Source organism: Mustelus asterias, unplaced genomic scaffold (assembly GCF_964213995.1).
Source record: "Mustelus asterias unplaced genomic scaffold, sMusAst1.hap1.1 HAP1_SCAFFOLD_1347, whole genome shotgun sequence".
Taxonomy (NCBI): Eukaryota; Metazoa; Chordata; class Chondrichthyes; order Carcharhiniformes; family Triakidae; genus Mustelus; species Mustelus asterias.
Window position 1 is genome coordinate 35,807 of NW_027591292.1, and position 61,010 is coordinate 96,816.

At 55.7% G+C, this 61,010-nt stretch overlaps 1 protein-coding gene and 1 non-coding gene across 2 annotated transcripts; both read left to right on the plus strand.

The window, feature by feature from the left end:
- Positions 1-5,363: 5,363 nt before the first annotated feature.
- On the plus strand, positions 5,364-59,827 carry ganabb (glucosidase II alpha subunit b). The gene is given in 19 exon segments (XM_078206189.1): positions 5,364-5,426; positions 7,986-8,087; positions 10,296-10,404; positions 14,133-14,260; positions 15,209-15,388; positions 21,646-21,711; positions 32,824-32,908; positions 33,624-33,723; positions 35,164-35,260; positions 37,630-37,810; positions 38,306-38,459; positions 40,932-41,167; positions 43,274-43,400; positions 45,277-45,356; positions 49,335-49,478; positions 51,646-51,742; positions 59,261-59,362; positions 59,579-59,673; positions 59,675-59,827. Coding segments are annotated over 19 exon segments (2,259 nt in total). The 5' UTR covers positions 5,364-5,403.
- Positions 36,011-36,092, plus strand: trnas-gcu (transfer RNA serine (anticodon GCU)). The gene has a single exon. It is a non-coding gene; the product is annotated as a tRNA-Ser (tRNA).
- Positions 59,828-61,010: the final 1,183 nt, after the last annotated feature.

Here is a 61,010-nt window from a genome sequence, read left to right on the forward strand (position 1 = left end):
ACTGCTGCTTCACAGCTCCAGGGACCTGGGTTCGATTCCCGGCTCGGGTCACTGTCTGTGTGGAGTTTGCACATTCTCCTCGTGTCTGCGTGGGTTTCCTCCGGGTGCTCCGGTTTCCTCCCACAGTCCAAAGATGTGCGGGTTAGGTTCATTGGCCAGATTAAAAATTGTCCCTTAGAGTCCTGGGATGCGTAGGTTAGAGGAATTAGCGGGTAAAATATGTAGGGATATGGGGGTGGGGCCTGGGTGGGATTGTGGTCGGTGCAGACTCGATGGGCCGAATGGCCTCTTTCTGTACTGTAGGGTTTCTATGATTCTATGAAATATTTGGAGGAAAATGTAACTGGTTTGATTAGCAAGTTTGTGGATGACACAAAAGTTAGTTTTGGTTTGATTTATTATTGTCACATGTATTGTTTCGTGCGCGCTATATAGACAAAGCATACCGTTCATAGAGAAGGAAATGAGAGAGTGCAGAATGTAGTGTTACAGTCATAGCTAGGGTGTAGCTAGGGTTAGCTTTTATTGGGAGAGGGATTGAGTTTCGGAGCCAGGAGGTCATGCTGCAACTGTACAAAACTCTGGTGCGGCCGCATTTGGAGTATTGCGTACAGTTCTGGTCGCCGTATTATAGGAAAGATGTGGAAGTGTTGGAAAGGGTGCAGAGGAGATTTACCAGGATGTTGCCTGGTATGGTGGGAAAATCGTATGAGGAAAGGCTGAGGGGCTTGAGGTTGTTTTCGTTAGAAGAAGGATAAGAGGTGACTTAATAGAGGCATACAAGATGATCAGAGGATTAGATAAGGTGGATAGTGAGAGCCTTTTTCCTCGGATGGTGTTGGCTAGCACGAGGGGACATAGCTTTAAATTGAGGGGTGAGAGAGATAGGACAGATGTTAGAGGTAGGTTCTTTACTCAGAGAGTAGTAAGGGCGTGGAATGCCCTGCCTGCAGCAGTAGTGGACTCGTCAACATTAAGAGCATTCAAATGGTTATTGGATAAACATATGGATGATATTGGAATAGTGTAGATTAGAGGGGCTTTCGATTGGTTCCACTGGTCGGCGCAACATCGAGGGCCGAAGGGCCTGTACTTCTATGTTCTAAAGATCAACTTAATGCGAGGTAGGTCCATTCAAAAGTCTGATGGCAGCAGGGAAGAAGCTGTTCTTGAGTCGGTTGGTACGCGACCTCAGACTTTTGTATCTTTTTCCCGACGGAAGAAGGTGGAAGAGAGAATGTCTGGAATTGCAGATAGCGATGAGGACCATCAGAGGATACAGCAGGATATAAATGGGTTGGAGACTTGGGCGGAGAGATGGCAGATGGAGTTTAATCCAGACAAATGTGAGGTAATGCGTTTTGGAAGGTCTAATGCAGCCGCCTAATGGGCGGCACGGTAGCACAGTGGTTAGCACTGCTGCTTCACAGCTCCAGTGACCTGGGTTCGATCCCCGACTTGGGTCACTATCTGTGTGGAGTTTGCACATTCTCCTCGTGTCTGCGTGGGTTTCCTCTGGGTGCTCCGGTTTCCCCCCACAGTCCAAAGATGTGCGGGTTAGGTTGATTGGCCATGCTAAAATTTCCCTTAGTGTCCTGAGATGCGTAGGTTAGAGGGATTAGTGGGTAAAATATGTAGGGATATGGGGGTAGGGCCTAGGTGGGATTGTGGTTGGTGCAGACTCGATGGGCTGAATGGCCTCTTTCTGTACTGTAGGGTTTCTATGATTTCTATGATTCTAAATAGGAAATAAACAGTAAATGGCAGAACCCTTAAGAGTATTGATAGGCAGAGGGATCTGGGTGTACAGGTACACAGGTCACTGAAAGTGGCAATGCAGGTGGAGAAGGTCGTCAAGAAGGCATATGGCATGCTTGCCTTCATCGGCCGGGGTTTTGAGTTTAATAATTAGCAAGTCATGTTGCAGCTTTATGGAACCTTAGTTAGGCCGCACTTGGAATATAGTGTTCAATTCTGGTCGCCACACTACCAGAAGGATGTGGAGGCTTTGGAGAGGGTACAGAAAAGATTTACCAGGATGTTGCCTGGTATGGAGGGCATTGGCTATGAGGAGAGGTTGGAGAAACTTGGTTTGTTCTCACTGGAGCGACGGAGGTTGAGGGGCGACCTGATAGAAGTCTACAAGATTATGAGGGACAGAGTGGATAGTCAGAAGCTTTTTCCCAGGGTGGAAGAGTCAATTACTAGGGGGGCACAGGTTTAAGGTGCGAGGGGCAAGGTTTAAAGGAGATGTACGAGGCAGATTTTTTACACAGAGGGAGGTGGGTGCCTGGAACTCGCTGCCGGGGGAGGGAGTGGAAGCGGATACGATAGTGACTTTTAAGGGGCGTCTTGACAAGTACATGAATAGGATGGGAATAGAGGGATGTGGTCCCCGGAAGGGTAGGGGGTTTTAGTTCAGTCGGGGCAGCATGGTCGGTGCAGGCTGGGAGGGCCGAAGGGCCTGTTCCTGTGCTGTAATTTTCTTTGTTCTTTGGTGCATAATAAACGCTGTTATCGGCGGAACAATGTCTTGGCCAACATTCACCATCTGTAACTTGCTGTCACAGCCCGGATGGGCCAAATGACATCCTCCTGTGTTGTAACTATCCGACTTGGTTCCCGTCATCGTAAAACGTCGCAAGGCCCTTTCACAACCGTGGTCTCCAACACAACTTGACATGGGACCACCTAAGGAGACTGTAGGGAAAGGTGACCAAAAGAACAAACAAAGAGAACAAAGAACAGTACAGCACAGGAAACAGGCCCTTCGGCCCTCCAAGCCTGTGCCGCTCCTTGGTCCAACTAGACCAATCGTTTGTATCCCTCCATTCCCAGGCTGCTCATGTGACTATCCAGGTAAGTCTTAAACGATGTCAGCGTGCCTGCCTCCACCACCCTACTTGGCAGCGCATTCCAGGCCCCCACCACCCTCTGTGTAAAAAACGTCCCTCTGATATCTGAGTTATACTTCGCCCCTCTCACCTTGAGCCCGTGACCCCTCGTGAACGTCACTTCTGATCTGGGAAAAAGCTTCCCACCGTTCACCCCTTCATAATCTTGTACACCTCTATTAGATCTCCCCTCATTCTCCGTCTTTCCAGGGAGAACAACCCCAGTTTACCCAATCTCTCCGCATAGCTAAGACCCTCCATACCAGGCAACATCCTGGTAAACCTTCTCTGCACTCTCTCTAACGCCTCCACGTCCTTCTGGTAGTGCGGCGACCAGAACTGGATGCAGTATTCCAAATGTGGCCTAACCAGCGTTCTATACAGCTGCATCATCAGACTCCAGCTTTTATACTCTATACCCCGTCCTATAAAGGCAAGCATACCATATGCCTTCTTCACCACCTTCTCCACCTGTGTTGCCACCTTCAAGGATTTGTGGACTTGCACACCTAGGTCCCTCTGTGTTTCTATACTCCTGATGACTCTGCCATTTATTGTATAACTCCTCCCTACATTATTTCTTCCAAAATGCATCACTTCGCATTTATCCGGATTAAACTCCATCTGCCACCTCTCCGCCCAATTTTCCAGCCTATCTATATCCTGCTGTATTGCCCGACAAAAGCTTGGCTAACACATAATTCAGCAGCAGAAAGAGACCATTCGGCCCCTCGAGCCTGCTCTGCATTGATGGAGCATCTTACAGGAGGAGAGAGAGAGAGAGAGACAAAGTTCTGGGAGGGGATTCCGCATCCCGCTCCATTCAATACAATTTTATTTATGGCCGTCACAAGTCACAGAATTGTTACGGTGCAGGAGGAGGCCATTCGGCCCATTGTGTCTGCACCGGCTCTCCGAATGAGCATCGTGGCATAGTGCCATTCCCCTGCACACTGTTTCTATTCAAATAATCATCTGATGTCCTCTGGAATGTCTCGATTGAACCTGCCTCCACCACACTCCCAGGCAGAACATTCCAGATCCCAAACCACTCACTGGCTGAAGAAGCTTTTTCTCACATCACATTTGCTTCTTTTGCAAATCACCTTAAATCTGTGCCCCCTCGTTCTTGACCCTCTTTCGAGCGGAATCAGCTTCTCCCTGCCTTCTCTGTCCAGCCCTCTCATGATTTTGAACATCTCTATTAGATCATCTCTTAGTCTTCTTCTCTCCAAGGAGAACAGTCCCAATCTCTCCACATAGCTGAAGTTTCTCATCCCTGGAACCATTCTTGTAAATCCCTTCTGCACTCTCTCCAATGTGTTCACATCCTTCCTAAAGTGTGGCACCCAGAACTCTGCACATTATTCCAGCTGCGGTCTAACTATTCGGGGCTCCCGATGATTCATCATTTATTTCGCTAATTAGGCTCAAATTTGCATCCACTTACAGATCTGTTCCATCCTTTTAGTGAATTACGAATAAAACTGGCAATTAGAGTCCCAGAAAACATCTAGAAACACACACAGCTGTCAATCAATCACTCCAGAGATGGTAGCACAGTGGGTTAGCACTGTTGCCTCACAGTGTCAGGCACCTGGGTTCAACTCCCGGCTTGGGTCACTGTCTGTGTGGAGTCTGCACGGTCTCCCCATGACTGCGTGGGTTTCCTCCGGGTGCTCCGGTTTCCTCCCACAGTCCAAAGATGTGCTGGTTAGGTGGATTGGCCATGCTAAATTGTTCCTTAGCGTCCAAAGATGAGTAGGTTAGGTGGATTGGCCGTGCTAAATTGTCCCTTAGTGTCCAAAGATGTGCAGGTTAGGTGGATTGGCCGTGCTAAATTGGCCCTTAGCGTCCAAAGATGTGCAGGTTAGGTGGATTGGCCATGCTAAATTGTCCCTTAGCGTCCAAAGATGTGCAGGTTAGGTGGATTGGGCATGGCAAATGCATGGGGTTACGGGGATGGGCCTGGGTAAGATGCTCAGTCGGAGGGTCAGTGCAGATTCTACACTAGTGATTCTCTGGGGACAGAGCTGTCAATCAAACAGCCCAGGGACAGTGGCACAGTGGTTAGCACTGCTGCCTCACAGCGCGATGGACCTGGGTTCCATTCTGTCCTCGGGTGACTCTGTGGAGTTTGCACCTTCTCCCCGTGTCGGCGTGAGTTTCCTCCGGGTGCTCCGGTTTCCTCACACACTCCAAAGATGTGTGGGTTAGGTGGATTGGCCGTGGGAAATGCGTGGGGTGACAGCGGTGGGCCTGGATAAGAGGCTCTGTGGGAGCGTCAGTGCAGAGTTGATGGGCAGAGGGACAGAGCTGTCAATCAAACAGCCCGGGGACAGAGCTGTCAATCAAACACCGGCCCCGCCTCCCGGTGACGCAGCTCTACGCCACGCCCTCCGGCCGCTCGGCCAATGGGGATTGGGATGACGTGGAGGAGGGGCGGGGCTGAGGGTGGCAAAGGTCAAAGGCGCGCTGACGTCACCGGAGCGGCTCGAGCTGGGCCAAGATGGCGGCGGCGGTGGCGCTGAGGTGAAGCGGAGCCCGGGGGGGGGGAATTTCCCATTGGGGCCGGGGGCCACCCGCCCGGCTGCGGGGGCCGGATAGCCCCGCCTGTGGGCCGGGCAGTGAGGCTAGGGGGCCCCGCCTGTGGGTCGGGCTTTAACCCAGGCACCGTCAGCCCGAGTGGGGCTTCCTGGAGGGTTGCCAACCCTCCCGGGCAGCCCGGGAGGCTGCAGCCCCCGCACTGAGCCTCCCTCCCCACTGTGAGGCCCTGAGTGCCCGGCCAGGGGGCCTTACTGCAGGAGGGAGTGGGCACTGTGGGGGCAGGGGAGGGTGGGATGGTGCCTCCAGGAAAGTGGCCAAGCCCAGTTGGTAACCAGCTGGAGGAAGCCAGTCTGGAAGGAGCAGCCTGGCCCCAGGCTTCACCGGGGGGGCTGTTTGTGTCTGGGGCTTGTCTGAGCCAACACACCCAGCTGTGGCGGCACAGTGGGTTAGCACTGCTGCCTCACAGGGACCCGGGGTGGCACAGTGGGTTAGCACTGCTGTCTCACAGCGGCAGGGACCCGGGGCAGCACGGTGACACAGTGGGTTAGCACTGCTGTCTCACAGCGGCAGGGACCCGGGGCAGCACGGTGACACAGTGGTTAGCACTGCTGCCTCACAGGGACCCGGGGTGGCACAGTGGGTTAGCACTGCTGTCTCACAGCGGCAGGGACCCGGGGCAGCACGGTGACACAGTGGTTAGCACTGCTGTCTCACAGCGCCAGGGACCCGGGGCAGCACGGTGACACAGTGGGTTAGCACTGCTGCCTCACAGTGCCAGGGACCCAGGGCAGCACGGTGACACAGTGGGTTAGCACTGCTGCCTCACAGCGCCAGGAATCTGGGTCCGATTCCCAGCTTGGGTCACTGTCTGTGTGGAGTTTGCACGTTCTCCCAGTGTCTGCGTGGCTTGCCTCCGGGTGCTCCGATTTCCTCCCACAGATCGAAAGGCATGCGGGTTAGGTGGATTGGCCGTGCTAAATTGCCCCTTGTTGTCAGGGGGATTAGTAGGGTAAATGCACGGGTTTACTGGGATAGGGCCTGGGTGGGATTGTGGTTGGGGCAGCCTCGATGGGCTGAATGGCCTCTTTCTGCACTATAGGGATTCTATGATTTTGGTGCATTCTCAGCCGTGGCAGTGGATAGAAACAGAGATAGGAGGAGGCCATTCAGCCCTTCGAGCCTGCTCCGCCATTCATCACCATCATGGCTGATCATCCAACTCAACAGCCCAATCCTGCTTTCCCCCCATAACCTTTGACCCCGTTCGCCCCCAAGTGCTCTATCCAGCCGCCTCTTGAATACATTCAATGTTTTGGCATCAACTACTTCCTGTGGGAATGAATTCCACAGGCTCAGCGGGTGAAGAAATGTCTCCTCACCCCCGTCCTAAACGGTCTCCCCCGAATCCTCAGATCCACTCTTGTCTCTCGAGACAAAAGGTGGTGGAATTTGAGGACCACTTCGGAGCCTTTGGTCACACGATGTGGGCCTTCACTCTCGGTGCTGAAGGGAGTGCTGCACTGTCACAGGTGCTGAGTCTCAAACACGATGCTCCTCAAGGCCTGTCTGTCCTTTCAGGTGAATGTCGAGGGTTCCTCTGGCAGGAGAGAGCAGGGAATGTTCTATCCTTTGTCCCTGGGGTCAATATTTATCACACGGTCAACATTAAACAGATGGTTGGTAATTATTAATGATGTGGAGATTATTGGTAATTATTAAACCAGCGCAATGGCTGGGGATTGAAGCTGGTCGTTATGTGGCACTTGGTGTGTGAAAATCAGCTGCTGCATTTGCTGTGAAAGAAGTGACTAACTGCACTTTCCAAAGAACTTCCCTGATTATAAAACACTTTGGAATAGATTCAGGATAAGTGGCAGTGGGTGCAGAGGGGACGTGAGGATGAAATCTTTTACACAGAGGGTGGTGGGTGTCTGGAAATCGCTGCCCGAGTTGGTGCTGGAGGCAGAGACCCTATACTTTTTAAAAAAAAAAGTAACTGGATCTGGTTAGGTGGATTGGCCATGGTAAATTGCCCCAGTGTCCAAAGATGTGCGGGTTAGAAGGATTAGTGGGGTAAATATGTTGGGTTATGGGGTAGGGCCTTGGTGTGATTCTCTGTTGGGGAGTTGGTGCAGACTCGATGGGCTGAATGGCCACCTCCTGCACTGTAGGGATTCTATGCACCTTAAGTGCTGTCCTGTACAGGGTTATGGGCCAGGTGCAGGAAGGTGGGATTAGGAAGGGCATCTGGGTGTCCCCAGGCTGGCACGGATAAGATGGGCCAAAAGGCCTGCTGTAAGCCATGGTTGTGAGGTTGCAAAATGTGAGGGGAAAAAAAAGTGATGCCGATATACGCATGAACACACGGGCTCAGCTCCATTCTTCTGGGAGACTGTGAGGACGTGTTTCTACTGCAGCCTGGCCCCCTCCTGACTTGTACGTTCCTCCTCCATCTGCTCCGAGCTCTGGGTCGGGGTGAAAGTGGCCACCCTCTAGCCGATCGGTAAGATGATGAATATATTCAGTGCTGTCTCCGTTTTGCAGTGTGCGATGGATTGTCCTCACCTGGGTGACTCTCTGTATCACAACAATGCAGGCTGTGGACCGAAGTAACTTCAAAACCTGTGAACAAAGTGCATTCTGCAAGTAAGTGTCGACAAAGTGCAAGGGTCAAACTCTTTCTGAATCTGTGTGTTTACCCAGTGCTCGGAGCCCACCTCCAAATGGTTCATGTATTCTTGTCAATATTAGGCTGGTGGATAAACGATTGAGGGTTGGGGTTTTATTCCACGTTTTGCGGAGTCCTGACCTTGTTTGAGACCTGGTTGTTCACTCAGACACGTACAGTTCACTGAGATTTCACAACTAGCCGCCAATTCCCTGAGGCTAAACTTGGCTACAGCTGAGGGTGGCACAGCGGTTAGCGCCGCTGCCTCACAGCGGTTAGCGCCGCTGCCTCACAGCGCCACGGACCTGGGTTCAATTCCAGCCTCAGGTCACTGTCTGAGTGGAGTATGCACGTTCTCCCCGTGTCTGCGTGGGTTTCCTCCGGGTGCTCCGGTTTCCTCCCACAGTCCAAAGATGTGCGGGTTAGGGTGGATTGGCCGTGCTAAATTGCCCCTTTAGTGTCAGGGGGATTAGCAGGGTAAATGCATGGGGTTACAGGGACAGGGCCTGGGTGGGATTGTGGTCGGTGCAGACTCGATGGGCTGAATGGCCTCCTTCTGCACTGTAGGATTCTATGAATCTGAGTGACCCCTTTCTCGCCAGCGTGGCTGGGACTGCCGCACTATTACCAGCTCCAACATCACCTTCTGTTCAAGCACTCCCCATCCTGACTCCCATTATCCGACGATTCTATCAATCCCTTTATTGACTGTGAACAACTTGCAATCTGCAACAGTGCTGCCAGTATCCAAATTCATAACAGCTCCCATTTACCATCAACTTTCAGAAAGCTTCCCTATCTCTGTAACCCCCTCCAGCCCCCACACCCCCTCCCTATCTCTGTAACCCCCTCCAGCCCCCACACCCCCTCCCTATCTCTGTAACCCCCTCCAGCCCCCACACCCCCTCCCTATCTCTGTAACCCCCTCCAGCCCCCACACCCCCTCCCTATCTCTGTAACCCCCTCCAGCCCCCACACCCCCTCCCTATCTCTGTAACCCCCTCCAGCCCCCACACCCCCTCCCTATCTCTGTAACCCCCTCCAGCCCCTACAACCCCTCCCTATCTCTGTAACCCCCTCCAGCCCCCACACCCCCTCCCTATCTCTGTAACCCCCTCCAGCCCCTACAACCCCTCCCTATCTCTGTAACCTCCTCCAGCCCCTACACCCCCTCCCTATCTCTGTAACCCCCTCCAGCCCCCACACCCCCTCCCTATCTCTGTAACCCCCTCCAGCCCCTACAACCCCTCCCTATCTCTGTAACCCCCTCCAGCCCCCACACCCCCTCCCTATCTCTGTAACCCCCTCCAGCCCCTACAACCCCTCCCTATCTCTGTAACCTCCTCCAGTCCCTACACCCCCTCCCTATCTCTGTAACCCCCTCCAGTCCCTACACCCCCTCCCTATCTCTGTAACCTCCTCCAGCCCCTACACCCCCTCCCTATCTCTGTAACCTCCTCCAGCCCCTACACCCCTCACTATCTCTGTAACCTCCTCCAGTCCCTACACCCCCTCCCTATCTCTGTAACCTCCTCCAGTCCCTACACCCCTCCCTATCTCTGTAACCTCCTCCAGCCCCTACACCCCCTCCCTATCTCTGTAAGCTCCTCCAGCCCCTACACCCCCTCCCTATCTCTGTAACCTCCTCCAGTCCCCACACCCCCTCCCTATCCCTGTAACCTCCTCTAGCCCCTACACCCCCCTCCCTATCTCTGTAACCTCCTCCAGCCCCTACACCCCCTCCCTATCTCTGTAACCTCCTCCAGCCCCTACACCCCCTCCCTATCTCTGTAACCTCCTCCAGCCCCTACACCCCCTCCCTATCTCTGTAAGCTCCTCCAGCCCCTACACCCCCCTCCCTATCTCTGTAAGCTCCTCCAGCCCCTACACCCCCTCCCTATCTCTGTAACCTCCTCCAGTCCCCACACCCCCTCCCTATCCCTGTAACCTCCTCTAGCCCCTACACCCCCCTCCCTATCTCTGTAACCTCCTCCAGCCCCTACACCCCCTCCCTATCTCTGTAACCTCCTCCAGCCCCTACACCCCCTCCCTATCTCTGTAGCCTCTGAGGCGGCGCTGGGCTGCCTGCTGCTACCTCAGCGGCCTGGGGGAGTTGGACAGGACGGAGTTGATATCCAGTTGGATGGAGATTGTGTCTGATGTGTCTGCTGTGTGTTCCTCCCCAGGCGACAGAGGAATATTAAACCGGAGAATTCTCCCTATCGCGCTCTCCTCAACTCTCTGGAGGTGACTGAGAAAGTGGTCAGGCTGCAGCTCATTAATGAAGTGAATAAGGTGGGTGTGAGTGTGCGGATTGACAGCTGAGCCTCTTGGTCTAAGATGTTTGGGTGGCACAGTGGGTTAGCACTGCTGCCTCTCAGCGCCAGGAACCCGGGGCAACACGGTGGCACAGTGGTTAGCACTGCTGCCTCACAGTGCCAGGGTCCTGGGTTCGATTCCCGGCTCAGGTCACTGTCTGTGCGCAGTCTGCACATTCTCCCCGTGTCTGCCTGGGTTTCCTCTGGTTTCCTCCCACAGTGTACAAGATTATGAAGGGGATAGATAGGGTGAACGGTGGGAAGCTTTTTCCCAGATCAGAAGTGACGATCACGAGGGGTCACGGGCTCAAGGTGAGAGGGGCGAAGTATAACTCAGATATTAGAGGGATGTTTTTTTACACAGAGGGTGGTGGGGGCCTGGAATGCGCTGCCAAGTAGGGTGGTGGTGGAGGCAGGCACGCTGACATCGTTTAAGACTTACCTGGATAGTCACATGAGCAGCCTGGGAATGGAGGGATACAAACGATTGGTCTAGTTGGACCAAGGAGCGGCACAGGCTTGGAGGGCCGAAGGGCCTGTTTCCTGTGCTGTACTGTTCTTTGTTCGAAAGACGTGTGGATTGGCCGCGCTAAATTGACCCTTAGTGCCGGGGGATTAGCCAGGGTAAATATGTGGGGTTACAGGGATAGGGCCTGGGTGGGATTGTGGTCGGTGCAGGCTCGATGGGCTGAATGGCCTCCTTCTGCACTGTAGGGATTCTACGATTCTGTGAATATGGTGAATTCTCTGACCTGGGTTTCAGGTGGGCGGGTCCTGTGAGGATAATCTTGAAATAATTTAGTGAGTAACCGGAGAATCCCAAAGCCAGGCCCTGACCACCTTTTATATTCATTTATGGGATGTGGGCATCACTGGCTGGGCTCGCATTTATTGCCCATCCAGTTCAGAGGGCATTTAAGAGCCAACCACATTGCTGTGGCTCTGGAGTCACATGTAGGCCAGACCGGGGTAAGGACGGCAGATTTCCTTCCCTAAAGGGAACCAGATGGGTTTTTCCGACAACGGGCCATCAGTAGATTCTTAATCCCAGATATTTTTTATTGAATTCAAATTTCACCGTCTGCCGTGGCGGGGATTCGAACCCGGGTCCCCCAGAACATTCCCCGAGGTCACTGGATTACCAGTCCAGTGATAATACCACTACGCCACTGCCTTCCCATGCTTGACAACGTAGACTGAGGAAAGAAACCATTTCCACTGGCAGGAGGGGTGGGTAACCAGGTTTAAAATAATTGGTGAAGGATGCTGGGGAAAGGAGAACGATTCTTGTGCAGCGAATAGTTTTGATCATAGAATCCCGGCAGTGCAGAAGGTGGCCATTCGACCCATCGAATCTGCACCGACCACCCAGGCCCTATTCCCATAACCCCACACATTTACCCTAGCTAATCCCCCTGACACTAAGGGCCAACTTAGCACGGCCAATCCACCCTAACCAGCACATCTTTCGGACTGTGGGAAGGAACCGGAGCACCCGGAGGAAACCCACGCAGACACGGGGAGAACGTGCAGACTCCGCACAGACAGTGACCCGAGCTGGGAATCGAACCCGGGTCCCTGGCGCTGTGAGGCAGCGATGCTAACCACTGTGCCACCGTGCTGCCCCGGGTCCCTGGCGCTGTGAGGCAGCGATGCTAACCCACTGTGCCACCATGCTGCCCCGGGTCCCTGGCGCTGTGAGGCAGCGATGCTAACCCACTGTGCCACCGTGCTGCCCCGGGTCCCTGGCGCTGTGAGGCAGCGATGCTAACCCACTGTGCCACCTCGGTCCCTGGCGCTGTGAGGCAGCAGTGCTAACCCACTGTGCCACCGTGCTGCCCTGGGTCCCTGGCACTGTGAGGCAGCAGTACTAACCACTGTGCCACCGTGCTGCCCCGGGTCCCCGGCGCTGTGAGGCAGCAGTGCTAACCACTGTGCCACCGTGCTGCCCCGGGTCCCTGGCGCTGTGAGGCAGCGATGCTAACCCACTGTGCCACCGTGCCGTGGCACAAACCTGCGTGAAATGGTTAGCTCCCTCAAAGAACCAGTACAGGCACAACAAGCTGAATGGCCGTCTCCGGTGCTTTATGTTCTGAGATCTGGAAGCATTTGAAAGAGATCAGCCAGGAAGGAACAGGCTCGAAGGCTGAATTGCCGACGTCTGCTCCGGATTAGTAGGTTCCTACGAAAATAGAAGTGGATATTTTTCGTTGGAGCCCCCTTACTTTTATTGACAAATATTTTCCCCAGTCTCCCTCCCCACCTAATTTTATTTATTATTGTCACATGTATTAGCATACGGTGAAAAGTATTGTTTCTTGCGCGCTATACAGACAAAGCATACCGTTCATAGAGAAGGAAAGGAGAGGGTGCAGAATGTAGTGTTACAGTCACAGCTAGGGTATAAGACCCTCGTCAGACCCCACTTGGAGTACTGTGCTCAGTTCTGGTCGCCTCACTATAGGAAGGATGTGGAAAAGATTGAAAGGGTGCAGAGGAGATTTACAAGGATGTTGCCTGGGTTGGGGAGCATGCCTTATGAGGATAGGCTGAGGGAGCTCGGTCTTTTCTCCTTGGAGAGACGAAGGATGAGAGGGGACCTAATAGAGGTCCATAAGATGTTGAGAGGCATAGATCGGGTGGACTCTCAGAGGCTTTTTCCCAGGGTGGAAATGTCTGCTACGAGAGGACACAGGTTTAAGGTGCTGGGGGGTAGGTACAGGGGAGATGTTAGGGTAAGTTTTTCACACACAGGGTGGTGGGCGAGTGGAATCGGCTGCTGTCAGTGGTGGTGGAGGCGAACTCAATAGGGTCTTTTAAGAGACTCCTGGATGAGTACATGGAGCTTAATAGGATGGAGGGTTATAGGTCGGTCTAGAAGGTAGGGATGTGTTCGGCACAACTTGTGGGGCCGAAGGGCCTGTTTGTGCTGTAGTTTTTCTATGTTTCCTCTATGTTTCTATAGAGAAAGATCAACTTAATGCAAGATAGGTCCACTCAAAAGTCCGACAGCAGCAGGGAAGAAGCTGTTCTTGAATCGGTTGGTACGTGACCTCAGACTTTTGTACCTTTTTCCCCGACGGAAGAAGGTGGAAGAGAGAATGTCCGGGGTGTGTGGGGTCCTTAATTCTGCTGGCTGCTTTTCCCCGAGGCAGTGGGAAGTGTAGACAGAGTCAATGGATGGGAGGCTGGTTTGCGTGATGGATTGGGCTACATTCACGACCCTTTGTAGTTCCTTGTGGTCTTGGACAGACCAAGCTGTGATACAACCAGAAAGAATGCTTTCTCCAACAGAGCATGGTGTCAGTTCCAAACTCTCCTTTCCTTTTGGATGATCAGAAAAAGCCCCAAACCCTCCATCCTTTACCAGGATGTACCTTTGCCGTTGCCCCTGTGTGGTCAGATCCACCATCTCCCAGAAAATCCATCTTCCTCTGCCGTCTTGGAGTTGCTGGAATTGGGGAGGGGGGGGAAAGGCCGGTGCAGGAACGATGGAAGTAACGAGGGGATGTGAGTAAAGATCACTACCCGTGTCCAACGCCTGAATTTAACCCACAGCCAGGGCAGCGAGCGAGGAACCGAACACACTTCACACTGTCGACAAAGCAAGACAGGAATTTGGGGTGGGGTTACTTGTCTGCCTCTCTTGTCCAGACCCTGCTGGGGTTATATATAAACGTCAGTGTGTGTTTGGGTCTTTTGCAGGTTCCTCTACTACTTGAGGTGTTTGGCCTTCAAGGGAACATGACTAGGATTAAAATTAATGAGTTGAATCCATTGAAGCCACGATATGAAGTGCGGGATGTGTTACTACAAGATCCACCTACTGTACCGTAAGCTACTGGACTCTTTTTGTTTCAGATCTTTTACAATCTATAAATAATTCCACACCTTGTGGTGAAGTCATTGTCCAAGATGAAACATCTGTATTTGTCGAGGCAACTTGAAAATACCCAGATGTTGCACTCTGAACCAAGTGGTATTAGTCTGGGGGGAGTGAAGACAGTGCTGGGTATTCAGCACTCGGGATGGGGCGGCACGGTGACACAGTGGTTAGCACTGCTGCCTCACAGCGCCAGGGACCCGGGGCAGCACGGTGACACAGTGGGTTAGCACTGCTGCCTCACAGCGCCAGGGACCCGGGTTCGATTCCCTGCTTGGGTCACTGTCTGTGAGGAGTCTGCACGTTCTCCCCGTGTCTGCGTGGGTTTCCTCCGGGTGCTCCGGTTTCCTCCCAGAGTCCAAAGATGTGCGGGTTAGGTGGATTGGCCGTGCTAAATTGCCCCTTGGTGTCCAAAGATGTGCGGGTTAGGTGGATTGGCCGTGCTAAATTGCCCCTTGGTGTCCAAAGATGTGCGGGTTAGGGTGGATTGGCCATGCTAAATTGCCCCTTAGTGTCCAAAGATGTGCAGGTTGGGTGGATTGGCCATGCTAAATTGTCCCCTAGTGTCCAAAGATGTGCAGGTTGGGTGGATTGGCCATGCTAAATTGTCCCCTAGTGTCTATAGATGTGCGGGTTAAGTGGATTGGCCATGCAAAGTGCAGAGAGGAGGAATGGGCCAAGGTGGGATGCTCTTTGAGAGTTGGTGCATACTCAATGGGCTGAAATGCCTCCTGCGCTGTCGGGATTCTATGGTTCTACGTAGGGCTGTACAGTTCTCTGTCCAACTGGCCCTGTGCAGCCAGCGGGCTTTTGACTGGGGCACTGAGAGACGGGTCTGGGTGAGCTTTAAATTGAGCCAGCCACGACGATGATAAAACTCTGCGCTTTCCGCTTTCAGCTTAACGGTTGTGGGGAAGGACGAAGGAAGCGTGGAGCTGAGCTTCGGAAACCAGCTGTACAAGCTGATCATCACATCCAAACCATTCAGAATGGACATTATGACTGGGAATGAGCTGCTGCTGAGTATAAACTCCCGGGGCCTGATGGTGTTCGAGCACTTACGGAAGAGGAAGGACTCGTGAGTACCTGGCTGCCTCGGTTCGAGGAGAATAAAAACATCGCAGGGTGGGAAAAATACACCAACTGTACCCTCTGGCCCTCTCTCCCCGCACCGTGCAGGCTGGGGGAAATGAAGGAGTTCCCCCTCTCCTGTACCCTCTGGCCCTCTCTCCCCGCACCGTGCAGGCTGGGGGAAATGAAGGAGTTCCCCCTCTCCTGTACCCTCTGGCCCTCTCTCCCCGCACCGTGCAGGCTGGGGGAAATGAAGGAGTTCCCCCTCTCCTGTACCCTCTGGCCCTCTCTCCCCGCACCGTGCAGGCTGGGGGAAATGAAGGAGTTCCCCCTCTCCTGTACCCTCTGGCCCTCTCTCCCCGCACCGTGCAGGCTGGGGGAAATGAAGGAGTTCCCCCTCTCCTGTACCCTCTGGCCCTCTCTCCCAGCACCGTGCAGGCTGGGGGAAATTAAGGAAGTTCCTCCTCCTCCTCCTGTTTCTGCAAAGACTTTCATTATTTGACCCAGCAGAATAGAACGTGCGGTGGTTCCAGAGTCCGATTTCCTCCAGGTCCTTTATCTGTGACTGTTCTGTTCTAACTTGCTCTCTCATTGGCTTGCGGTCGTCCTGCTGTTATCGAACCATCTTACTGATCCATCGCTCATTGAAAGATATTGACTGTCTATCGATCAGCCCATCAGCGTCTACCCTCCTCCAGACTCAACACTCCTAATCGCGCCTAGTCCTTTTCATCTGGCCAGTCTAATCTCGACGTGGCTTTTTATCTGTGACTGAACCTGGGGTTGAATCCTTGCAGCCCCATTGCTCCCTCTATTCCCCGGAAATTCTATCCTGCCTTCTGAGCTGCTTGTGTGTGAATCTTGTATCCCTTTCCCCTTGTTCTGGACCCCCCTCGGTTACTGGGGAGAGTCTTGCTTCTGTCGCCCCCCCTCCCTCCCGCCACACTCTAGCTCCTGTTTCTCTGGCCGATCTTTTGAATTTGTATCTCCTCAGAGCGGGCGGTAGCCAGCTGAGTGAAGCAGTCCTGTGGCGGATACCCTCCCTGTGCAGGGTGAAGCCTCGTCCTTAGCTCTTGCCTGTTTTTTTATTAAAAAAACATTCTCTGTGGTTCCTCTCTGCCCGAGCTGTTTATCACCTGTCCGAACCTCCTCCTGTGGTTCAGGGTGGGGTTGAGACTGATTGGAGAGCTGCTGGGGTGGGGTGTCCGACCCCCGCCAGAGACGGACAAGTTGTCGCTGCTGCCAGATTGGCTGAAATCGCCTGCCTCCGCACCCCTGCTGTGAGGATGGGGCCGCTCCCTGTGTGATTGCTGGATTTTTCTCACCCGTTTTTTTTGTCGTGAATTGCTGTGGTGTTGACTTGGTGTTTGCGTGAATGTCCTGTCTTTGTAGACCTGTTATCGGGAAGGGTTCAGCTGGCCTGTCTCTGCTCTTTTCAGCTATTGGATCGCTCCCAGTCACATCCTCTCTCTAGCTCCCTGTAAATCTCGGAGGGGGGGGGGGGGGGGGGTGGGGGGGCAGAAGCTGCTCGGTTCGTGAGATCCTCCCCCACACACACACACACCAGTCAGTGACTGCAGCCCAAGGTGTAGGGGAAGGGGACAGGCGGGGTTGAGTGTGGGGGGGGAAGGGGACAGGCGGGGTTGAGTGTGGGGGGGGAAGGGGACAGGCGGGGTTGAGTGTGGGGGGGGAAGGGGACAGGCGGGGTTGAGTGTGGGGGGGGGAAGGGGACAGGCGGGGTTGAGTGTGGGGGGGGAAGGGGACAGGCGGGGTTGAGTGTGGTGGGGGGAAGGGGACAGGCGGGGTTGAGTGTGGGGGGGGAAGGGGACAGGCGGGGTTGAGTGTGGGGGGGGAAGGGGACAGGCGGGGTTGAGTGTGGGGGGGGAAGGGGACAGGCGGGGTTGAGTGTGGGGGGGGAAGGGGACAGGCGGGGTTGAGTGTGGGGGGGGAAGGGGACAGGCGGGGTTGAGTGTGGGGGGGGGGGAAGGGGACAGGCGGGGTTGAGTGGGGGATGGGGGAAGGGGACAGGCGGGGTTGAGTGTGGGGGGGGAGGGGACAGGCGGGGTTGAGTGTGGGGGGGGAAGGGGACAGGCGGGGTTGAGTGTGGGGGGGGAAGGGGACAGGCGGGGTTGAGTGTGGGGGGGGGGAAGGGGACAGGCGGGGTTGAGTGGGGGATGGGGGAAGGGGACAGGCGGGGTTGAGTGTGGGGGGGGAGGGGACAGGCGGGGTTGAGTGGGGGGGGAGGGGACAGGCGGGGTTGAGTGTGGGGGGGGAGGGGACAGGCGGGGTTGAGTGTGGGGGGGGGAAGGGGACAGGCGGGGCTGAGTGGGGGGGAAGGGGACAGGCGGGGTTGAGTGTGGGGGGGGAAGGGGACAGGCGGGGTTGAGTGGGGGGGAAGGGGACAGGCGGGGTTGAGTGGGGGGGAAGGGGACAGGCGGGGTTGAGTGGGGGGGGGAAGGGGACAGGCGGGGTTGAGTGGGGGGGGGGATGGGGACAGGCGGGGTTGAGTGTGGGGGGAGAAGGGGACAGGCGGAGTTGAGTGTGGGGGGGGGAATGGGACAGGCGGGGCTGAGTGGGGGGGGGAGGGGACAGGCGGGGTTGAGTGTGGGGGGGGGGAAGGGGACAGGCGGGGTTGAGTGTGGGGGGGGGGAAGGGGACAGGCGGGGATGAGTGTGGGGGGGGGGGAGGGGACAGGCGGGGTTGGGGGGGGGGGGGAAGGGGACAGGCGGGGTTGAGTGTGGGGGGGGGAGGGGACAGGCGGGGTTGAGTGTGGGGGGGGGAAGGGGACAGGCGGGGTTGAGTGTGGGGGGGGAAGGGGACAGGCGGGGTTGAGTGTGGGGGGGGAAGGGGACAGGCGGGGTTGAGTGTGGGGGGGGAAGGGGACAGGCGGGGTTGAGTGTGGGGGGGGAAGGGGACAGGCGGGGTTGAGTGTGGGGGGGGGAAGGGGACAGGCGGGGTTGAGTGGGGGATGGGGGAAGGGGACAGGCGGGGTTGAGTGTGGGGGGGGGAGGGGACAGGCGGGGTTGAGTGTGGGGGGGGGAGGGGACAGGCGGGGTTGAGTGTGGGGGGGGGAAGGGGACAGGCGGGGTTGAGTGTGGGGGGGGGAAGGGGACAGGCGGGGCTGAGTGGGGTGAAAGGGGACAGGCGGGGTTGAGTGGGGGGGGATGGGGACAGGCGGGGTTGAGTGTGGGGGGGAAGGGGACAGGCGGGGTTGAGTGTGGGGGGGGAAAGGGACAGGCGGGGTTGAGTGTGGGGGGGGAAGGGGACAGGCGGGGTTGAGTGTGGGGGGGGAAGGGGACAGGCGGGGTTGAGTGTGGGGGGGGGACGGGGACAGGCGGGGTTGAGTGTGGGGGGGGGAAGGGGACAGGCGGGGCTGAGTGTGGGGGGGAGGGGACAGGCGGGGTTGAGTGTGGGGGGGAAGGGGACAGGCGGGGTTGAGTGGGGGATGGGGGAAGGGGACAGGCGGGGCTGAGTGTGGGGGGGAGGGGACAGGCGGGGTTGAGTGTGGGGGGGGAAGGGGACAGGCGGGGTTGAGTGGGGGATGGGGGAAGGGGACAGGCGGGGCTGAGTGTGGGGGGGGAAGGGGACAGGCGGCGTTGAGTGGGGGATGGGGGAAGGGGACAGGCGGGGTTGAGTGTGGGGGGGGGAAGGGGACAGGCGGGGTTGAGTGTGGGGGGGGGAAGGGGACAGGCGGGGTTGAGTGTGGGGGGGGAAGGGGACAGGCGGGGTTGAGTGTGGGGGGGGAAGGGGACAGGCGGGGTTGAGTGGGGGATGGGGGAAGGGGACAGGCGGGGTTGAGTGTGGGGGGGGGAAGGGGACAGGCGGGGTTGAGTGGGGGATGGGGGAAGGGGACAGGCGGGGTTGAGTGTGGGGGGGGAAGGGGACAGGCGGGGTTGAGTGGGGGGATGGGGGAAGGGGACAGGCGGGGTTGAGTGTGGGGGGGAAGGGGACAGGCGGTGTTGAGTGTGGGGGGGAGGGGACAGGCGGGGTTGAGTGTGGGGGGGGAAGGGGACAGGCGGGGTTGAGTGTGGGGGGGGAAGGGGACAGGCGGGGTTGAGTGTGGGGGGGGAAGGGGACAGGCGGGGTTGAGTGGGGGATGGGGGAAGGGGACAGGCGGGGTTGAGTGTGGGGGGGGGAAGGGGACAGGCGGGGTTGAGTGTGGGGGGGGTAGGGGACAGGCGGGGTTGAGTGTGGGGGGGGGGGAAGGGGACAGGCGGGGTTGAGTGTGGGGGGGGAAGGGGACAGGCGGGGTTGAGTGTGGGGGGGGAAGGGGACAGGCGGGGTTGAGTGTGGGGGGGGGAAGGGGACAGGCGGGGTTGTGGGGGGGGAAGGGGACAGGCGGGGCTGAGTGGGGGATGGGGGAAGGGGACAGGCGGGGTTGAGTGGGGGGGGGAAGGGGACAGGCGGGGTTGAGTGTGGGGGGGGAAGGGGACATGCGGGGTTGAGTGTGGGGGGGGAAGGGGACAGGCGGGGTTGAGTGTGGGGGGGAAGGGGACAGGCGGGGTTGAGTGGGGGATGGGGGAAGGGGACAGGCGGGGTTGAGTGTGGGGGGGGGAAGGGGACAGGCGGGGTTGAGTGTGGGGGGGGTAGGGGACAGGCGGGGTTGAGTGTGGGGGGGGGGAAGGGGACAGGCGGGGTTGAGTGTGGGGGGGAAGGGGACAGGCGGGGTTGAGTGTGGGGGGGGGAAGGGGACAGGCGGGGTTGAGTGTGGGGGGCGGAAGGGGACAGGCGGGGTTGTGGGGGGGGAAGGGGACAGGCGGGGCTGAGTGGGGGATGGGGGAAGGGGACAGGCGGGGTTGAGTGGGGGGGGGAAGGGGACAGGCGGGGTTGAGTGTGGGGGGGGAAGGGGACAGGCGGGGTTGAGTGGGAGATGGGGGAAGGGGACAGGCGGGGCTGAGTGTGGGGGGGAGGGGACAGGCGGGGTTGAGTGTGGGGGGGGAAGGGGACAGGCGGGGTTGAGTGGGGGATGGGGGAAGGGGACAGGCGGGGCTGAGTGTGGGGGGGGAAGGGGACAGGCGGGGTTGAGTGGGGGATGGGGGAAGGGGACAGGCGGGGTTGAGTGTGGGGGGGGAAGGGGACAGGCGGGGTTGAGTGTGGGGGGGGAAGGGGACAGGCGGGGTTGAGTGTGGGGGGGGAAGGGGACAGGCGGGGTTGAGTGTGGGGGGGGAAGGGGACAGGCGGGGTTGAGTGTGGGGGGGAGGGGACAGGCGGGGTTGAGTGTGGGGGGGGAAGGGGACAGGCGGGGTTGAGTGTGGGGGGGGAAGGGGACAGGCGGGGTTGAGTGTGGGGGGGAGGGGACAGGCGGGGTTGAGTGTGGGGCGGGAAGGGGACAGGCGGGGTTGAGTGTGGGGGGGGGGAGGGGACAGGCGGGGTTGAGTGTGGGGGGGGAAGGGGACAGGCGGGGTTGAGTGTGGGGGGGGGGGAAGGGGACAGGCGGGGTTGAGTGTGGGGGGGGAAGGGGACAGGCGGGGTTGAGTGTGGGGGGGGAAGGGGACAGGCGGGGATGAGTGTGGGGGGGGAAGGGGACAGGCGGGGTTGAGTGTGGGGGGGGAGGGGACAGGCGGGGTTGAGTGTGGGGGGGGAAGGGGACAGGCGGGCATGAGTGTGGGGGGGGAAGGGGACAGGCGGGGTTTGGGGGGGGGGGGAAGGGGACAGGCGGGGCTGAGTGTGGGGGGGGAAAGGGGACAGGCGGGGTTGAGTGTGGGGGGGGGAAAGGGGACAGGCAGGGTGGGGGTGGGGAGGAGATCTGTCTGAGGTGATTGGGGAGGATGCTGTCACTCTGAGCTCCCGTTTGTTGTCGTTCTGGGGAGGGGGCAGTGCCTGGGGAACCCTGCCTGTGTTGGGAATCAGTTTGTTTAATTGTCAAACCCGTCGCTGCAAGCTCCCGACGCGGTGATATTCCTGTCCGTTTACCCCAGTCTCCGCTTCCCCCTTCTTTTAGCCTCGGGAGGAGGGGGTAAGCGGGGGAAATCGGGATATTGGATTTGATAATCAGCCATGATCAAAATGGGGCAGGCTGGGAGGGCCGAATGGCCTCCTCTTGCTCCTGCCGAGTGCCGTGGGGCCCCCAATAGCTGTGGTGGTGAAAGAGACGGGCAGATTGTTTCCAACTCCCACCCCCGTTGTCTGGTCGAGAAAACATTGTGTAAACTTCTTAGTGTTTTACTGTCTAAACAACATCAACTGAAACTCACGTTTTGTTCTTTTTTTTTTGTTATTTTATTCCATTTGTTTCTTCTTCCTTTTGCAACCCTCCTCTCTTAGTTACACGGAAAAAATTAGTAGCACAGTCGGTAGCATGTGGAGTAAGATGAAGAACATGTTCATTAGGTAAATGATGCACCAGCGCTGTCTTCCTCGTCCTGTTTGTGCACCTGATCCCATTTGCTTAGGGTCGCAACGATATCCGAGTAATGTGCCACATTGGAACGGCTTCACGCACCTCGTCGCTAGAAACCTCCCCTTCGGAATCTCTTCATTCGATTTCAAAACATGTAATCGAATGCCCGGGTTTTCCCTGGGGCACTTACCCCCCCCCTGTCGTTCTGTGATAGAACGCAGTCTGGCTTGCTATCGTTCTAATTCTTCATTTAACTAGTCTGCAACAGAAGCTGAGGAAAATCCATCCCTCGAGTGATGGGAGAAGTTTGGGAATTGTATCTACAGAGAACTGCCTTCTTCCCCCCTCCTCTGCGCGATACTCGCTTCTGGACACGTCTCCCTTCATTCCCGGCGCATGGTGCACTTTCTGTTTTTTTTGCCTTGCGCTCTGCGGAAGCGCTAACGAGGCTGATTACAACACCTAACACAGCATTGCAAACTTTTTATTTTGTAGAGTTGTCCCTCACTTCGCGATGGTCCAGGACGTTCTGAGGTTGGTGGGAGTGGGGGGCGGGGGAGGATCAGGTTAGCTGTGAGTTGGAACAGGGTCAGACATTCTCTCAATCCGGTTCCCAGTCTAACTGGCGGGAGGGAGGGTGGTGCTGAGTGGATACCAGAGCTGCGTCTACCCACCGCAGGGAGGTTTAAAGTTTATCAGTGTCACGGAGTAGGCTTACGTTAACACTGTAATGAAGTTACTGTGAAAATCCCCCTAGTCGCCCACACTCCGGCGCCTGTTCGGGTAACAACTGAGGGAGAATTTAGCACAGCCAATGCACCCTAACCAAGTCTTTCAGACTGGGAGGAAACCGGAGCACCCGGAAGCGGCACGGTGGCACAGTGGGTTAGCACTGCTGCTTCACAGCTCCAGGGTCCCGGGTTCGATTCCCGGCTCGGGTCACTGTCTGTGTGGAGTTTGCACATTCTCCTCGTGTCTGCGTGGGTTTCCTCCGGGTGCTCCGGTTTCCTCCCACAGTCCAAAGATGTGCGGGTTAGGTTGATTGGCCATGCTAAAAAATTGCCCCTTAGTGTCCTGGGATGCGTAGGTTAGAGGGATTAGTGGGTAAAATATGTGGGGGTAGGGCCTGGGTGGGATTGTGGTCAGTGCAGACCCGATGGGCCGAATGGCCTCCTTCTGCACTGTAGGGATTCTATTCTATTCTATTCTAAGAAACCCACGCAGACACGGGGAGAATGTGCAGACTCCACACAGACAGTGACCCAAGGCCAGGAATCGAACCCGGGTCCCTGGCACTGTGAGGCAGCAGCGCTAACCACTGTGCCACCGTGCCACCCTGGGTCCCTGGCGCTGTGAGACAGCAGCGCTAACCACTGTGCCACCGTGCCACCCTGGGTCCCTGGCACTGTGAGGCAGCAGTGCTAACCACTGTGCCACCGTGCCACCCTGGGTCCCTGGCGCTGTGAGGCAGCAGCGCTAACCACTGTGCCACCGTGCCACCCTGGGTCCCTGGCGCTGTGAGACAGCAGTGCTAACCACTGTGCCACCGTGCCACCCTGGGTCCCTGGCACTGTGAGGCAGCAGTACTAACCACTGTGCCACCCTGGGTCCCTGGCGCTGTGAGGCAGCAGTGCTAACCACTGTGCCACCCTGGGTCCCTGGCGCTGTGAGACAGCAGTGCTAACCCACTGTGTCACCGTGTCATGTGTGGGGAGAGAATGGTAAATGCTGGATTGCCTCACTTGGTTTCGTGGGATTGCTGTTTGGAGAGGGAGATTTAAATGTCTTGTTCCGCTCTGAGTCCAGTGATTGAAGTGTAACTCAGCATGGCTACCCTCCTGCGTTGAGGCCTCCATCAGCATCCATAGATTCAATCCCTGCCTGATGCCCTGGTAATACTCCTGACTCTATCTATCTCTCTCGCTCGCTCTCGCGCACTCCATGTTATCACTGGCTGGCTTGTGATATTACTGAGGAGAGGGGAGGTGGGGCAGTCCATTCACCGGGTGAGACGGTGGGTGGCACAGTGGTTCGCACTGCTGCCTCTCGGTTCCAGGGACTTGGATTCGATTCCCGGATTGGGTCACTGTCTGTGTGGAGAGTGCACATTCTCCCTGTGGGTTTCCTCCCACAGTCTGAAAGACGTGCTGGTTAGGGTGCATTGGCCGTGCTAAATTCTCCCTCAGTGTTACCCGAACAGGAGTGTGGCGACTAGGGGATTTGCACAGTAACTTCATTGCAGTGTTAATGTAAACCTTAATTGTGACTCTAATAAATAAAGTTTACTTTTTATTTTACCTGCTCCAATTTTTCTCAAACTCGGAGGGTGGGATCCCTGGGTGGTGATTGGTGGTCTACAGAACCGGGGCATGTTCACTTTGTTTTTATCTTGGGTAGACGGAAAGTAAAATGAACTTGTCTCTTTCCCTGTGGAAACTGCGGCTGAAGTATAATCTTCAGTTTGAACTGAATCTGGGGCTGAGTGAGCCTTTACAGACCGCTTGAAAAGGAACTGCAGAGAGGCTTTGACTAATCCAGTGTCACCGTATGTTTAGGTCTCAGAGCTCCTGATGCCATCGCGATGCTGGACGTTGGGACTGGGGGGGGGATTTGCCCATTAGATTTGGGGTTATCCCCTTCCCCAGTAGCCCAGGCCTTGCTGGCTGCATTCACCCCTGCGTTGGTTTTAACTCCCAGATCGTTACCTGACTGCTCTGCTTTCCTGCTTGCTGTTATAATCCGTTTACTAACTCTTGCTTGTTGCTCTTTAATCCTTTTTTCTGTCTGGGTTGATGGTAAAGCACTTGCTTGTGCCACTTGCGAATGCTCTCGCACTCTCCAGGGAAGTGTACTGCGTCCGTCCTGAGTGATGTGCAGCAGTCTATTGCTTCCCCCTCCCCGGCTGCTGATGTCTTTGTTCCTCCTGCTGTCCTTCCTCCCTCCCTCCCTTCCCTTCCCTTCCTCCAAGGATGTTGGCTGCTTGCTGGTGTCTGGTTCCATCGGTGTGCCTCAACCCGGTGTGCAAGAGTCAGCAGTGAGCAATGTGGCTGCTTGTCTGGGACATTTGATATCTGTGTGGGGGTAGGAGCCCTGGCTGCGTGAGTGCCTTGGCCCTGGCTGCGTGAGTGCCTTGGCCCTGGCTGCGTGAGTGCCTTGGCCCTGGCTGCGTGAGTGCCTTGGCCCTGGCTGCGTGAGTGCCTTGGCCCTGGCTGCGTGAGTGCCTTGGCCCTGGCTGCGTGAGTGCCTTGGCCCTGGCTGCGTGAGTGCCTTGGCCCTGGCTGCGTGAGTGCCTTGGCCCTGGCTGCGTGAGTGCCTGCGTCCTGGTGACGTGACGGTGGAGACATATGGAGCTCGCTTACTGCGCCCCCCCCTCTCTCTGCATTAAACTGCGCTGGCCTTGGGTCTGGGCTTGGTTGAGGTGTGGCTCTCCAGGTGTCAATGTGGGGGGAGGGGAGGGAGGTGGGTGTGGAAAGGAGCCAGTTTGGGCACAGAGTCTGAAACTACAGCTAAACCTTTCACAACACCATCGCTGCAGCCCTAAGGTTCAAAACGGCAATCTGCTGCTTCTAACTGTTCTGCGACTGGAGAGTGAAACTGTAAATGAGTGTTGCCCCGTTCCCCCATGTCTGACTCTCTTCCTGCGTTTGTCAGTCCAGAGGTTTGGTTTAAATCTGTGAAGGTGCTTCCGCTGCAGTGGCCCGATTTGAGTAGTTAGCTGTGACGCCCCACACTGCTGTTGTTTAAAACTTGATTTTGTGTCTCTGTGCCCTGTTTGAGAGCAGATATCCACTCCATCTGACGAAGGAGCAGCGCTCCGAAAGCTAATGGTATTTGCTACCAAATAAACCTGTTGGACTTTAACCTGGCGTTGTTAAAACTCTTACTGTGGTTAAAACAGCAGTTATAATTCACTTGAGGGTTTGCCAAGTGTGATATTTTATTGAATTCTCTTTAGTGTTCAGAGGCATGGCAGGTTGAAGGTGTCTGAGCAGGTGTACCACTCTGTATTTGCCTTGCTGAGCAGGTGTACCACTCTGTATTTGCCTTAGGCAGGTGTACCACTCTGTATTTGCCTTAGGCAGGTGTACCACTCTGTATTTGCCTTAGGCAGGAGTACCACTCTGTATTTGCCTTAGGCAGGAGTACCGCTCTCTGTATTTGCCTTACTGGGCAGGAGTACCGCTCTCTGTATTTGCCTTACTGGGCAGGTGCACCGCGCTCTGTATTTGCTTTACTGATGATGTGGAGATGCCGGCGTTGGACTGGGGTAAACACAGTAAGAAGTTTAACAACACCAGGTTAAAGTCCAACAGGTTTATTTGGTAGCAAAAGCCACACAAGCTTTCGAGGCTCTGAGCCCCTTCTTCAGGTGAGTGGGAATTCTGTTCACAAACAGAACTTATAAGACACAGACTCAATTTACATGAATAATGGTTGGAATGCGAATACTTACAACTAATCCAGTCTTTAAGAAACAAAACAATGGGAGTGGGGAGAGCATCAAGACAGGCTAAAAAGATGTGTATTGTCTCCAGACAAGACAGCCAGTGAAACTCTGCAGGTCCACGCAACTGTGGGAGTTACAAATAGTGTGACATAAATTCTGATTCTAGGATCGCATGATAAAGACTCAGGAGGAAAAAAGCAGAAATATTTATGTGAAATAGTGTGACATAAACCCAATATCCCGGTTGAGGCCGTCCTTGTGTGTGCGGAACCTGGCTATCAGTTTCTGCAGAAACTGATAGCCAGGTTCCGCACACACAAGGACGGCCTCAACCGGGATATTGGGTTTATGTCACACTATTTCACATAAATATTTCTGCTTTTTTCCTCCTGAGTCTTTATCATGCGATCCTAGAATCAGAATTTATGTCACACTATTTGTAACTCCCACAGTTGCGTGGACCTGCAGAGTTTCACTGGCTGTCTTGTCTGGAGACAATACACATCTTTTTAGCCTGTCTTGATGCTCTCCCCACTCCCATTGTTTTGTTTCTTAAAGACTGGATTAGTTGTAAGTATTCGCATTCCAACCATTATTCATGTAAATTGAGTCTGTGTCTTATAAGTTCTGTTTGTGAACAGAATTCCCACTCACCTGAAGAAGGGGCTCAGAGCCTCGAAAGCTTGTGTGGCTTTTGCTACCAAATAAACCTGTTGGACTTTAACCTGGTGTTGTTAAACTTCTTACTTTGCTTTACTGAGTCAGGCATGCCCCAGCGTTCCGAGTCCTGGTCATTCATGGCTGTGTTTGCTAGTCTTGGGCCTGAGGTAGCACAAAGTGTGATGGTGCTGGACTGAGGAGAGGGGGTGACGTAACCAGCAATGTCTCTGAGGGGAGCCTCTGGCTTTGGTGTCCCAGTCCAGAGCACAGCTGACTTGTCATGGGCATTGCCACAAGAGCGACAGTGTATGGCAGAGGTCCTCACCTCAGCTGTGTGAGCAATGCCCTAAATAAGACCATCAGACATAGGAGCAGAATGAGGCCACTCGGCTCATCGAATCTGCTCCGCCATTCAATCATGGCTGATATTTTTCTCATCCCCATTCTCCAGCCTTTTCCCCATAACCCCTGATCTCCTTATTAATCAAGAGCCTATCTATCTCTGTCTTAAAGACACTCAATGACCCGGCCTCCACAGCCTTCTGCGGCAAAGAGTTCCACAGATTCACCACTCTCTGGCTGAAGAAATTCCTCCTCATCTCTGTTTTAACGGATCGTCCCTTTAGCCTGAGGTTGTGCCCTCTGGTTCTAGTTTTTCCTACTAGTGGAAACATCCTCTCCACGTCCACTCTATCCAGGCCTCGCAGTATCCTGTAAGTTCCAATAAGATCCCCCCTCATCCTTCTAAACTCCAACGGGTACAGACCCAGAGTCCTCAACCGTTCCTCATACGACAAGCTCTTCATTCCAGGGATCATTCTTGTGAACCTCCTCAGGACCCTTTCCAAGGCCGGCACATCCTTCCTTAGATACGGGGCCCAAATCTGCTCACAAATCCTGTGAAATCTATCTTGAAATTTCACTCCAAATGTTTCCAAACTTATTCTCAACTTCCTCCACCTCTCCCTCCCTCCCTCCTGGGAAGGGAATGATGTTGCTGACTGGTTTTACTATGAACACTCAGCTGGAGCACTGTGTGCAGTTCTGGTCTCCACATTATAGGAAGGATGTGGTTGCACTGGAGGGGGTGCAGAGGAGATTCACCAGGATGCTGCCTGGGACGGAGTGTTTAAGTTATGAAGAGAGGTTGGGGAGGCTTGGGTTGTTTTCTCTGGAGCAGAGAAGACTGAGGGGGCGACCCGATCGAGGTGTTCAAGATTATGAGGGGCGTGGATAGGGAGCAGCTGTTCCCCTTAGTTGAAGGATTAGTCACGAGGGGACACAAGTTAAAAGTGAGGGGGTGGGAGATTTGGGGGGGTGTGGGGGGGGAAAACCTTTTTACTCGGGGTGGCGAGGGTGTGGAATGCGCTGCCTGGGAGGGTGGGGGAGGTGGGATGCCTCACATCCTTTACCTGGATGAGTACTTGGCACGTCAGGGTTATGGACCAAGTGCTGGCAAGTGGGAGTTCAGGTATTTCTCATGTGTTGGTGCAGACTCGGACCGCCTTCTGCACTGTATGATTCTAGATGTATGTGAGATTGCTCTCGCTGGCGTGCGGCTTCCTGGCTGCACTGGGTGTGGGGGGGGGGGGGGGGGGGGTGGTTCTACCGTGTGCACACACGCGTGGTCGGGGGGGCTCCACCCTCTGTGTGTGTAAACACAGGCCGAGGCTTCATTCCTGATTTGGGGGATGGAGTTGGGCAGCTTGTTCTTCACCTTCCGGTCTCCAAGGGGTAACGTTCTGAAATAAACCAGGCTGTTCCTGGTAAAGGAATCCTTTCTCAGAATTCCTATAAACCAGAAGCTGTTCAAGAACTGTGCCCGAATACGTGTGGTTTAGAGAAACGTTGTTCCTTGGAGCGAGTGCGTGTCCAGAACGACAGCCAGGATCCGCATCGGCAGAGCTCCCTTCATCAAAGATACCGTAAAGTTTAAAGTTTATTTATTAGTGTCACAAGTAAGGCTTACATTAACACTGCAATGAAGTTACTGTGAAAACCCCCTAGCCGCCACACTCCGGCGCCTGCTCGGGTTCCACTGAGGGAGAATTTAGCACGGCCCAATGCACCCTAACCTTTTGGACTGTGGGAGGAAACCGGAGCACCCGGAGGAAACCCACGCAGACACGGGGAGAACGCGCAGACTCCGCACAGACAGTGACCCGAGCCGGGAATTGAACCCGGGTCCTTTCTCAAGCTCCGGGAATGCTGAACTCGGAGTACAGAGCATTCCAATCTGCCCTGAGATGCTGGATTTGTGTCCCAGAGATCAGCGTGTCGCGAAGGATTATTGTGCGGGAGAAGTCTGTTCACAAAGGTGAATCCTCAAGGGGCAGTTTGTCTCTAACTGGCCTTTCTGTGAGGTGGACAGGGTGGAGTGGAGGGTTTGCTCTCGTTTAATTGCCCTGTGTTGAAGTCATAGAATCCTCACAGTGCAGAAGGAGGCCATTCAGCCCATCGAGTCTGCACCAACTCTCCAACAGACCATCCCACACCCAGGCCCTATCCCCGTAACCCCACATATCCAACCTGCCAACCTACAAATCTTTGGACACTCGGGGTCAATTTAGCACGGCCAATCCACCTAACCCGCACGTCTTTCGGACAGTGGGAGGGAACCGGAGCACCCGGAGGAAACCCACGCAGACACGGGGAGAATGTGCAGACTCCACACAGACAGTGACCCAAGCCGGGGATCTAACCCGGGTCCCTGGCGCTGTGAGGCAGCAGTGCTAACCACTGTGCCACCGTGCTGCCCCGGGTCCCTGGCGCTGTGAGGCAGCAGTGCTAACCACTGTGCCACGGTGCTGCCCCGGGTCCCTGGCACTGTGAGGCAGCAGTGCTAACCCACTGTGTCACCGTGCTGCCCCGGGTCCCTGGCGCTGTGAGGCAGCAGTGCTAACCACTGTGTCACCGTGCTGCCCCGGGTCCCTGGCGCTGTGAGGCAGCAGTGCTTGCCACCGTGCTGCCCCGGGTCCCTGGCGCTGTGAGGCAGCAGTGCTAACCACTGTGTCACCGTGCTGCCCCGGGTCCCTGGCGCTGTGAGGCAGCAGTGCTAACCACCGTGCCACCGTGCTGCCCCGGGTCCCTGGCGCTGTGAGGCAGCAGTGCTTGCCACCGTGCTGCCCCGGGTCTCTGGCACTGTGAGGCAGCAGTGCTAACCACCGTGCCACCCACAGAGATGTAGTTTTGAATGGATCAGGTGTTCCGGCTGAAGGCTAGCCCTGTTTGGAACCTGGCCACGAGTTCCTCCATTTACAACAAACTGTCAGGCTCAGACTTCCCGCGAGCGTTGAAGTTGATTCTCCGGAAGGTTCCAAAGCCGTTCCAGCGCCGCCCTAGAAATCAGGGACTCTTAAACAGCCTCCAGTGCTCCTCTGGCCATGTCACCATCCCTCTGCAGACTGGGAGTTGATGAGTGAGGAGCTGGGCTGTAACATGGCTGATCGTTTTGGCCGGGGGACAGTGACTCTGGCCAGTGGGGAAGTGATGAGATTAATGAGCTGGTGTGAGCCGAGGATGTTGCAGCGATTACGCATTAGGAGCAGCAGCGTGTTTACAAAACAAGCCAGCGTTCTGTACGTGTGGCTGGTCACTGCTTCTGTGCCCTTTACCCCGATCGAGTCCAATACCCCAGCGCCACTCCACAGCCAGACACTGATGCAGAGGACACCTGGAGTATTGTGCGCAGTTTTGGTCTCCTTATCTGAGGAAGGATGTCCTTGCTATAGAGGGAGCGCAGCGAAGGTTTACCCGGCTGATTCCCGGGATGGCAGATCTGTCATATGAGGAGAGACTGAGTCAGTTCAGATTATATTCACTGGAGTTTGGAAGAGTGAGAGGGGATCTCAGAGAAACTTATAAAATTCTAACAGGGTTAGACAGGGTAGATTCAGAAAGAATGTTCCCAATGGTGGGGGGAGTCCAGAACTAGGGGGTCATAGTTTGCGGATAAGGGGGTAAACCTTTTAGGACTGATGTGAGGAGAAATTTCTTCACCGAGAGAGTGGTGAATGTGTGGAATTCACTCCCACAGAAAGTAGTTGAGGCCAAAATGTGTGATTTCAGGAAGAATTTAGATATCGCTCTTGGGGCTAAAAAGGGATTGAGGGATATGGGGAGGAAGGGGGGGATCGGGATATTGAATTCGATGATGAATGAATGGTGGAGCAGGATCGAAGGGCTGAATGGCCTCCTCCTGCTTCTAGTTTCGATGTTAACACCCCAGCAAGTTGCCTGATTGCAGGAGAGAAAGCTACAGGGGAGGTTTAATACTGTCAGGAGGGTGGGTTATTAGAGACGGGGGGGCGACACAGGTTGAAGAGAATTGGGAAAGGAACCAGAGGCGGAGATGAGAATGTTTTTTTGCGAGTTGTTGTGATCTGGAAGGCGCTGCCTGAAAGGGCGGTGGAAGCGGATTCAACAGGAACTTTCCAAAGGGGGAATTGGGAAATTGCAGGACTGGGAGGGAGGGGAGGGGGAGGGGGGGGGGGGGGGGGGAGAAGGGGAGGGGGGTGGGGGAAAAGGGTGGGGAGCAGTGGAGTGGCGGTTATTAATTGGAATCGACTTCCCAAAGAGCAAGAACAGGTATGAAGGGTCGAGTGGCCTCCTTGTGTGACTCTACAGCTGAATGGAGCAAGGAGGGGATGGTCACTGGTGAGGTGTTGATCAGTGTGGCTGTTTAGTTTGTCTCCTGTCAGGAATCCTTCATTGCCCCTCTGTTTGAGCTGCCATGGGCCTTGTCTACCCTGCCCACTCGAACTCTCCCAGTTATCAGAATGTATCCGGCGGCTTCGGAAATAAATCCTCAAGGATTGCTTTAACTCGAGACCTTGTTTCTCAAGTCCCTCCCCTCCGCCTGGCCGGCGGGCCCCTCTGTCTGCTGAGAGTTACAGTCAGTTTGCGGTTTTGAATTGGAGGTGACTGTGTGGAAGGGAGTGATGCCACCTGGGAGTTGGTTTGGAAATCCGCCCCTGACTTCAGGAATGTCCCCGAGATGGACAGGGTGCTAGAAGCCTGATGTTTTTTTTTTCTTTCCCTGCTTTCTCCTGCCCTGGAATATGGAGGGATGGTGCTGGCCTTGGAAAGGGTCCAGAGGAGGTTCACAAGAATGATCCCTGGAATGAAGAGCTTGTATGAGGAACGGTTGAGGACTCTGGGTCTGTACTCGTTGGAGTTTAGAAGGATGAGGGGGGGATCTTATTGAAACTTACAGGACACTGCGAGGCCTGGATAGAGTGGACGTGGAGAGGATGTTTCCACTAGTAGGAAAGACTAGAACCAGAGGGAACAACCTCAGGCTAAAGGGACGATCCTTTAAAACAGAGATGAGGAGGAATTTCTTCAGCCAGAGAGTGGTGAATCTGTGGAACACTTTGCCGCAGAAGGCTGTGGAGGCCGGGTCATTGAGTGTCTTTAAGACAGAGATAGATAGGTTCTTGATTAATAAGGGGATCAGGGGTTATGGGGAAAAGGCAGGAGATTGGGGATGAGAAACGTATCTGCCCTGTCCGAATGGCGGCGCAGACTCGATGGGCCGAGTGGCCTCATTCTGCTCCTATGCCTGGTGGGAAGGCAGGAGGGAAGCTGGGATTGAAAGGCGAAGGCTGCCACGTGTTAACAGGGATACTGCAGGCGCTTTCGGCTTGGTTTCTGCTCTATAAACCGGTGTGCGGGGTGGGATTAACTGTGAACTGGGCACAGCAGCTAACGGTGGTTTGAGTGTTCCTGAGCTTCGCTTGTGATCCCAATCCCAACTCCTGCTCTCTCCCCTGTCTGGCGTCAGACACTCCAATCCTCGGACTGCCTTGTAGTAATTCTGACACGGTGAGGGAGTTGGGGGAGGTGTAGGGGGGGGAGATTGCTGCTCTGGTTAACAGGGCGGGCAGCCTGCAGTAGCTCACTGAAGCTGCCGTCACAACGCGCGGTCGGGAATCGGAATGAGTGTGTGATTGAAAGGAATAGGGACAAACCATTCCACTTTCCCGTCTTACAGTGAAGAGAAGCGAGCGGAGGATGTGGAGAACGAGGCGAAGGAGGACAAGCAGACCGGAGATGAAGGGGCGCAGCAGGCGGATCAGGTGTGTTACTGCACGGTGATGTGTGTCTGTGTGATCAGATCGTAAAACACGGAGGGAGCGAGCGAGCGAGCTCTACACACAACCGGCCGGACATAACCAAACACCCCCTTATCCAATCCTCCTCCGCAGCCGTGTAATATCCACCAAGCAGACAGGAAAAACCCAGGGCCAGTGAGTGAGAATCTGTACATTCGAACCGTGCAGGAGAGCGATTCCACACTCAGTTGCTGGAAAATTCCCCTCTTCTCCCGCACCCCGCGTGATACCAGCTGGAGTGCTTTGATACAGATCCTTACCTCGATATCTGGCCCGATCTCTGCCTCAGTCCGCAATCCTGCCTGAAGGCAGGTAGTTCCCACCCACTGCCTCCCTCCACCTGCAACGTATTCCAGATGCTGCCTGCTGGACCCAAAGTCCATACTTCTCCTACGCTCCCCCCACCCCCCTCACACACACACACACACTCACACTCACACCCACCCCTGAGCCTCCCCGGCTGCTGCATTGTCCAGCCAGTCAGTGGTTGTTATGGGTGGCTCTGAGCGCCTGTGTGTGCCGCAGGTATGTGTGTTGTGGAGCCCGCTCCCGCCGGGAGAATGTGGCACCCTGAATGGGGTTGGGAGGGGGCTGGTGTATGATGTACAGCACAGTCCTGATGGGCGAAGGGCCTGTACCGCGCTGTACGCGTGCTTTGATTGTGTATTTCCACCCGCAGCCGGACGAGGCGGATTCCCAGGTGGAGAGTGAGGAGAAAGAGGATGAAGCGGGAATGTGGGAGGAAACCTTTAAAACGCACACAGACTCCAAACCCAATGGTAATACTTTCACTGCCGGGTGGGGAGGGGGGGGCAGAGGGTGGTTGGGGGGGTGCGGGGTGTGTTTGGGGGTTCCAGGGGGGTGCTGCGGGATGGGGGCTACAGGGCGGGGGATGTGTTTGGGGGCTACAGGGCGGGGGATGTGTTTGGGGGCTACAGGGCGGGGGATGTGTTTGGGGGCTACAGGGCGGGGGATGTGTTTGGGGGCTACAGGGCGGGGGATGTGTTTGGGGGCTACAGGGCGGGGGATGTGTTTGGGGGCAGGGTGGGTGCTTGGGGCGGGGGGTATATTGTGGGGTGAGGACTGCGTGGTGGAGGTGGGCAGGGCGGGGGGTGGTTGGGGGGGTGGGCTGTGGAGCGGGGAGGGTATGCAGGGCGGGGTGAGGGCTGCGTGGTGGAGGTGGGCAGGGCGGGGGGTGGTTGGGGGGGTGGGCTGTGGAGCGGGGAGGGTATGCAGGGTGGGGTATGCAGGGCGGGGTGAGGGCTGCGTGGTGGAGGTGGGCACTGCGGGGCAGGGCGGGGGGTGGTTGGGGGGGTGGGCTGTGGAGCGGGGAGGGTATGCAGGGTGGGGTATGCAGGGTGGGGTGAGGGCTGCGTGGTGGAGGTGGGCAGGGGGGTGGTTTGTGATTACCCTCTGGGTGCAATAAGACATTATTTTCTAAGTGTGTCCTTGAGTACAAAAAAGTGTAGCCCATTCGGCCCCTCATAGAGTCATAGAGGTTTACAGCATGGAAACAGGCCCTTCGGCCCAACTTGTCCATGCCGCTCCTTTTTTAACCCCCTAAGCCAATCCCAATTGCCCGCATTTGGCCCATATCCCTCTGTACCCATCTTACCCTTGTAACTGTCTAAATGCTTTTTAAAAGATAAAATTGTACCCGCCTCTACTACTACCTCTGGCAGCTCATTCCAGACACTCACCACCCTCTGTGTGAAAAAATTGCCCCTCTGGACCCTTTTGTATCTCTCCCCTCTCACCTTAAACCTGTGCCCTCTAGTTTTAGACTCCCCTACCTTTGGGGAAAGATATTGACTATCTAGCTGATCTGTGCCCCTCATTATTTTATAGACCTCGATATGATACCTCGAGCCTGCTTCACCATTCGATAAGATCATGGCTGTCTGATTGTGGGTCTGGACTCTGCTTTCGTGTCTGTCTCTCTATCCCACCCGCCCCGGTCTGACTCAGCCCTAACTGTGTTCTACAAGCCAGCCTCCCCAGGGAAGAGAATTCCACAGACTTGACAACCCTCCGGGAAAAACCTGCTCAATCTGCATGTTAATTTGGAGAAGCCTGCTGCATGGTGTGTGACTGTGCTGTTGATGTGAAAGGGATAGTCTCAGCACTGCGGTGGAGGGGGGGGGAGGGGGAACCTCTGGCTGTCTCGAGGGAGGGGGTGGAAGGAGTGTCTATTCTAACCTGCCAGTCTGTCCCTGCAGGTCCATCCTCGGTCGGTTTGGACTTCTCTCTCCCTGGCTTCGAACACGTGTATGGGATTCCCGAACATGCCGATAACCTGAAACTCAAAACTACGGAGTAAGTACCGGAGACTGAGGAAACTCGAGCTGTTAGTAACTAAACCGTGGCAGTGAAAGAGTGAGCAGCAGTGAGTGGGCCTTGTTATCTGCTTTCTGAATAGAACCATAGAAAATAGGAGCAGGAGTGGGCCATTCGGCCCCCTGAGCCTGTACTGCCATTCAGTATGATCATGGCTAATCCTCTATCTCAATGCCATACTCCCGCATTCTCCCCATACCCCCTGACACCTTTCCTGCCTAGAAATCTATCCATTTCCTCCTCAAACCCAGTGACTTGGCCTTCACAGCCTGGCACAGAATTCCACAGGTTCACCACCCTCTGAGTGAAGAAGTTTCTCCTCATCTCTGTCCTAAATGGTGCTATCCCCCCCCCATATCCTGAGACTGTGAGCCCCTATTCTAGACCCCCCCTCAACCAGAGGAAACAGCATCCTGCATCCAGTCTGTCCAGCCCTGTCAGAATCATCATAGAATCCCTACAGTACAGAAGGAGGCCATTCGGCCCATCGAGCCTGCACCGACCACAATTCCAATTTAACAGGGCCTCGACTAGACCACAGCTGGAGTATTGTGTGCAGTCGCGGTCTCCTTCTCTAAGGAAGGATATGCTTGCCATAGAGGGAGCGCGGCGAAGGTTCACCAGACTGATTCCTGGGATGGCAGGATTGTCAGTGAGGAGAGATTGGGTTGACCGGGCCTGTATTCACTGGAACTGAGGGGAATGAGAGGGGATCTCACTGCAGCGTGTAACGAGGTGGCCGAGTGGTCAAGGTGATGGACTGCTAATCCATTGTGCGCTGCGTGCGTGGGTTCGAATCCCATCCTCGCCGATAATGCTCGCCGATAATGCACACCGATGATGTGGCCAGCGGTGTGCCTCAGGGATCAGTGCTGGGTCCACTGTTATTTGTCATTTATATTAATGATTTGGATGAGAATATAGGAGGCATGGTTAGTACGTTTGCGGATGACACTAAGATTGGTGGCATAGTGGACAGTGAAGAAAGTTATCTCCAATTGCAACGGGATCTTGATCAATTGGGCCAGTGGGCTGTCGTTGGAGTTTAATTTGGACAAATGCAAGGTGATGCATTTTGGTCGATTGAACCAGGGCAGGACTTACTCAGTTAATGGTAGGGCGTTGGGGAGAGTTACAGAACAAAGAGATCTAGGGATACATGTTCATAGCTCCTGGAAAGTGGAGTCACAGGTGGACAGAGTGGTGAAGAAGGCATTCGGCATGCTTGGTTTCATCGGTCAGAACATTGAACACAGGAGTTGGGACGTCTTGTTGAAGTTGTACAAGACATTGGTAAGGCCACACTTGGAATACTGTGTACAGTTCTGGTCACCCTATTATAGATAGGATATTATTAAACTAGAAAGAGCGCAGAAAAGATTTACTAGGATGCTCGTGGGACTTGATGGATTGAGTTATAAGGAGAGGCTGGATAGACTGGGACTTTTTTCTCTGGAGCGTAGGAGGCTGAGGGGTGAACTTATAGAGGTCTATAAAATAATGAGGGGCATCGACCAGCTAGATAGTCAATATCTTTTCCCAAAGGTAGGGGAGTCTAAAACTAGAGGGCATAGGTTTAAGGTGAGAGCGGAGAGATACAAAAGTGTCCAGAGGGGCAATTTTTTCACACAGAGGGTGATGAATGTTTGGAACAAGCTGCCAGAGGTAGTAGTAGAGGCGGGTACAATTTTATCTTTTAAAAAGCATTTAGATAGTTACAAGGGTAAGATGGGTATAGAGGGATATGGGCCAAATACTGGCAATTGGGACTAGCTTAGGGTTTTTTTTAAAAAAAGGGTGGCATGGACAAGTTGGGCCGAATGGCCTGTTTCCAAGCTGTAAACCTCTATGACTTGCTCTGCCTCCTTTATTAGGGCAGCATGGTGGCACAGTGGTTAGCACTGCTGCCTCACAGCGCCAGGGACCCGGGTTCGATTCCCGGCCTCGGGTCACTGTTTGTGTGGAGTCTGCACGTTCTCCCCGTGTCTGCGTGGGTTTCCTCCGGGTGCTCCGGTTTCCTCCCACAGTCTGAAAGACGTGCTGGTTCGGTGGATTGGCCGTGCTAAATGGCTGCTTCTGCACTGTAGGGGTTCTGTAAAAGGAAGCTCTCCCCCTTTTCTCTTTCTCACTGACCTGTGAACCTATTCTGATTAAGATTTAAAGTTTATTTATTAGCGTCACAAGCAGGCTTACATTAACAGTGCAATGAAGTTCCTGTGAAAGTCTCCTCGTCGGGGAGGTAGATGGGGGTTGGTTGCTGCTAGTTCGGAGTCGCAGTGAAGGGTTGGTGTTTCAGATTCCGTGCGTGCAGTATGTTATAATTCTGTGTCTCCGTTTTGTTTTCTCAGTGGGGGAGACCCGTACCGTCTGTACAACCTCGATGTCTTCCAGTACGAGATCTATAACCCCATGGCTCTGTACGGGGCTGTGCCCCTCTTGCTGGCACACAACATCCGCAGGACTCTGGGAATCTTCTGGCTTAATGCGGCTGAGACATGGGTGGACATCAGCTCCAACACGGCAGGCAAGGTGGGTCACCCTCCCCCGGGGGAGCGGGCCGGGGTGGGGGGTCACCCTCCCCCGGGGAGCGGGCCAGGGCGGGGGTCACCCTCCCCCCGGGGAGCGGGCCACGTGGGGGTCACCCTCCCCCCCCCCCCCCCCCGGGGAGCGGGCCACGTGGGGGTCACCCTCCCCCCGGGGTGCGGGCCAGGGTGGGAGGAAACCGGAGCACCTGGAGGAAACCCACGCAGACACGGGGAGAACGTGCAAACTCCAGACAGTGACCCGAGCCGGGAATCGAACCCAGGTCCCTGGCGCTGTGAGGCAGCAGTGTTAACCACTGTGCCGCCGTGCTGCTCCCAGTGCTGTACAGGTACTCTCACGTGTGAACTTTGTGAGATTTTGAGTGAAGGGCTCGGGTGGGGTGTGGGCAGAATTCCCAGGGCTGAGATTGGGATGCCGGCGGGCGTGTGTGGTGTCTGGTGTTCAGTCATTCCGGGCTAACGGCGCTCGAACCCTCCACAGACTTTATTCGGGAAGATGCTGGACTACGTGCAGGGGGCGAATGAGATTCCACAGACCGACGTCCGCTGGATTTCCGAGAGTGGAATCATCGATGTTTTCCTGCTCCTGGGGCCATCCCCGTTTGACGTCTTCAAGCAGTACGCCTCGCTCACAGGTACATCGGGTGGGAGGGAGGGAGGGTGCTGCAGAGGCAGGGATCCTGGCCCTGCCTCACCCTGTGTTCCGTATGGAGCAGAGAGAGTGGAGAATAGGGAATACTGAGAGTACCATGCTGCATCCGGCACTGACACAGCAACAGGGGGGAGGCCATTCAGCCCCTCGAGCCTGTTCTCACACCCTCTGTGTGAGGAAATGCTCCCTCTAGCCTGCCTTTCATTAAATAGTCCCAGTGGAGTGTTCCCACCTCCTGTATCCGGTGTGGACACTTTTGTTAATGCCAGTGTATTTCTGAGACTCCTAGAATGAACAAAGAACAATACAGCACAGGAACAGGCCCTTCGGCCCTCCAAGCCCGTGCCGCTCCCTGGTCCAAACTAGACCATTCTTTTGTATCCCTCCATTCCCACTCCGTTCATGTGGCTATCTAGATAAGCCTTAAACGTTCCCAGTGTGTCCGCCTCCACCACCTTGCCCGGCAGCGCATTCCAGGCCCCCACCACCCTCTGTGTAAAATATGTCCTTCTGATATCCGTGTTAAACCTCCCCCCCTTCACCTTGAACCTATGACCCCTCGTGAACGTCACCACCGACCTGGGAAAAGCTTCCCACCGTTCACCCTATCTATGCCTTTCATAATTTTATATACCTCTATTCGGTCACCCCCTCATCCTCCGTCTTTCCAGTGAGAATGAGATAGCATACAGGCCATTCAGCCCATCGTGATCAGAGATCTATCCAAACAGCCCTGCAAATGTCCCCTTTTCCAGTATTTTCCCCCTTTGGAAAGTTCCTGTTGAATCCGCTTCCACCGCCCTTTCAGGCAGCGCCTTCCAGATCACAACAACTCGCAAAAAAACATTCCCCTCATCTCCCCCTCTGGGTCTTTCCCCGATTCTCTTCAATCCGTGTCCCCCGCCCCCCTCTGGTTACCCACCCTCCTGACACTGGAAACACTTTCTCCTGATTCACTCAATCCAAACCCTTCCTGATTCTGAACGTCTCGATTCAATCTCCCCCTTAACCTTCTCCGCTCCCAGGGGAACGATCCCAGCTTCTCCCAGTCCCTCCGCATTAACTGAAACCCCCTCATCCCTGGGAACATTCTAGAAAATCTCCCCCCGCACCCTCTCCCAAGGCCTCGACATCCTTCCTAAAGTGTCGGGGGGGGACCTGGAATTGGGCCCAGTGCTCCAGCCGGGGTCTAACCCAGTGTTTAGTTGGATTGATTTGAATTTCCTTGCACGGTGCCTTTATTTATTACACCCGGGGTGCAGAACTTGTGTTTTAAAACCACCTCCTTCACCAGTCCTGCCAGCTTGAGGTGAGTGTCGGTCCACTCTCGGGGTCCACCCAGTCCCTGCCCCACTTCCTGAATTGACATTGTGACATGTCTGACTGTGCAGCCAGAAGCTGGGTCTGAGTGGAAGGAGCGTGACTGGCTTTGCCGGGCTAGTACGGGCAGGAGGCGCCGAATGGCCGCCTGGCGTGCTGGGTGGTCCTGCGAGATGCAGTCTGGGCGGATGGTGGGTGGGTTGTAATGGGGAGACCTGCTGATTGCTGTTACTCACTCCCTGCCCCCTCCTCGCTCTGTCTCTCTCTCTCTCTCTGCTTCCTCCCCTCTCTCTCTCTGCTTCCTCCCCTCTCTCTCTCTGCCTCCTCCTCTCTGCCTCCTCCTCTCTCTCTGTGCTCTCCCGCTCTCTCGCTCTCCCGCTCTCTCTCTGTCTGTCTGTCTGTGTCTCTCGCTCTCACTCTCTCTCTGTCTCTCTCTCTCTGCCTCACTCTCTCTCTGCCTCTCTCTCTCTCTCTCTCTCATGCTCTCGCTCTCACTCTCTCTCTGTCTCTCTCTGCCTCTCTCTCGCTCTCACTCTCTCTCTGTCTCTCTCTCTCTGCCTCGCTCTCTCTCTCTCTGCCTCTCTCATGCTCTCGCTCTCACTCTCTCTCTGCCTCTCTCTCTCACTCTCTCTCACTCTCTCTCTCTGCCTCTCACTCTCACTCTCTCTCACGCTCTCTCTCTCTGCCTCTCGCTCTCACTCTCACTCTCTCTCACGCTCTCTCTGTGCCTCCTCTCACTCTCACTCTCACTCTCTCTCTGTCTCTCTCTCTCTCACGCTCTCTCACGCTCGCTCTCTCTCTGCCTCTCTCTCTCTCACGCTCTCTCTCTCTCACGCTCTCACTCTCACTCTCTCTCTGTCTCTCTCTCGCGCTCTCTCTCTCGCTTGCTCTCTCTCTCACGCTCTCTCTCTGCCTCTCACTCTCACTCTCTCTCACGCTCTCTCTCTCTCTCTCTCTCTCTCTCTCTCTCTCACTCTCACTCTCACTCTCTCTCACGCTCTCTCTGTGCCTCCTCTCACTCTCACTCTCTCTCTGTCTCTCTCTCTCTCACGCTCTCTCACGCTCGCTCTCTCTCTGCCTCTCTCTCTCTCACGCTCTCTCTCTCTCTCTCTCTGCCTCCCCCCCCCTCCCCCAGGCACGCAGGCTCTGCCTCCCCTCTTTGCCATTGGCTATCACCAGTGCCGCTGGAATTATAATGACGAGGATGATGTGCGGAGTGTGGATGCCGGCTTTGATGAGCATGACATCCCGTATGACGTGATCTGGCTGGACATCGAGCACACGGATGGGAAGCGGTACTTCACCTGGGACCAGAATAAATTCCCCAACCCCAAGGACATGCTGCAAAACCTGGCTTCGAAGAAACGCAAGGTAATGGGACGGAGACGGGGCGTGGACTGGGGATCAGCTGCAAATCCCTCTCCCTTTGGAAAGCTTCCCAGGGTCATACAGCGCACAAGAGGCCCTTCAGCCCATCGAGTCTGCACTGACACGTGAGAAACATCTTAACTCCCACCTAATGGGACGGCACGGCGGTTCACACTGCTGCCTCTCAGCACCAGGTTCGATTCCAGCCTCGGGTCACTGTCTGTGCGGAAAGTCTGCACATTCTCCCCATGTCTGCGTGGGTTTCCTCCGGGTGCTCCGGTTTCCTCCCACACTCCAAAGATGATTTGATTTATTATTGTCACATGTATTGGGATACAGTGAAAAGTATTGTTCCTTGCGCACTATACAGACAAAGCATACCGTTCATAGAGAAGGAAAGGAGAGGGTGCAGGATGTAGTGTTACAGTCATAGCTAGGGTAGAGAGAAAGATCAACTTAATGCGAGGTAGGTCCATTCAAAAGTCTGACAGCAGCAGGGAAGAAGCTGTTCTTGAGTCGGTCGGTACGCGACCTCAGACTTTTGTATCTTTTTCCCGACGGAAGAAGGTGGAAGAGAGAATGTCCGGGGTGCGTGAGGTCCTTAATTATGCCGGCTGCTTTTCCCGAGGCAGCGGGAAGTGTAGACAGAGTCAATGGATGGGAGGCCGGTTTGTGTAATGGACTAGGCTGTGTACCCTCAGTGTTACCCGAACAGGCGCCGGAGTGTGGCGACTAGGGGATTTTCACAGTAACTTCATTGCAGTGTTAATGTAAGCCTACTTGTGACACTAATAAATAAACTTTAATCCCACTTGCCAGCACTTGGCCCATAGCCCTGAATGTTATGATGTGCCAAGTGCTCATCCAGGTACTTTTTAAAGGATGTGAGGCATCCCGCCCCCACCACCCTCCCAGGCAGCGCATTCCAGACCCTCACCACCCTCTGGGTAGGAAATGTTTTCCTCACGTTCCCCCCCCCAAAACCTCCCACTCCTCATTTTTAACTTGTGTCCCCTCATGACTGACCCTTCAACTAAGGGGAACAGCTGCCCCCTATCCACCCTGTCCGTGCCCCTCATAATCTTGAACACCTCGATCGGGTCGCCCCCTCAGTCTTCTCTGCTCCAGAGAAAACAACCCAAGCCTCCCCAACCTCTCTTCATAGCTTAAACGCTCCATCCCAGGCAGCATCCTGGTGAATCTCCTCTGCACCCCCTCCAGTGCAACCACATCCTTCCAATAATGTGGCGACCAGAACTGCACACAGTGCTCCAGCTGTGGTCTCACCAGAGTTCTATACAACTCCAGCATGACTTCCCTGCTTCTGTAATCTATACCCCGATTGTGAAAGGCAAGTGTTCCATATGCCTTTTTCACCACCCTACTAACATGCCCTTCTAAATAAGAGGGGACCCAGCACGGATCCCTGTGGTACGCCACTGGACACTGGCTTCCAGTCACTAAAGCAGCTGTCTGTCACCACCCTCTGTCTCCTACAACGGAGACAATTTTGAATCCACTTTATCAAGTTACCCTGTATCGCGTGTGCTTCTTTACAAGTCTCCCATGTAGGACCTTGTGGGACATGTGGCTTTCCTCCGGGTGCTCTGGTTTCCTCCCACAGTCCAAAGGTGTGCGGGCTAGGTGCGTTAGACTTGCTAAATTGCCCCTTGTGTCCCCGAATGTGTAGGTTAGAGAGATTAGTGGGCTAAATATGGGGATAGGGCCTGGGTGGGATTGTGGACGGTGCAGACTCGATGGGTCGAATGGCTTCCTTCTGCACCGTAGGGATTCTATTTTTTTATAAAAAAGGCTTTGCTGAAATCCATATAAACTACATCGACTGCACTACCCTCATCTACCCTCCCTGGTCACCTCCTCAAAAGAATTCAATCAAATTTGTTGGGCGTGGACCTCCCTCTGATGAAGCCATGCTGACGCTCCCTGGTCAAGCTTTGCCCCTCCAAGTGGAGACGCATGCTCTCCTTCAGAAGTTTCTCCAGTAGTTGGGACTTGCTGGTCTGTAGTTCCCTGTCTCTGTAAAACCACCTTAACTAGCGGAGCGGCATTCACTGTCTGTAGATCGCTAACTCCCCTTCACTCCTGCAGATGGTCAGTATAGTTGACCCCCACATCAAGATTGACAGTGGTTACAAGATTCACACCACCATCCAGTCTCGCAACTTCTACACCAAGACCAAGGATGGGAGTGATTATGAAGGCTGGTGTTGGCCAGGTAACTGTTCCAAATAGCCATTTCTCTCTCTGTTTAGCCTTTCCCCGGATTCCTCCGTCTGTCCCGGTGCTTCAGCCGTCAGGAATCGGTGTCTCCACAGAGATAACCACCTACGTTTATATAGCGCCTTTAATGCAGGGGCGGGCGACGGCCTCGTGGTATTATCGCTAGACTATTAATCCAGAAACCCGGCTAATGTTCTGGGGACCCGGGTTCGAATCCCGCCCACGGCAGATGGTGGAATTTGAATTCAATAAAAAATATCTGGGATTAAGAATCTACTGATGACCCATTGTGGGAAAAACCCATCTGGTTCCCTTTAGGGAAGGAAATCTGCCGTCCTTACCCCGGTCTGGCCTACATGTGACTCCAGAGCCACGGCAATGTGGTTGCCAAGGGTAACTAGGGATGGGCAGTAGTAGATGCTGGCCAGCCAGCGATGCCCATGTCCCACGGGTGAATAGAAAATGTGGCCCATCCTCCAGCTTCAGGCAGGATTTGACACTGGAATGCGAGCAGATGCACAGCCGGGAACCAGTATAAAGGAGCGTCTGAAAGGAGAAGGGGGATTCGTGGAGCAAGTTCCAGAAACCCAGCAGGGCTGAGAGAGGAGGGGGGGGTGCATTGGAGTCCAGGACAGAGACGTGTGGTTTAAGGTGCGAGGGGCAAGGTTTAAAGGAGATGTATGAGGCAGATTTCTTTACACAGAGGGTGGTGGGCGCCTGGAACTCACTGCCAGGGGAGGTAGTGGAAGTGGATACGGTAGAGACTTTTAAGGGGCGTCTGGACAAATACATGAATAGGATGGGAATAGAGGGATATGGTCCCCGGAAGGGTAGGGGGTTTTAGTTAAGTCGGTGTGGTGAACTTCAGCGTCGAGAGGCTACAGGCGTTGGGCAATTTGGAGGCTGCTGTTCTCCCACTGAAAGCGAAGGGAGTGGCCCACCGTACTGTAGGGTTACACTCCTCAAGTGGACCATGAAGTTTAGTCCGAGAAGTATTGGCGCGCAAAGGTGCGGCCACACTAGGAGCTTGAAACGCTCATAAACTGTGCCTTGCACTGTTAAAGTTACCACGCAACTCCCTAGCACGGTGACAGACCGGGACCTTGATGCCATAGAAATTGTCTGTTTGACAGGTTGAATCCGGAGTCCACACCGCTTCACAGCGTCTGGGTGGATAAAACTCTCAGTGCTCCCGCTGTCAAACAGACAATAAATCAAGTGGTCGTTTACCTGAATGTCCATCATAGACTTGTCAAGTCTATGAGGCTTGGCCTGGTCCAGGATGATCGACGCCACCGTTGGTTCATGAGCGCCACTGCAGGCAGCTGAAATTGACGAGGATGACCCCTGCTGGTCGTTCGCGGTCGGTGCCGAGCAGCATGGTCAGTGCAGGCTTGGAGGGCCGAAGGGCCTGTTCCTGTGCTGTAATTTTCTTTGTTCTTTGTGTGGCGAGTAGGAGTGTCGTAGGGTTGGAGGAGGTTGCAGAGACGGTGGGAGGGGGTGGGGTGCGTGCAGGATGGAAGTTGCAGAGACGGGGGGGGCGGGGGGGATGTGGGACGGAGGTTGCGGCGACGGAGGGGATGGGACGAAGACTGCAGAGGTGGGGGTGGGGGCGAAGCGGAGGTTGCAGAGTTCACTATAGCCTGTTGGACCTCTATCTCCTCCTCACCATCTCCTGCCACCCCCTCTGCTGCCTTCCATTTTGTTTCCTGTGCCGTGTTGCCCGTGTGGGTTGTCGATTTCTGGGCACCAGCTGCGGTTTCTCCTTTGGTTCTGGAATGCTGGGACCCGCTGTTGGTTTGAGATACGGTGTGGGTTGATTGTATCCTGTAGTTACTGCCAGTGATTTAACCATTGTCTGCTCTCCCTAGGTTCAGCTGGCTACCCTGACTTCACCAACCCCGAGATGCGAGCGTGGTGGGCTAGCATGTTTGCCTACGATCAGTATGAGGTTAGTTCAGACCCTGTGTAACCTTACCCGACTAACTTGGGCTTTTTGTTGAATCACAGAATCCCTACAGTGCAGGAGGAGGCCATTCGGCCCATTGAGTCTGCATCGACCACAATCCCACCCAGGCCCTATTCCCACAACCCCATGCATTTACCCTAGCTAGTCCCCTGACGCGAAGGGGCAATTTAGCACGGCCAATCCACCTAATCTACACGTCTTTCAGACTGTGGGAGGAAACCGGAGCACCCGGAGGAAACCTACGCAGACACGGGGAGAATGTGCAAACTCCACACAGACAGTGACCCAAGCTGGGAATCGAACCCAGGTCCCTGGCGCTGTGAGACAGCAGTGCTAACCACTGTGCCACCGTGCTGCCCCGGGTCCCTGGCGCTGTGAGGCAGCAGTGCTAACCCACTGTGTCACCGTGCTGCCCAGGTCCCTGGCGCTGTGAGACAGCAGTGCTAACCCACTGTGCCACCGTGCTGCCCCGGGTCCCTGGCACTGTGAGACAGCAGTGCTAACCACTGTGTCACCGTGCTGCCCCGGGTCCCTGGCACTGTGAGGGAGCAGTGCTAACCCACTGTGTCACCGTGCTGCCCCGGGTCCCTGGCACTGTGAGGGAGCAGTGCTAACCCACTGTGTCACCGTGCTGCCCCGGGTCCCTGGCGCTGTGAGGCAGCAGCGCTAACCCACTGTGTCACCGTGCTGCCCCGGGTCCCTGGCTCTGTGAGGCAGCAGTGCTAACCCACTGTGTCACCGTGCTGCCCCGGGTCCCTGGTGCTGTGAGGCAGCAGTGCTAACCACTGTGTCACCGTGCTGCCCCGGGTCCCTGGCGCTGTGAGGCAGCAGTGCTAACCCACTGTGCCACCGTGCTGCCCGGGTCCCTGGCGCTGTGAGGCAGCAGTGCTAACCCACTGTGTCACCGTGCTGCCCCGGGTCCCTGGCGCTGTGAGGCAGCAGTGCCAACCCACTGTGCCACCGTGCTGCCCCGGGTCCCTGGCGCTGTGAGGCAGCAGTGCCAACCCACTGTGCCACCGTGCTGCCCCGGGTCCCTGGCGCTCCGGGTCCCTGGCGCTGTGAGGCAGCAGTGCTAACCCACTGTGTCACCGTGCTGCCCCGGGTCCCTGGCGCTGTGAGGCAGCAGTGCCAACCCACTGTGCCACCGTGCTGCCCCGGGTCCCTGGCGCTGTGAGGCAGCAGTGCCAACCCACTGTGCCACCGTGCTGCCCCGGGTCCCTGGCGCTCCGGGTCCCTGGCGCTGTGAGGCAGCAGTGCTAACCCACTGTGTCACCGTGCTGCCCCGGGTCCCTGGCGCTGTGAGGCAGCAGTGCCAACCCACTGTGCCACCGTGCTGCCCCGGGTCCCTGGCGCTCCGGGTCCCTGGCGCTGTGAGGCAGCAGTGCTAACCCACTGTGTCACCGTGCTGCCCCGGGTCCCTGGCGCTGTGAGGCAGCAGTGCCAACCCACTGTGCCGCTCCGCTAAATCCCCGAGTGCTGAATGCCCAACACTCTTCACTCCCACAGACTAATAACACTTCGTTCAAAGAGAACAGCGTTTGGGTATTTTCAAGTTGCATTAGGTAGGGAGCGGGGCAGTGTGTGAGTGCACCCTGCACTGGGCTTCCATCCAGGGCAGATAGGGAAATCCTTGTACACCGTCTCAGCAGCTGGCTAGATTTGGAATAGAATGGGTTTGACTGGTGGGAATGAATTCCGAGGTACAGTGTGTGTCCGCGTTTCACCGTGACTTCACAGACCTCTCCTGCAGGGTGTTAATCTGGCAGAGGAAGGTTCGATCCACCTGAAAGAGCTTCATTCGACATTCTGCACCTTGCATTCAATCCAGGCAGTCACCCACCGTGTCCTTGTGAGTGGGCGGGGGTCTGGCAGATGGAGAACAATGTTGGTAAATGTGAGGTCATCCATTTTGGTCGGAATAACATCAAAATGGACTATTATTTAAATGGTAAAAAATTGCAGCATGCTGCTGTGCAGAGGGACCTGGGTGTCCTTGTGCAGGAATCTTAAGGAGTTGGTTTGCAGGTGCAGCAGGTGATTATAGAACATAGAACAGTACAGCACAGAACAGGCCCTTCGGCCCACGATGTTGTGCCGAGCTTTATCTGAAACCAAGATCAAGCTATCCCACTCCCTATCATCCTGGTGTGCTCCATGTGCCTATCCAATAACCGCTTAAATGTTCCTAAAGTGTCTGACTCCACTATCACTGCAGGCAGTCCATTCCACACCCCAACCACTCTCTGTGTAAAGAACCTACCTCGGATATCCTTCCTATATCTCCCACCCTGAACCCTATAGTTATGCCCCCTAGTAATAGCTCCATCCACCCGAGGTAATTAAGAAGGCAAATGGAATTTTGTCGTTCATTGCCAGAGGGATGGAGTTTAAAAACAGCGAGGTTATGTTGCAGCTGTAAAAGGTGCTGGTGAGGCCACACCTGGAGTACTGTGTACAGTTTTGGTCTCCTTACTTGAGAAAGGATATACTGGCACTGGAGGGGGTGCAGAGGAGATTCACTAGGTTGATTCCGGAGTTGAGAGGGTTGGCTTATGAGGAGAGACTGAGTAGACTGGGGCTATACTCATTGGAATTCAGAAGAATGAGGGGAGATCTTATAGAAACAGATAAGATTATGAAGGGAATAGATAAGATAGAAGCAGGGAGGTTGTTTCCACTGGCAGGTGAAACTAGAACTAGGGGGCATGGCCTCAAAATAAGGGGGAGCAGATTTAGGACTGAGTTGAGGAGGAACTTCTTCACACAAAGGGTTGTGAATGTGTGGAATTCCCTGCCCAGTGAAGCAGTTGAGGCTACCTCATTGAATGTTTTTAAGGCAAGGATAGATAGATTTTTGAACAGTAAAGGAATTAAGGGTTATGGTGAGCGGGCGGGTAAGTGGAGCTGAGTCCACGAAAAGATCAGCCATGATCTTATTGAATGGCGGAGCAGGCTCGAGGGGCCAGATGGCCCACTCCTGCTCCGAGTTCTTATGTTCTTATGGTTCATGCTGGTGGGGAGAGGGGGTGAGCAGCCTATCCCAGCTGTTTAGCATCCTGACCTTCGCTCATGGCATAGAATCCCTACAAGGTTGGAAGAGGCCATTTGGCCCATCAGGTTGATTCCCTGTCTCGGAACGAACCACTCAAAGAGGACTACCTCGCTTTCTAATCTGTTAAAGAGTGTGCGAGAAATAGTCCGATCCGCTCTTCAGAAACTTCTCGTGGTTGAATCAAAATCACTCTGAGACTCTGTAAAAGCAACAAGTAACAGTTTATTTCTCAAACTCACAGTGAGCGGGTTAATGAAACTATTGACGACCCAATCAAACACTATTCTAATGGAATGCTGCTGAGATAATTACAATTCACACTTATTAACAAATAGAATCTTTCGTCACTCTCAAAATTATAACCAGCTTTGTTGTCTTTCGGAATCTTTGTCTAACTTCTGTCTGGAATTTCTGTCGTCCTTTGGTATCTTTCCTATTCAGATAAGGCTTTGAGTTTAAAGCCATCAGCTGTGGCAGAGAGAGAGCAGCTGCTACTCGCTCTCTTTCCCTGCCCCCCTACCCCCCCCCCCCACCCTACCCCCCCCCCCCCCCCCCTCCCTCTCTCTCAAGCTGTGAGTGGTGGCAGAGAGCAGTTGCTGTGTCTCTCCGGAGCTGAGAACTCTCTCCCTGATGATGCACCAACATCCCCACGATAGGATTGGTTCTCAGGTTACCAAAACATCAAATTTAAATCTGATAGGCTGCTGTTATCCGAGCGTCTAATTTAAACTGGCTGAAATTCAGAAAGAGCCTGTTGTCTTGGCAACGCTACTGCCTGGCCTCTCGATAAAAATGATTCACTTTGGGCTCTCCGTGTACTCTGCAACATCGGTGAATCTCCAACTTCCTGCTAACTCTCCATTTTGTGTTCTCCACCCCCCCCCCAACCAACACCCCTCACCTCCAAGGGCTCCATGGACAACCTCTACACGTGGAACGATATGAACGAGCCCTCGGTGTTTAATGGGCCTGAGGTGACGATGCACAAAGACGCTGTTCATGTGGGAGGCTTTGAACACCGTGACGTACACAACCTTTACGCATTGTATGTGGTGAGTGTCGGGGGGGGGAGGGGGAGAGAACTGCCTCATGTACGACGGTACCGTTCCCAATGTCGGGGAGCTGATTCGCCGTTTACCGCGTGCAGTTTGTACACTTTTTTTTTTCTGGAATATTTTATCCATCCAGAAACTGAGCTGGACCCAGCCGTATAAATCCTGTGGCTACCCGAGCAGGTCAGAGGCTGGGAATCCGGCGGAGAGTAACTCACCTCCTGACTCCCCAAAGCCTGTCCACCATCTACAAGTCAGGAGTGTGATGGAACACTCCCCACTTGCCTGGATGGGTGCGGCTCCAACAACACTCAAGAAGCTCGACCCCATCCAGGACAAAGCAGCCCCGCTCGATCGACACGCTAACCACAAACACTCACTCCCTCCACCCCCGACGCACAGTGACTGCCGTGGACTCCGCTCTGCAGGAGGATGTATTATCCTTGGAAACCGTGCAACATCACCATGGCTAAAACGGTTCAGTTCCGAGGACAGGCCACATAAACTAAGCTTATAGATTCCCTCGAGTGGAGAAGATTGAAGGGTGGTCAATTTGAGGGGGGTTTAAGATTATTAAAAGATTCGATCGTGTTGGTAGAGAGAAACTATTTCCTGTGGGGGGGGGGGCAGAACATGAAAATTGGACACAGTAACAAGTGTCACAACACCCGGTTAAAGTCCAACAGGTTTATTTAGTAGCACGAGCTTTCGGAGCGCTGATCCTTCACTCACCTGATGAAGGAGCAGCACACCGAAAGCTCGTGATTCCAAGTAAACCTGTTGGACTTTAACCTGGTGTTGTGAGACTTCTTACTGTGTCCACCCCAGTCTGACGCCGGCATCTGCACATCACTGGTTAAAATTGGAGCCAGGCTGTTCAGGGGGGGGGGATATCGAGAAGCGCTTGCTCGCACTAAGGGGAGTGGAAATCTGGAACACTCTCCCACAGAAAGCTGTCGGGGGGAGGGGGTAAATGTCAAGACGGAGAGAATTAATTGGATAAGAGGCTTTAGGTTTTTATGTTTTGATGGGATGTGGAATCGAGGGCAGCATTTATTGCCCATTCCCGAGTTGCCCTTGGAGGGCAGTTAAGAGCCAACCACATTGCTGTGGCACTGGAGTCACATGTAGGCCAGACCGGGTAAGGACAGCAGATTTCCTTCCCTGAAGGACATTGGTGAACCAGATGGGTCTTTCCAACATTGCTAGTTTTGTGGTCACCCATTGCCGAGACTAGCTTTATATTCCCGATTTATAAATTCAGTTTGTTTTAAAGTTTATTTGTTAGTGTCACGAGTAAGGCTTACATTAACACTGCAATGAAGTGGCTGTGAAAATCCCCTAGTGGCCACACTCCATCACATCAGGTCACTCACGGTCCTCTGAATGGCGGAGCAGGGATCAATGGGCCGAATGGCCTGCATCTGCTCCTGCCTTTTGTGGTCGACCAGCTGCTGTGGTGGGATTTTAAACTCTTGTCCTCAGAGCATTCATGGAGAGGCGATGGCCCAGTGGTATTATCGCCAGACTATTCACCCAGGAACTCAGCTAATGTTCTGGGGACCCGGGTTCGAATCCCCGCCACGGCAGACGGTGGAATTTGAATTCAATAAAAAATATCTGGGATTAAGAATCTACTGATGACCCGTTGTCGGAAAAACCCATCTGGTTCCCTTTAGGGAAGGAAATCTGCCGTCCTTACCCCGGTCTGGCCTACATGTGACTCCAGAGCCACAGCAATGTGGGTGACTCTCAACTGCCCTCCAAGGGCGACGAGGGAGGGGCAATAAATGCTGGGCCCAGCCAGTGACGCCCATGTCCCAGGGATGAATTTTTAAAAATTACGCCACCCACTGTGTCTCCGACAGAACCAAGGCAGATCCGCCATGATCACTGTGTGTTCAAGAGGCGGCTGGATACAGCACTAGGAGCGAATGGGATTAAAGGTTATGGGGAGAAAGCAGGATGAGGCTGTTGAGTTGGATGATCAGGTGATGAATGGCAGAGCAGGGCCGAATGGCCTCCACCTGCTTCTATCTTCTACGTTTCTGAGGTATTTGAGTGGTGGAACAGGCTGGAAGGACCTCCTGTTCCTGTGTTCATTTTCCTGGTGGCCTTTAGTCAGGGAATGAGAGTTTACCCCCCTCTCTCTCTCTCTGTCCCACAGCAAAAGGCAACCTCGGACGGCCTGATCCAGCGCTCTGGGGGCACAGAACGGCCCTTTGTCCTGACCAGAGGATTTTTCGCCGGCTCCCAGCGTTATGGTGAGAGGCACTGATTTTCCTTTCCCCTCGAGGTGTGTCCTTCAGCCCCGCGTGAGGCTGGAAAAAACTCCTACAGCCACTAACCCGGGACACACACCCATCGCCGGAACAAACTCCTACAGTCACTCCCTAACCCGGGACACACACCCATCGCCGGAACAAACTCCTACAGTCACTCCCTAACCCGGGACACACACCCATCGCCGGAACAAACTCCTACAGTCACTCCCTAACCCGGGACACACACCCATCGCCGGAACAAACTCCTACAGCCCCTAACCCGGGACACACACCCATCGCCGGAACAAACTCCTACAGTCACTCCCTAACCCGGGACACACACCCATCGCCGGAACAAACTCCTACAGTCACTCCCTAACCCGGGACACACACCCATCGCTGGAACAAACTCCTACAGCCACTCCCTAACCTGGGACACACACCCATCGCTGGAACAAACTCCTACAGCCCTTCCCTAACCCGGGACACACACCCATCGCCGGAACAAACTCCTACAGCCCCTAACCCGGGACACACACCCATCGCCGGAACAAACTCCTACAGTCACTCCCTAACCCCGGACACACACCCATCGCTGGAACAAACTCCTACAGCCCTTCCCTAACCCGGGACACACACCCATCGCCGGAACAAACTCCTACAGCCCCTAACCCGGGACACACACCCATCGCCGGAACAAACTCCTACAGCCCCTAACCCGGGACACACACCCATCGCCGGAACAAACTCCTACAGCCACTAACCCGGGACACACACCCATCGCTGGAACAAACTCCTACAGTCACTAACCCGGGACACACACCCATCGCCGGAACAAACTCCTACAGCCCCTAACCCGGGACACACACCCATCGCCGGAACAAACTCCTACAGTCACTCCCTAACCCGGGACACACACCCATCGCCGGAACAAACTCCTACAGTCACTCCCTAACCCGGGACACACGCCCATCGCCGGAACAAACTCCTACAGTCACTAACCCGGGACACACACCCATCGCCGGAACAAACTCCTACAGTCACTCCCTAACCCGGGACACACGCCCATCGCCGGAACAAACTCCTACAGCCACTCCCGAACCCGGGACACACACCCATCGCCGGAACAAACTCCTACAGTCACTCCCTAACCCGGGACACACACCCATCGCCGGAACAAACTCCTACAGTCACTCCCTAACCCGGGACACACGCCCATCGCCGGAACAAACTCCTACAGTCACTCCCGAACCCGGGACACACATCCATCGCTGGAACAAACTCCTACAGCCACTCCCTAACCCGGGACACACACCCATCGCTGGAACAAACTCCTACAGCCACTCCCTAACCCGGGAGACACACCCATCGCCGGAACAAACTCCTACAGTCACTAACCCGGGACACACGCCCATCGCTGGAACAAACTCCTACAGTCACTCCCTAACCCGGGACACACACCCATCGCCGGAACAAACTCCTACAGTCACTCCCTAACCCGGGACACACGCCCATCGCCGGAACAAACTCCTACAGTCACTCCCTAACCCGGGACACACGCCCATCGCCGGAACAAACTCCTACAGTCACTCCCTAACCCGGGACACACACCCATCGCCGGAACAAACTCCTACAGTCACTCCCTAACCCGGGACACACACCCATCGCTGGAACAAACTCCTACAGCCCCTAACCCGGGACACACACCCATCGCTGGAACAAACTCCTACAGTCACTAACCCGGGACACACGCCCATCGCCGGAACAAACTCCTACAGTCACTAACCCGGGACACACACCCATCGCCGGAACAAACTCCTACAGCCCCTAACCCGGGACACACACCCATCGCCGGAACAAACTCCTACAGTCACTCCCTAACCCGGGACACACACCCATCGCTGGAACAAACTCCTACAGTCACTAACCCGGGACACACACCCATCGCTGGAACAAACTCCTACAGTCACTCCCTAACCCGGGACACACACCCATCGCTGGAACAAACTCCTACAGTCACTCCCTAACCCGGGACACACACCCATCGCCGGAACAAACTCCTACAGTCACTCCCTAACCCGGGACACACACCCATCGCCGGAACAAACTCCGACAGCCCCTAACCCGGGACACACACCCATCGCCGGAACAAACTCCTACAGCCACTCCCTAACCCGGGACACACACCCATCACTGGAACAAACTCCTACAGCCACTCCCTAACCCGGGACACACACCCATCGCCGGAACAAACTCCTACAGTCACTCCCTAACCCGGGACACACACCCATCGCCGGAACAAACTCCTACAGTCACTCCCTAACCCGGGACACACACCCATCGCCGGAACAAACTCCTACAGTCACTCCCTAACCCGGGACACACGCCCATCGCCGGAACAAACTCCTACAGTCACTCCCTAACCCGGGACACACACCCATCGCCGGAACAAACTCCTACAGTCACTAACCCGGGACACACACCCATCGCTGGAACAAACTCCTACAGCCCCTAACCCGGGACACACACCCATCGCTGGAACAAACTCCTACAGTCACTAACCCGGGACACACACCCATCGCCGGAACAAACTCCTGCAGTCACTAACCCGGGACACACACCCATCACTGGAACAAACTCCTACAGTCACTCCCTAACACGGAACAAACTCCTACAGTCACTCCCTAACCCGGGACACACACCCATCGCCGGAACAAACTCCTACAGTCACTAACCCGGGACACACACCCATCGCTGGAACAAACTCCTACAGTCACTCCCTAACCCGGGACACACACCCATCGCTGGAACAAACTCCTACAGTCACTAACCCGGGACACACACCCATCGCTGGAACAAACTCCTACAGTCACTCCCTAACCCGGGACACAGGCCCATCGCCGGAACAAACTCCTACAGTCACTCCCGAACCCGGGACACACACCCATCACTGGAACAAACTCCTACAGCCACTAACCCGGGACACACACCCATCGCTGGAACAAACTCCTACAGTCACTAACCCGGGACACACACCCATCGCCGGAACAAACTCCTACAGTCACTCCCTAACCCGGGACACACACCCATCGCTGGAACAAACTCCTACAGTCACTCCCTAACCCGGGACACACGCCCATCGCCGGAACAAACTCCTACAGCCACTCCCTAACCCGGGACACACACCCATCGCTGGAACAAACTCCTACAGCCACTCCCTAACCCGGGACACACACCCATCGCCGGAACAAACTCCTACAGTCACTCCCTAACCCGGGACACACACCCATCGCCGGAACAAACTCCTACAGTCACTCCCTAACCCGGGACACACGCCCATCGCCGGAACAAACTCCTACAGCCACTCCCTAACCCGGGACACACACCCATCGCCGGAACAAACTCCTACAGCCACTCCCTAACCCGGGACACACACCCATCGCCGGAACAAACTCCTACAGTCACTCCCTAACCCGGGACACACACCCATCGCCGGAACAAACTCCTACAGTCACTAACCCGGGACACACACCCATCGCCGGAACAAACTCCTACAGTCACTCCCTAACCCGGGACACACACCCATCGCCGGAACAAACTCCTACAGTCACTCCCTAACCCGGGACACACACCCATCGCTGGAACAAACTCCTACAGTCACTCCCTAACCCGGGACACACACCCATCGCCGGAACAAACTCCTACAGCCACTCCCTAACCCGGGACACACACCCATCGCCGGAACAAACTCCTACAGTCACTCCCTAACCCGGGACACACACCCATCGCCGGAACAAACTCCTACAGTCACTCCCTAACCCGGGACACACACCCATCGCCGGAACAAACTCCTACAGTCACTCCCTAACCCGGGACACACACCCATCGCCGGAACAAACTCCTACAGTCACTAACCCGGGACACACACCCATCGCCGGAACAAACTCCTACAGCCCCTAACCCGGGACACACACCCATCGCCGGAACAAACTCCTACAGCCCCTAACCCGGGACACACACCCATCGCCGGAACAAACTCCTACAGCCCCTACCCCGGGACACACACCCATCACTGGAACAAACTCCTACAGCCACTAACCCGGGACACACACCCATCGCTGGAACAAACTCCTACAGTCACTCCCTAACCCGGGACACACACCCATCGCCGGAACAAACTCCTACAGTCACTAACCCGGGACACACACCCATCGCTGGAACAAACTCCTACAGCCCCTAACCCGGGACACACACCCATCGCTGGAACAAACTCCTACAGTCACTAACCCGGGACACACACCCATCGCCGGAACAAACTCCTGCAGTCACTAACCCGGGACACACACCCATCACTGGAACAAACTCCTACAGTCACTCCCTAACCCGGGACACACACCCATCGCCGGAACAAACTCCTACAGTCACTCCCTAACCCGGGACACACACCCATCGCCGGAACAAACTCCTACAGTCACTAACCCGGGACACACACCCATCGCTGGAACAAACTCCTACAGTCACTCCCTAACCCGGGGGACACACCCATCGCTGGAACAAACTCCTACAGTCACTAACCCGGGACACACACCCATCGCTGGAACAAACTCCTACAGTCACTCCCTAACCCGGGACACAGGCCCATCGCCGGAACAAACTCCTACAGTCACTCCCTAACCCGGGACACACTCCCATCGCTGGAACAAACTCCTACAGCCCCTAACCCGGGACACACACCCATCGCCGGAACAAACTCCTACAGCCCCTAACCCGGGACACACACCCATCGCCGGAACAAACTCCTACAGCCACTAACCCGGGACACACACCCATCGCTGGAACAAACTCCTACAGTCACTAACCCGGGACACACACCCATCGCTGGAACAAACTCCTACAGTCACTAACCCGGGACACACACCCATCGCCGGAACAAACTCCTACAGTCACTCCCTAACCCGGGACACACACCCATCGCCGGAACAAACTCCTACAGTCACTCCCTAACCCGGGACACACACCCATCGCCGGAACAAACTCCTACAGCCCCTAACCCGGGACACACACCCATCACTGGAACAAACTCCTACAGCCACTAACCCGGGACACACACCCATCGCTGGAACAAACTCCTACAGTCACTAACCCGGGACACACACCCATCGCCGGAACAAACTCCTACAGTCACTCCCTAACCCGGGACACACACCCATCGCTGGAACAAACTCCTACAGTCACTCCCTAACCCGGGACACACGCCCATCGCCGGAACAAACTCCTACAGCCACTCCCTAACCCGGGACACACACCCATCGCCGGAACAAACTCCTACAGTCACTCCCTAACCCGGGACACACACCCATCGCCGGAACAAACTCCTACAGTCACTAACCCGGGACACACACCCATCGCCGGAACAAACTCCTACAGTCACTCCCTAACCCGGGACACACACCCATCGCCGGAACAAACTCCTACAGTCACTCCCTAACCCGGGACACACACCCATCGCTGGAACAAACTCCTACAGTCACTCCCTAACCCGGGACACACGCCCATCGCCGGAACAAACTCCTACAGCCACTCCCTAACCCGGGACACACACCCATCGCTGGAACAAACTCCTACAGCCACTCCCTAACCCGGGACACACACCCATCGCCGGAACAAACTCCTACAGTCACTCCCTAACCCGGGACACACACCCATCGCCGGAACAAACTCCTACAGTCACTAACCCGGGACACACACCCATCGCCGGAACAAACTCCTACAGTCACGAACCCGGGACACACACCCATCGCCGGAACAAACTCCTACAGCCCCTAACCCGGGACACACACCCATCGCCGGAACAAACTCCTACAGCCCCTACCCCGGGACACACACCCATCGCCGGAACAAACTCCTACAGCCCCTACCCCGGGACACACACCCATCGCCGGAACAAACTCCTACAGCCCCTAACCCGGGACACACACCCATCGCCGGAACAAACTCCTACAGCCCCTAACCCGGGACACACACCCATCGCCGGAACAAACTCCTACAGCCCCTAACCCGGGACACACACCCATCGCCGGAACAAACTCCTACAGCCCCTAACCCGGGACACACACCCATCACTGGAACAAACTCCTACAGCCACTAACCCGGGACACACACCCATCGCTGGAACAAACTCCTACAGTCACTCCCTAACCCGGGACACACACCCATCGCTGGAACAAACTCCTACAGTCACTCCCTAACCCGGGACACACACCCATCGCTGGAACAAACTCCTGCAGTCACTCCCTAACCCGGGACACACACCCATCGCTGGAACAAACTCCTACAGCCACTAACCCGGGACACACACCCATCGCTGGAACAAACTCCTACAGTCACTCCCTAACCCGGGACACACACCCATCGCCGGAACAAACTCCTACAGTCACTAACCCGGGACACACACCCATCGCCGGAACAAACTCCTACAGCCCCTAACCCGGGACACACACCCATCGCCGGAACAAACTCCTGCAGTCACTAACCCGGGACACACACCCATCGCCGGAACAAACTCCTACAGCCCCTAACCCGGGACACACACCCATCGCTGGAACAAACTCCTACAGCCCCTAACCCGGGACACACACCCATCGCCGGAACAAACTCCTGCAGTCACTAACCCGGGACACACACCCATCGCTGGAACAAACTCCTACAGCCCCTCCTGCGGGACAAACACCAGCAGGGGGGCTGCACATTGTGTAATGTCTCTGTTATTGAGGACGGCTGGAGTGATACAGGAGGGGGTAATGTTCCAGTCAGTTCACTGCAGGGTAGTGTTGGGGAATATTGTTGGTGACGGGGATTGTGGTCTGTGTGTGTGTGTCTGTGTGTGTGTGTCTGTGTGTGTGTGTCTGTGTGTGTGTGTCTGTGTGTGTGTGTCTGTGTGTGTGTGTCTGTGTGTGTGTGTCTGTGTGTGTGTGTCTGTGTGTGTGTGTCTGTGTGTGTGTGTCTGTGTGTGTGTGTCTGTGTGTCTGTGTCTGTGTCTGTGTCTGTGTGTCTGTGTGTCTGTGTGTGTGTGTGTCTGTGTGTGTGTGTCTGTGTGTCTGTGTGTGTGTGTGTGTGTGTGTGTGTGTGTGTGTGTGTGTCTCTGTGTGTGTGTGTGTCTCTGTGTGTGTGTGTGTCTCTGTGTGTGTGTGTGTCTCTGTGTGTGTGTGTGTCTCTGTGTGTGTGTGTGTGTGTGTGTGTGTGTCTGTGACACTGTTTAACCTCCGGTACTGAAATGTCCAGGGCTGCTCCCAATAACACACACACACCCTCCACTCGGCAGTGGGGGCTGGGAGAGGGAACTGGGCTGACGGTCAGGCACGCTGCTGGATCATTCCGAGTGAGGTTAAACTGCCGTGAGGACTTTAGCCTATCCCCCCTGATTCCTGTTCCACGTTACCATGCGCCCCCTCGCCCCGTGTGGAGTGGGTGCTAACATTGACTTCCCGGTTGTGACTTCTCCCTCCTGTCTGTGTCCAGGGGCAGTGTGGACCGGTGACAATTCCGCTGAGTGGGACCACCTGAAGATCTCAGTCCCCATGTGCCTGTCTCTGGGACTCGCTGGGATCTCTTTCTGCGGAGGTGAGTGTGTCTCCTGTCGCTGCGGTGGGTGCGGGGTGTACCAGGCACCTGACATTGCACTCTGAAGCTAGACTAACACTCTGGCTGGGTATTCGCTGCTGTACTGTGCGGGTTCTGTCTCTGAGCTGAGGGACAGATCCCCGGGGGGGGGGGGTGGGGGAATCTACAGCTGGGCGTTGCTCTCACTCTGCCCCCTCTCTCTCTCTCTCTCTGCAGCGGATGTGGGTGGTTTCTTCAAGCACCCCAGCGCAGAGCTGCTGGTACGTTGGTACCAGGCTGGCGCCTATCAGCCCTTCTTCCGAGCCCATGCCCCACCTGGACACCCCCCGGCGGGAGCCCTGGCTCTTTGGGGATGAGAATAAGCTGCTGATCCGTGCGGTTATTCGGGAACGCTATGCCCTGCTGCCGTTCTGGTACACGCTGTTTTACCACGCTTACCGGAGCGGGGAGCCCGTCATGAGGTAAGGCCACATCCCTCAGCTCCGAGCCTGTGTTCACGGGGGAGGGGAGACACACACACACACACACACACACACACACACACACACACACACACAGGGGGTGCGGTGGATGGGTGTGTGTGGGGGGTGTGGTGGGTGGTTGTGTGAGGGGGGCGTGTGGTGGGGGGGGGGTGTGGGGGGCCGTGGTTTGGGGGGTGGCGCGGTGGGGGGGTGTGTGTGCGGGGGCCGTGGTTTGGGGGGGGGAGAGCTGTGTGTGGGGGCTGTGGGGGGGAGGGGGAGTGGTGTGTGGGGCTGTGGTTGGGGGTGTGTGAGAGGGGGTGGCGCGGTGGGGGGGTGTGCGGGGGCCGTGGGGGTGGGGGAGCTGTGGATGGGGGTGACGGGGGAGTGTGAGAGGGGGTGGCGCGGTGGGGGGTGGTGTGTGTGGGGGCTGGGTGGGGGGGGCGGGGGAGTGTGAGGGGGGTGTGTGTGTGGGGGCTGCGATTGGGGGGGGCGGGGGGAGTGTGTGAGGGGGGTGGTGTGTGTGGGGGCTGTGGTTGGGGGGTGTGTGTGTGTGGGGCTGTGGTTGGGGGGTGTGTGGTGGGGCTGTGGTTGGGGGTGTGTGGTGGGGCTGTGGTTGGGGGGTGTGTGTGTGGGGGCTGTGGTTGGGGGGGTGTGGTGGGGCTGTGGTTGGGGGGGGTGTGGTGGGGCTGTGGTTGGGGGGTGTGTGTGGGGGGGGCTGTGGTTGGGGGGTGTGCGTGTGGGGGCTGTGGTTGGGGGGTGTGTGTGGGGGCTGTGGTTTTGGGGGGTGGCGCGGTGGGGGGGGGGGTGTGTGGGGGCCGTGGTTGCGCGGGGGGGGGGGGGAAAGAGTGTGTGAGGGGGGTGTGTGTATGGGGGCTGTGGTTGGGGGGTGGTGTGTGTGGGGGCTGTGTGTATGGGGGCTGTGGTTGGGGGGTGGTGTGTGTGGGGGTTGTGATTGCGGGGGGGGGGGAGAGTGTGTGAGGGGGTGGTGTGTGTGGGGGCTGTGGTTGGGGGGTGGTGTGTGTGGGGGCTGTGTGTATGGGGGCTGTGGTTGGGGGGTGGTCTGTGTGGGGGCTGTGGTTGGGGGGTGTGTGTGGGGGCTGCGGTTGGGGGGGGGTGTGTGGGGGGGCTGCGGTTGGGGGGGGGGGTGGGCGCGTGGGTCAGTGTCAGACGGCACACTGAGTAGTTTT